The sequence below is a fragment of the Talpa europaea genome (assembly GCF_964194135.1).
Source record: "Talpa europaea genome assembly, chromosome: 10".
Classification (NCBI taxonomy): domain Eukaryota; kingdom Metazoa; phylum Chordata; class Mammalia; order Eulipotyphla; family Talpidae; genus Talpa; species Talpa europaea.
Genome location: NC_140077.1, coordinates 94629687 through 94701218, shown reverse-complemented (window position 1 = coordinate 94701218; position 71532 = coordinate 94629687). Strand labels below are relative to the sequence as shown.

At 47.6% G+C, this 71532-nt stretch overlaps 1 protein-coding gene and 2 pseudogenes across 3 annotated transcripts; 2 read left to right on the top strand and 1 right to left on the bottom strand.

Moving 5' to 3' along the window:
- Positions 1-2621: 2621 nt before the first annotated feature.
- Positions 2622-3108, top strand: LOC311178943 (large ribosomal subunit protein eL21-like; annotated as a pseudogene). Its single transcript has one exon. The product of its transcript is annotated as a large ribosomal subunit protein eL21-like (transcript).
- Positions 3109-36817: 33709 nt separating this feature from the next.
- RHOBTB2 (Rho related BTB domain containing 2) lies at positions 36818-62189 on the bottom strand (the record flags this gene model as incomplete). Its single annotated transcript, XM_084244955.1, has 11 exons — positions 62165-62189; positions 55755-55842; positions 48984-49185; positions 48245-48348; positions 47578-47763; positions 45981-46993; positions 45570-45688; positions 43417-43567; positions 39153-39241; positions 38282-38387; positions 36818-37035 (listed from the first exon to the last, which is right to left on the bottom strand). Exons 2-11 carry the CDS (start codon positions 55811-55813, stop codon positions 36818-36820), a joined length of 2247 nt encoding a protein of 748 aa, XP_084101081.1. The 5' UTR covers positions 55814-55842; positions 62165-62189.
- On the top strand, positions 57441-71317 carry LOC311178837 (14-3-3 protein theta-like; annotated as a pseudogene). The gene is made up of 2 exons: positions 57441-57495; positions 70671-71317. The product of its transcript is annotated as a 14-3-3 protein theta-like (transcript).
- Positions 71318-71532: the final 215 nt, after the last annotated feature.

The following is a 71532-nucleotide window of genomic DNA, read 5'->3' as shown; positions in this document are numbered from 1 at the left end:
CATTATTAATTTGGGGGAAATTAGCAGTCATTATTGCTTCAAATATTTCTTCTGTTCCATCCTCTTTTAGTATTTCCATTATATAGTTACACCTTTAAAATTGTCTTATAGTTCTTAAATATTTTGTTTTATCTTTTCATATTTTTTCTCTTGGGGATTTGGCTTTAGAAGTTTCTATTGACATTTCTTCAAATTCACATTCTTTCCTTGGCTATGTCCAGTCTGGTCATATACCCATCTAAGAAATTTTCACTTCTGTTACCATGATTTTTATTACTAGAATATGTTCTTGACTTTTTCTTGAAGTTTTTCTGTTTATACTCCCCATCTGTTCTTGAACATTGTCCACTTTTTTATTATAATCATGAAGTATTATTCATAGTTGTTTTAAATTAATGATTTCATAATTCCAACAGCTCTGCCAAATCTATTTTACATTCTGGTGATAGTTTCATTTCTTCAAATTTTATTTATTTTGTTTTTTAGTATGCCAAGTAACTTTTGTATTGAAATATATATGGACAGCATATTTTAGGTAAAAGGGACTGAGCTAACTAGACTTCTAAATCAGGTTTTATTTTTATCTGGCAAGAAGTTAGAATGTGTTTACTGTCTGTTACAGCTTTGGTGTTGGAAGCTATCATTTCCTTTGTTCTTATTTTTCTGTATTCTGTTGTCTCTGTGTTTTTCTGAAGATTTATTTGTAAATTAGGTCTGAAACATTTTTTCCCCTGTTAATTTTTCTTCTCCTTCCTTCCCTGCTCCCAACTTCTTTTAGTTACAGACAATACTATTACCTGTGCAGAAAATCCTAAGTAATCTACAGACCAACTAGAAACATATAATGAAACAAACACACTGGAGAAACCAAAAATCACATTTGCGCTTATGGTAGCCAGTGCCATAGGGAAGCCCAATTTCCCCATGGGGCTGACTAACCACGGATGACTCTGTCCTAAATCACATTGGGCGCCAAATCTGTTATAGGGCAGGGAGAGGGGCAGCCCAAACCCCGCAAACCTGCCTATTCTAAATGGGTTCTGCCATCCACCACATCAACACAAAACATATGAGACTTTAATGGGAAGGAACTTTAATAAAACTAGGAAACAATACAGGAAAGGCAAAGAGTCTCATTTCTAAATGAAGCACCCAAAGTTACCTGTCCCCTCGTGGGTAAAACTCTGTCCAAATGGGATTGGCCCAGAGCAAAGCCCCAAAGCCTGCCACAAGTCTAAAGCATCTTCCAGTGGGGACCCACAGAAAAGGGTCAGAAACCAGACAAACCTGGAAGGAAAAGAGCAAAATCAACATCAAGATAAAAGCTGCCATTGTCACCTCCCCATGGGTCTCACCCACATCTGTGTCACCCAGTCCACAACCAAAAGACAAGCGCAGTTTCTTCACGTGTCTCTAGGCTCCATGCGCCTCCTCCAGGTCTCCTTCTGGCTCCATCCTGCTTCCTTCCTCAGTCTCCTCTGCAGCTTCTCCTCTCCCTCCTCTCTTCTCCTCTCCCTTCTCCTCCCTTGGGTGGGGCAGGGAACCTCCCCCTTTCCTGGGGACCACCCTGTTACAATAGGACATAAGTTCAATGTACAAAAATTAATGTGTTTTTATATAGCAGCAACAAACAATTTGAAAATAAAATAATCTAAACTAATTCCATTGATAATAGTATCAAATATATTTGGGGCACATTTATAAAATCTGTGTGCAATGTGTGCAGAGAATATTTATAAAATATTGTGAAGGTCAAGTAAGAAATATATAAAATGAAACCATTTCATGGATTGGAAGACTCAGTATTATTAGATGTCAATTCTCATTGATCTCTACATTTAATTCCAACAGAATTTCTTTAATTGGAAAAATTTTAACATAAAATTTATATGGAAATATAGATAACTTTAGGGAAAAGTCAGTTAGAGAACTTAAACTATCTGATGTCAAGACTGATTTATAAAACTACAATAATTAAAACAACATGGTATTGACATGAGGATGGCAAATGAAATGGAGTTCAGAAATGGGCCATATGTGTGTTCCATTGAGTTTCAACAAAGGTGGTAAGACAATTGGATAGGAAAAAGAATCTTTTCCAAAAATGATGTTGTACAAATGCTGAGAGGATGTGGAGACAAACGCACTCTCTTACAATGCTGGTGGGAATGTAAACTGTTCCAGTCACTACGGAAAGTTGTGTGGCGGCTCCTCAGAATACTAAAAATGGATCTACCATGTGATCCAGCAATTCCACTCCTAGGAATCTACTGAAAGGACACAGGAACACTAATTAGAAAGGAAACCTGCACGCCTCTGTTTATTGCAGCACTATTTACAATAGCCAAGATATGGAAACAAGCCAAATGCCCCAAAATAGACAAATGGATGAAAAAGTTGTGGTATATTTACACAATGGAATATTATCCAGCAGTCATAAAGACAAACTCATGCCATTTAAGTAGCATGGATGGATTATGTTAGCCAAAATAAGCCAGAAGGAAAAAGATAAATATTGGATGGTCTCACTTATATGTGGACTATAGAGAAACCAAACAAAAGGTCAAGAAAAAGTCAAAACCCTTTGGGCCGGAACCGCCATCTTCCAGTAAGTCGCCAAAATGACTAACACAAAGGGAAAGAGAAGAGGGACCCGCTATATGTTCTCTAGGCCTTTTAGAAAACATGGAGTTGTTCCTTTGGCCACATGCATGCGAATCTATAAGAAAGGTGATATTGTTGACATCAAGGGGATGGGCACTGTTCAAAAAGGAATGCCCCACAAATGTTACCATGGCAAAACCGGAAGAGTCTATAATGTTACCCAGCATGCAGCTGGCATTGTTGTAAACAAGCAAGTAAAGGGCAAAGAGAATTCTTGCAAAGAGAATTAATGTTCGTATTGAGCACATTAAGCACTCTAAGAGCCAAGATAGCTTCCTGAAACGTGTGAAAGAAAATGATCAGAAGAAAAAGGAAGCCAAAGAGAAGGGTACTTGGGTTCAGCTGAAGCGCCAGCCTGCTCCACCTAGAGAAGCACACTTTGTGAGAACCAATGGGAAGGAGCCTGAGCTGCTAGAACCTATTCCCCATGAATTCATGGCATGATAGGTGTGCAAAAAGAAATAAAAGAGCTCTGGACTACAAAAATGTTTCACCTAATTGAGTAGAAGTGTGGTGTCCCCTCTCTAAAAAATATTTAAAGCAAACTTTTAATTATATCGCAATTCATTGGATGGTGTCTTTATTAAAATTTAGTGGGTTTAAAAAAAAAAAGTCAAAACTAGCAAGCTGACAATAGATCTTTGCATACAGCAAAGGAGGGGGTCAAAACAGGGGAAGGAAGAACACAGGGGAATATGTTGATGGTTCAGGGGTGATGTGGTGGTGGGAGAGCTATGGGGACTACAACTATGTAAGGGAAACATTAATTTAAAAAAAGATGTAACAACCAGGAAAATTGTATGTATGGAGAAAAACAAATTTCAAATCTTACGGTCTCTGGCCAGGACAAGGCATGGAGCTAGAGGCTCCCTGGGATTCCCTTCCCTTCTACCCACACACCACCCCTTAAATAGCCCTGGGAACACCACAAAGGGAGGACCTCAACTTGCCTGTCTTTGGAATACTGGACACAGCACACTGCTGGGTGCATATTAACAGCGGAGAAGGGCCTGTCCCTTGTGCACACTCCCTACCGGCTCATCCATTTTCATGGGCCAAGAAGTTTCCAGTATTTCTGTTTCCTACGGGTTTTAAAGAATCTAACAAAGAAGGAAAATCCAGAGGAAAGGCAGGACTGGGTTCTTTGGGCTTGCCTAACAGCAGGAGCAGTATAGCTGAGCTGACATTTACCGTCCATCAAAACTTGAGCCCAAACCGATGAGCCTGGAATTACCAGACCACACAAGGTAGCAATGGAAGAGAAGATGCCTGCTGGGGACCTGGGTTCAGATCTGCCCTCATGGTCTCCGTGTCCTCCATTGGGGTCACCCATCCGTTCACTGAGAGTGTGCCACGAGCTCTGATACTGAAATGCTAAAGATCAACCCCCAGGCTGAGGAACTCCCACTGGGCCGGTGGAGAAGTGACTTTGGATGCAATGACATCCATGCACACAGTCAGTGAAGGAGGCGGAGGACAGACCTGTGAGTGGGCAAAAGGAGGCAGCCACAAGACCTGCAGGTGGGGCCTCCCCTAGTGGCGCAGCGATTGAGCACTGGGCTGTGAAGCTGCCCGCAGCCTCTGTAGCGCCGGGTTCAATCCCCGGCCACCAGCGAGGGTCCCACATGGCGTACAGACCTCTCCTGCCGCACCCGCTGCTCCCCTCAGCAGTGTATTTCATCAGTCTGCCTGTTCTGTTCCCCGCTCTCTTCTGACTGTACCTAGTGCTTGTATAAATAAATAAATAAGTCTTTAAAAAAATTTTGGAAAAAAAAAAAAAAAGAAGACCTGCAGGTGGCTACGGGCTTAAGAACCAGAATTGGCCTTGAAAGGGACCTAGAAAATAAACTCCAGCAGACGGCGCACGTCCGATTTTTCACTCTCTGGTTGCCCAATACCATTCTGAGTAAAAGGAGGCGCAGCCACTGAATCACCGCGGCGGGTTCACACCGCCAACCACACGGGCACCGCTGCGGCCGCGCGGAAGCTCGCGGCGGGTCCGGGCGTGGGCGGCGGACCTTCCTGCGCGCCCGGAGCCGACTGATTCCTGATCTCTGGGTTGCGAGCTCCGTAGCGCCATGGGACAGCGGACCCCGCCACCTGGCCGCCTCCCCGGCCCGCGCAGGGAGAATCCGGCGCGAGGAGCCAGGCTTCGACCTTGGATCGCCAGGACCCCCGTCTTCATCCTCCTCGGGGTCCTGCTCCCCGTGAGTCCCCGCCGCGGCCGCAGCCCTGGGGGGAGGGGGAGGGGGAGGGTGGACGTGCGGGGAACACAGCGGGGGTGCTCGCCGGCTCACCTGTGCCCAGGGCTTGTCCGGGCTTGAGTCACCGGCGGAGTTGGGGGAAGGGGAGACGGGACGCCCCAGAACGCGCGCGCGCCCCCGGAGCGCGTGAGCGGGGCCCAGCCCGCCTCTGAGGGACAGTGGGGTGCGCCGTCGTCTCCTTGCTTGCGCGCCCCTGCACCCCCATCTTTCCTTTCCTCTCCTTCCTTTCCCCTTCTCCCCCTCCAGCCCCCCCCCATTTTGACTTTGCCTGATGTTTAAATTCTAAAATGTGCCCTTTAAACGTGCACCTCGTGCAAAGTAACTTTCCCGCCACCGCCTTCCTCACCCTTTCCTCGACCGCCTCGCGCTACTCAGAGGCGCAGCTCCCCGGAATGGCCGCTAGGAATTTCTCCACCTTCCCGCCTCCGGGCGCCGTACCTTGAGCGCGGTGAGGAAGGAGCCTCGCCCTCGGCTCCTCGGGGGGCGGGTGTGGGGCCCTGCCTGGGCTCTGAGAGCTGAAGCGGAGCTGATGTAACCCCAGAGGAACTCCTGGGAAGCGTGGGACTCCCAGGACGCTCGAGGGGTCCCCGGTGATGGCTTCAGTGCCCTGTCTGAGGACAGTTTCTAGGCTGCAGCTCAGGAAGCGACCCACAGAGGGTCCTGTGGCTTCCACTGGGGAGACACACGGGATTCCAAGAGGCCAAGGGCAGGCAGAGACTGGAGAAGGAGCTGCTCTACAGGGATTATGCTGGAGAAGGGGGGAGGGGGATGGAAAGGGAAGGTGGGTGTGTATGGGGAGGGGGATCCCTCCAGTGCCTGGTGAGTGCTGATCGGTGCAGCGCGAGAGGGACCCTCCCCAGGCTGTGGGAGACCATCAGAAGTCAGCAGGTGGACCAGGATGGAGGCTCAGCTGGGGATGGCCATTGCTCGTGTTGCCAACCCATGGAGGACACACTTATAAAAGGGTGCTGGCTACTTATCAGAACTTAAATACTAATTCCTCCGTGGTTAAGAAATTTATTTATTTATTTACTTATTCATTCATTTATTTATTTATTTTTAAAGATTTATTTATGCATACAAGAGCTGGGGTACAGGTCAGATGTGCGGGAGGGTGAGAGGACCCATTGGAGACAGAGTGGGGAACAGAACAGTCAGACTGACTGAAATACACTGCTGAGGGGATCAGGGGGTGAGACAGGAGAGGCCATGTGGGTTGCTCCCAGGCTGGTCCAGGATGCAGATTGCTTCATAGTGCGGTGCTTAACCCCTTGTGCCACCAGGGTGGCAGGCTAAGAAATTTAGCCCCAATATAAGACAAAAGTAGCCAAGGCATATATTTTAAACAATGGAACATTTAAGCATTGGCAGATTAAACTTATATTTCATTTTCTTTGCTGTGATCAGACAATCCCCAACCTTATTAAATACAGTAAAAATGAATATCCAAGAGAGTAAAATTTACCAGCTAGCATTGAATAAAAAAATTACAAGACATGAAAAGCAGGAAAATATCACTTGGAGCAGGAAAACATTCAATCAATTGAAACTGGAGGAAATGACAAAGATAATTAAATTAATACACAAATACTTTAAAACACATACTTGAAGTTAAAAATGAACAATCAGGAGATAGATGGAGAAGTTAAAATTAAATGCAACTGAAAATGGGTCTAGAGGCCCCTGAACATGACCAGTTTGTTTGCTCTGAGGCTTGTGGCCTCATCCCCCCACCTCTCGGTAGCCCTCCTCCCATGCTCCCTCCGGGTTGGGAGGGCAGTCTACCAGCCCCTGCAGGCCACAGTGAAAGCAGCAGGCAGCCCCCAACTCAAGCAACCCCGTTGAGCTCCAGCAGCTGGGCTTGGCACACCATCCAAGGGTGCTGCCTGAGGATAGCTCCAAGGCTGCGCCTACAGCTGCTGGCAGCAGGGCAGACAGGAAAGGGTGGTTCCTCCCCTCTGCATCCCATAGCATGTGAGCTGGGGGAGCAACAGCCAGAATCAGCCTCAGTGGGGCCAGAGGCACACTGCGCCTAGCACCCCTCAATGGGGCCAAGTATTGACAGTGCAGGAAGTACTGAGGGCAACGGGTGGCCTGTAGGGGTGAAAGAATTCACCAAGGACAGCATAAAGATAAGGAGAAGAATTTATTAGGGTATCCTGCTAGAGTGCCTGGGTCAAAATGATGGAGTAGCCTGCCCTGTGGAGCAGAGGAGCATAGCTTTTACACTCACTTTTACAGTCACTGTGGGACCTGCTAAGCACTGTATATCTAAGTTCTAGCCTCCAAATGGGAGAAGGGAAACAAAAACATTTCCTTCCTATGCACTGAGGGTGTTTGGAAAATGTCTTCACATGATGAAGAAATTCCAACTTGAAAAATGTTTACAGGATGTAGTAGAAGACTTTTCCTACTACTTCCCTTTAATCAGTGACAACATTATATTTTCTTTGGCCTAAAGGCAAGCCTGCTCAAACCCTGTGACCTTATTCTGTAAAGCCCCCAGCACTTAGGGACTCTGCAGAGCCCCACCTTACCACTTCATCCTTAAACCCCAGCTTTTGTCCTGATACCTAGGCCAGCCTGAATTTCTTGGCTGGCATGCTGCGAGATGGCATGCTGCAATTCTTCTAGTAAGTGAAAATAGAAAGCCTGGATATTATTTTTCCTTTTTGTAAAGCAAAGCAAGGTACATTCAGGGGATAGTAAAAATGGCAATAGTTTCTTACCAATTATTTCTAAAGTATGTTGAAAATAAAAGTTACATATATTTGAATGCCTAATAATCACAATTATTAATTAATTGCTCTCAGTAAATAGTTGCCCCTTTAAGAGTCTAGTGGAATTCCCCTTTCATAAATATTTGTGTCTCATGATCTAAAAGAATTGCATATAACTTTCTAAAGTTGTAACAATTTATTCTAAGTTGACAGCAATTTCAATCACAAAAAAATTCTCTTCCTTAACAACTTTACTCCCTCTATTTTGTCATTAATGGTATAAATTACCATTAATATATAATAGATAATATAATAGATAATAAATATGTAATATATAAATTACATTTATATATTGTGTACCATTAACATAGACTTAAAATTATGCTTATGCTTTTATCATTTAAAAAATTAAAATAATTTTTAAAAGTGGAAATATGAACCCGTTACATAATACAGATTTATATTTGTATTATGTACAAATAATCTTATTTGAGAATCTTGTATTTTTGCATGACTTCAACTTACTGTCTAGCTTATTTTCCTTCCACTTGAAAAAAAAAATCCCTTTAGCATTTCCTGTAGGGCAAGTCTAGTGCTGATGAACTTCTTCATTTTTTGTTTATCTGTGTCTAAATTTCTCCCTCATTTTTGAATGATTAGGATTCTTAGTAGATTGCTTTTTCTTCCAGCAGTTTAAAATATATCATCCACTGTCTTCTAGTCTCCAAGTCTTCTACTAAAAAGTCTACTAATAATCTTATTGCAGAACCATGTAGGTGATGTATGGAAAAAGCTAATCTTCCTCTTTCTGTAGGATAGAAAGTAATGAAATTAGCACAATAGAGATTAATAAGAGAAAAGGCAAACTTTCATTACGTGCACTTCCAGGCCCATACATAGACTAATGTAGTCTATGGTTATTCAAATCCTCCCTAGAAAGAGGGCAATAAATTTAGGAGTGAAAAACAGAAGCAAAAAACTTTGCAACTTAAAGGATAAATAATTTTTTTTAAGATTTATTTTTATTTATTTATGCAAGCACTGGGTACAATCAGAAGCGCAGGAGGGTGAGAGAATTCACCAGAGCCAGAGCAGGGAGCAGAGCAGGCAGAAGGACCAAAGTACACTGCTGAGGGGAGCAGTGGGCGGCAGGAGAGGTCTGTGTGCCAAGTGGGACCCTCGCCAGGTGGCTGGGAATCAAACTGGCACTGCAGAGGCTGCAGGCAGCTTCGCAACCCAGCGCTCAACCACTGCGCCACCGGGGAGGCCCAGGATAAATAATTTTTTTAAAGATTTATTTATCATACAAGAGCTGGGGTGCAGGCTAAAGATACGGGGGTGGGGGGTGAGAGTGTTCACCAGAGACAGAGTGGTGAGCACAACAGACAGATCCACTGAAATATACTGAGGGGAGCAGCAGGCAAGACAGGAGAGGTCTGCTGTGCCATGTGAGCAGCTTCCTGGCTGGGGATCGAAATGGTGCTGCAGTGGCTGCAGATTGCTTCATAGTGCTGTATCTTAACCCCTTGTGCCACCAGGTAGGCCCCTAAAGGATAAATAACTTTTCAGGGCTTATTATACATATAGATTAAAAAAACAGACTTTGAACCTTTGGGATGATGAGACTGTAAATCTGCCTCCTACCTCCTGGGCCACCACAGAGATGTCCTGCCTTTAGGGAGATAGATAATTAGACAAAAAACATCATTCTTGGGTCTCCTGTCTTTTACTTTCTTTCAATATAAAATAACCAGCCACTTAGGCACATCTGGGGCAGCTTGTCTTTGGGCCCAACAGTGACCAGTCACTTTTATCTTCCTGCTTTCAAGTTCTCTGACGGCAACAGCAAAGCAAACTCTGAATTTTTCAAATCCTTCAGTTCCTGTTTGTGAGGGCACTTTATATTATTTCCGTGTATAAAAGGAAATGCATTTCTTTGTATTCTACCTGATACAAACCAAGTGTGGCTGAAAGGGAAAGGCTGAGAATAGCCCTTGTTGGTCACCCTTGGGTCACCAGGTTAAGCAATGACTGCCTTCATCTAAGTTAGAAATAACAGGCATGTGGGATGTTTAAACATTCTTAGTAAAGAAAAAAGTTTTGGGTCAAGTGTCCATCTCCTTAAGATCAAGATTATGAACATTTACTGAGCAAATACTCTGTTTTATGTGACAACGTATGTAAGGTACAATGTGGAAAACAAAGGTATTTGATGTTAAAAAAAAAGGGGGGGAATAAGAAAAAATTTATGTTAACAGAATTGTTGAGTCAGAACATGCATCTACAAAAGGAAGATAGAAGATAACATGCTTGTGTCAAGTGAATAGTAGAGATAATGGCGACTGTATTCCAGAAAAGGAGAAATCTTTTAGATGAATGGAATAAACAATGAACCTTAAGGTAATTGCAATAAGGATAGAGAAGACAACAGAGTGAGGCCTGGGACACAAGGAATATATGGTAATGACACATTCAATGGCATGAGCAGAAACAATAACCACTAACTTGACTGTAGGTCGGGGAAATGGTCTTCATGAAAAGGAGAGTAAAAGATAACAGATGGAGAAGCTGGTAAGAGGTCAGGTCATAGGAGGGCCTTATAAGTGAGACCAGTAAGCCAAGGCTTTACTCAGTCATAATGGGACATTAATAAATTACTTTGTAGCTTCAACTCTCTGCCAGCTTTGATCAGGGAAGGATTCCTTTGGTCCTCCTGAAAGTAGAGATACTGTCATTGAAAGAATTTACTGCATGGAGAGAAAGGTGATTGATGAGCTTTTTGGGAGGGCCCTTGACTGCACTTATAATTCCTTTATTCTATTTTTCAGGCAAGATTATGAGGACATTAAAGTTTATGTTATATTTTTCTACTTTTGGTATATATAAAAATGCAATTTAAAAAAGAAAGGCAGGAAGGAGGGAAAGAGAGAAGGAATGTGGGGAAGGAAAGGAGCAAGGGGGAGTTCAATCACCCTATTGCTGCAGACAGTTGAAAAAAGGTCCCCAATTCCACTCTCATCCCAACAGGAACCTGTGTGGTGACTGCCTCAGTGGACCCCTTGGTGCCCCAGCAGTAAGCCCATGTTAAGGAAGAAGCAAGGCAGTGGAATGGCCATCAAGACTCTCTCTGGAAATATGGGCACAGAAGAAAGCTAGAACCTTTGAGTGTCCAGGATTTCATATATGCCAGGGGCCTACTCCTACTCTAGCTCTGACACAGAAAACATTTCTGGGAATATCACCATATCCATTTATGACAGGACAACCTAGGATTAGAGAGAACAGAAATTAGTCCTAGGTTGTAAAGAAGAGAATCCAGTGCACACCACTTCCCTGCCTGAACGAAAACTGCCCACAGTAACAGACTTTCCTTAAAGCTCTTTAAACAAAGCACTTGTCCCTGCCTGCCACGCATGTTCACACATCTGGTGAGAGAGCCCAACACCTGCATTACCCAGGGCGGCTACCCTTCCCCCCTCTCAGTGCCCCTCTAAGCTTCTTCCCCCAAGAAGCGAGAGGAAAGGAACTCAGGATTGGGAACAGAGACTTGGCGGCTATGGCAACTGCCAGCAGATATCAGGCCACATCCAGACACTAGAAGAGGAAATGGAGAATAGAAGAAGATGCCCACAACTGTGAGGAGAGGGTGGACAGAGCTTGGTAACTGCTTGGTCCTGACAAACTAGAATGGTCAGAGGGACTTGAACTTGTGTCTCTGAGCTTAGAGATATGAATGTGGCACTGCCCAGTGAGACTCCAGGTGGTGAGATCTGTGCCCCGTTGCCACACACAGACATCCATGATGGAGAACAGGAAGACCCAGGTCCCGGTGGGGGCTCTCCCTCTAGGCCCATCAAGTTTCGTGGGTTAAGTAGTCTCTGGGGGCTTCTGTTTTCCAAGGGCTTTAAAGAATCTACCAGGGAAGGAAAATCCAGAAGAGAAGCTGAAGTGAGTTTCTGGGTCTTGCCCAACAAGGAATGGTAGGGGTAAGATAAGATAGCATGAAAACCATGGGCCTCCCTGGAGGAGCAAGGATGTTAAGCACCGCACTGTGAGGCAATCCGCTGCCTCTGCAGCACAAGTTTGATTCTGGGCCGGCCAGGGAGCACCCACATGGTGCAGCAGATCTCTCCTGACTCGACCACCCTCTGCTTCCCTCAGCAGTGTATCTCAGTCTGCCTGTTCTGTTCCCCACTCTGTTTCTGGTGAATCCTCTCTCTCTCTTTCTCTCTTTCTCTCTCTCTCTCTCTCTCTCTCTTTCTCTCTCTCTCTCTCTCTCTCTCTCACACACACACACACACACACACCCGCATCTTTGGCCTGTACCTGAGCTCTTGTATGCATAAATAAATAAATCTTTTAAAAAAAAAAGATAGCATGAAAACCTAAGATCAAAAGATGAAAGGCAGTGGCCTCAGAGATGTGGCAGCATACTGGGGACCCTGGATTTAAATTCCCCAGTCTTGGTGATAAGATGAAGTCTTTAGCTGAGAACCCCCTGGCTGGGACTCAGTTGCAGTGACTCTGGGCACCACGCCATCCTGCCTTATCAAAGAAGCCCTTGGAGTGACAGGAGTAGAAGCTGAGAGTGGACAGCAGAAGGCCATGGTTAGGGCTGGGATAGTTCAGGGTTAAGCATGAGGCTCCTTGCCCTGGAAAGTGTTACAGGGCAGGGAGAGGTGCACCCCAGATCCCCCCAAAACCTGCCTGCTCTAAATGGGTTCTGCCATCCGCTGCATCAAAACAAAACATATGAGACTTTAATGAGAAGGAACTTTCATACAATTAGGAAACAATACAGGAAAGGCAAAGAATCTAGTTTCTAAATCAAGCACCCAAAGTTACCCGTCCCCTCGTGGGTAAAACTCCATCCATATGGGATTGGCCCAGAGCAAGGCCCCAAAGCCTGCCACAAGTCTAAAGCATCTTCCAGTGGGGACCCACAGAAAAGGGTCAGAAACAACCAGACAAGCCCAGAAGGAAAAGAGCAAAATCAACATCAAGATAAAAGCTGCCATTGTCTCCTCCCCTCGGGTCTCACCCACATCTGTGTCACCCCGCCCATGACCAAAAGACAAGCACAGTTTCTTCACGTGTCTCTAGGCTCCATGCGCCTCCTCCAGGTCTCCTTCTGGCTCCATCCTGCTTCCTTCCTTCCTCAGTCTCCTCAGCAGCCTCTTCTCTCCCTGCTCAGCTCCACCCTCCATTTGGGTGGGGCAGGGAACCTGGAACCTCCCCCTTTCCTGGACACCACCCTGTTAAACAACCTCCCCCTTTCCTGGGGAACACCCTGTTACAAAAGGAGCGGGGTCAGAACTAGTCCCCAATACCAATCTGTGATCTCTGGTCACAGCAGAGGACCCAGTGTCTGGGACGCGCCTCCCCACCTCCCCAACCCCCTGCTCCTCGTTCCCTTTCCTAAAACTGCACTCCCAGGGCAGCCGAGGAAGGGCCTTTGGCTCCCCCTCGACCACCCTTCCCGGACGGCGGAGTGTCGGGCCGCCCCGCCCAGCTGACTGACGGGACCGCCGAGCCCGCCTCCCAGAGAGCGGCGGGAATAAAACCCGCCGGCACCTCCCCGGCTCGCGGCGCCCACCCTGCGCTCCCGGGAGTCCGCACCGGCTCTCGTCGGCTCCCCGCATGGCGCCGCGGGGAGGGAGCGCGCTGGCCGCCTCGGGAGCGGCGACGGGCTGTGCCCCAGCCGGGAGGGCGGCGCGGGGAACCAGGCTCCGACCCCCGAGCCCCGGAATCCTAATCTTGGTGCTGTTCGGGGTCCTGCTGTCGGTGAGTGGCGGCCGCGGCTCCTGCGGGGGAAGCGCGCCGCGAGCGGGGGCGGGAAGGCGCGTGCGGAACTCGGGCTACCTGGGCCGGCTTACCTGCCGCCGAGCACGCGCGGGAGGGAAGTTCCCAAGCGAAATCGGGGCGAAGAGCGGGTTTAGGGCAGGAAGGACCGACCGGGGCCTTCGAGGAACTGGCCCCGGGGCGGCCCCGGGGCTCCATTCCAGACTCGGTGGAGGCGCCGGGCGGAGTCCGCTCCACGCCAGCCCCGGAGCAGCGACTTCTGTTCTCGCTGCTTTTTACATTTATGTTTAAATCGTAAAACTTACTGGCCACAGGGCCTCCCCGGTGGCGCAGCGGTTGAGCGCTGGGTTGCGAACCTGCTGCGGCGCCGGTTCGATCCCCGGCTGCTCCCCGGCCACCGGAGGAGGGTCCCGCATGGCGCGCAGACCCCTCCTGCCGCCCGCTGCTCCCCTCAGCAGTGTACTTCGGTCCTTCTGCCTGCTCTGCTCCCCGCTCTGGCTCTGGTGAATTCTCTCACCCTCCCGCGCTTCTGACTGTACCCAGTGCTTGTATAAACAAAAAACAAACAAACGAACAAATAAATAAATAAACATGCCTCTATAAAATTAAAAAAAAAAAAAACTTACTAGTCACAAATCAGTTAAGTAGTAGCCAGTGAGGAGTGACTTTCTTTCTGTTCTGACCTGGGAATGTGCCCGCCGGCTACTGAAATAATCACAGCTTTAAAAGAACTCGAAGTTTCACAAAAGAGAAAAACGTGTTAAAGAGGTTAATTAGCGCTAAAATGAGGACCCGACTCTGAGAAGCAATTCCAGATTGCTCTGCTATTGGAAGCAATATCTGATTTTTCCTGCCCCCAAAACGTTCGGCCTCTGTTTTTATAGGTGAATTGTATACACAGAAAGAGAATAAACGAGTGTTTCTTCTTTGAAGGAGAAACCGTCTAGCCAATGCCTAACATCTTCAGTTAACTCCAGGGGGTTGATTTCTAGCAGTTCATTGGTAAAGGAGGAACACTCCATAAAGTCAAAGTATTCCCTTTATCTTACAATAGAGCTAATGCAGCCAGAGTTAACTGGTTAACTGTCTTTCATTTGGGTCCCAGGTCTTATCTCCTCCACTAGACCGTAAGCTCCCAGGAGCAGGATGAATGTTCAGGGCAGAGCTGGGGTGCAGCTAATTTACATGTTTCAATACTGTTCTTACCATGTGCTAAGTTCTCTTCTCAGCCTTGTATAGCTCTGTTCACCAGTCAGTTATGTTAGGGAAGATGTAAGCAGCAAAGGTCACTTGAATCTCTTATCTTGAAAGTACCCTTACCCACCTGGGGCACAGTTAGGTCTATCATTCATGCTCCTCGAAAATATGGCAGGGCCTGGGTTTAGGTACTTTCCTGAGTTTCAGAATTTTCCCCTAGGTGTCCTTTGGCACTCACACCCCATTTTTTTCACAGCTAGGGAGCAAAGAGGACTTTAGCCTCTGGGCCTTGGCCCTGGCAAGGCAGAGGTAGACATATTCTGACAGAACAAAAGTAGAATTTCCTTTTCTTGGCCCACAACTTGGCAACACTATCCTAAAATCCTTCCTGTCAGTTTTCTGCGCAGCAGTACATAAAAGGTGGTGTAAACCGCCACCAATTCCCCAAGAGCCAGAAATACGCCCTTTCCTGCAGCAGATTTCCTTCTTAAACAGGAACAGGAAGTGATCACGTTGACAGAAGTCCTTGTGGAAAACTGAATTTCTGATGTTTTTCTAGGCAGAGGAGACTCCAGCCAGTGGTGCTTTTCAGGTGCCTTATAAGTTAAAAAAAAATTACATGCTGACCAACATTGCATCATGAAATTTTAAATGCCTTTATTTAATAAATTAATTAAAAATTTAGAGAATAATAAATTCATAAACATATCATAACATAGATTACTTTAAAAATATTACTGTATATTAGTGGGATCCATGTTTAATGCTGCTTCGTGAATGAATGACTGTAGTCAGCCCAGTATGTTTCTGGGAATGTCAGGCAATCTGTGTAGGCAATATCATAAATCTGAATTTGGGAAATTTGTTTTTTTTAAAGATTTATTTATTTATGCATACAAGAGCTGGGGGGTGGGGGTGGGGGGAACAGAACAGGCAGATTGACCAAAGTACACTGCTGAGGGGAGCATTGGGCAAGTCAGGAGTGGTCTGCTGCGCCATGTGGGTTGCTCCCTGGCTGGCTGGGAATCAACTTGTGCTGCAGTGGCTGCTGACAGCTTCATAGGTTGCTTCTTAACCCTTGTGCCACCAGGAGGCCCCTGAAGTTGGTGAAATTTGAGGAAAATTTGAGGTGAAATTTGGGAAATTTGAGACCTAAACCTTCTGACTTTCCAAACTTCCCTTTTATCCCTTCTCAAGTTTTGCCTGTTTTAATGCATTTGCAGTCATAGTCACTTTTTTGAGATTCTGAAACTAGTAACAAATTCCATTAAATGTTTTATGCCAGTAAATGCCGATTTATCTTATTATTCTTCATAGCAGTACAGTATTTTATTGATGGATAAACCAAAAGAGAGCACAATGGACTATGGTGGAGGACTATGGGTGCTTGGTGCTGGGAAAATTATGGTGACCACACCTGAGGGGATAAAATCTTATACTGTGAAAAAAACAAATAATGATGTTATAATGGTATGTCATTAATTTTTTTTTTAAATGGTGCACCACATGTTTCTGATTTGATTCCTCACTATTGGTAGAGATTTTCAAGGACCCATGAGATTTCTGAGACTGGGAGTATTGAGCAAGAGACTCATTAGCAGCAGGGGAAGGCGTTGGGGGCCTGCTCCCCAGCTCTGCCCTGAACATTCACCCTGCTCCTGGGAACTCATGGTCTCGTGGAGGAGATGAGACTTGGGACCCAACTGAAACAAAGGGGCATGAGACCCTGAGACCCTGTCCCCTGTCCCACAGGCCAGCTCGGGGGGGGGGGGGGGGGGGGCTCCAGGAATGTCAGGCCTTCTTATGTGGACTCTGACAGAGGTGAGGCTGCAGGTTAAGGGATTGCTGGAGGGTGTGGTTTTGACTAAAGTCAACATTGTGGGTAGTGTTTACCAACCACAGCACATGTTTCAATACTGTACTTACCATGTGCCATGTTCTCTTCTCAGCCCTGTATAGCACTGTTCACCAGGTCACAATTAGGACACCCCTACTGTGCAGAACTAGGACCTTGCTCTGCTGAGCATGTGAGAAGCACATGAGTTGGTGACCACTGGCTGGCCCCTGATCTAGTGCCACCGCTTTTCAGGAAGTAAAACCTGTGGTTTCAACAGGAGGGAAATGATTTCTCCAGGTCGAGCAGCTATGCAATGGGTGGTCCTAGACTAGAAGCCACATGATCTAGCTTTGATTCCATTTTAACACAGTTAAAACAGAAAAAACAAACAAATCAAACTCAGAAGCAGATCTCAGGCCCCATAAAGACCGTTGTAACAAGACTGTTGCTGATGTATTATTCTAGGATGTTTTAACCTGGGGCAGAAAGTGGAGCTTGCTTGAGTTAATTTTTGACCAGGAGATCATTTCACTTGTAGGAAACAATGTAACTGGTGCATCAAGTGTGGGGAGGAGCAGGAGTGGAAATCCCCGTTAATGATTCATGTTAAGCAGGCAGCAGAGTTTATGCGGCAAGAATTTGCAAGAATTTGACGGGAAGCCTCCTCCCTGCTCCCTTATCTCCTCTCCTTTGATCACAGGGCTCAGGTGGTAGAGGCTCACGTGTCTTTCTCTCTCTCTCTGTCTCTCGCTCTCTCGTCTTTGTGGTGATACAACCTCAGATCTGGTCTTCTTCAAACATAAATGACTGTACCTTAGAAAGCCTCACCCCTGCACTTGGTTTCTGCCCCCTCCCCTACTCCTTTCCCATCATCCTCGTCTATGATCCTGTCAGTGTGGAATTTTTCCTCTATGTCACTGGTGCCCCTACCACCCATGGCATTTTTTCTTGCTGACTAAGCAGCCCCTCCAGGCCCTTTTCACTTCTGTGGGCCTGGAAGTGAACATGTCTCTGCCTCAGCTCCTAGTCACCCCGTTGTGGCCTAAGAAAGGAGGGGCCTGTCCTGTCCCTAATGCTCCATAGACCCTTCACAGTGCTGCCCACCAGGCTGCAGATGTGCCTGCCTCCCTGAATGAGTGGATAACTTGGGTTCTAAGATGCCTGGGCTTACGCTGATGGGGCTTTCCCATCCTGCTGTAGAGCGTGTGTAATGTGGGACGTGGGACAGGCAACTAAGGACACAACAGAGGTAACTGATGTCTTGCTGAGGATTTTCCCAAGTGTTCACTGAGTGGACCCTGATCAAACTAGCACTTTTATTTATTTTATTTTAGATTTATTTTTATTTATTTATGCATACCAGAACTGAGGTGTAAGCCAGAGGTGCTGGGGCAAGGCGGGGAGAGGAGAGAATTCAACAGAAACAGAGTGGGGAGCAGATCTGCTGAAATACACTGCTGAGGGCAGCGGTGGGAGAGAGAGAGGAGAGGTCTGCTGTGCCATGTGGGTAGCTCCCTGGCTGGGGATCAAATTCATTTTGTAGTGGCTGCAGATAGCTTGATAGCGCTGAGACTTTAACCCCTGGCTACCAGGGAGGCCCCAAACTACCCCTTTTAAAGATAATAATTTTCCCAGTGGATAGTGGACTCGATAGTACACTCACACGTGACCTGAGCAGCATTTTGTATGTCTCAAGGGTTAGGTTGAAAGAGGGAGGTGACGTGAGAACACTGGAGGTGGATGAGATGTATTTGTAAGAGGAGAGAAAGGTCCTGGCAGGAAAGTGACTTGGGACAGCCCAGGAGACCCTCCTGGCAACCAGGTCACCGTACTGAAGTGTTACAGCCTGCTGTCTCCTGCCACCGACAGGCATTGCATTGAGGTGTGGGAGGCCTGTTGGCACGACACTAAGGGCCTGGTAGCATAGGACTCAGCAACTTTGGGCCTCTGCTACTACCCTTTTTTCTGTGGTCAGGAACAATGGAAGGATATTCTCTATTACCTTTCATTTAGTTCAGTATTAGAGGTTTTGGTTAGAACAGTCACAAACAGGAAATAAAAGGAATCCAGGTAGGAACAAAAAGAAGTGAAACTATCATTACTTGCAAACAATTCAATATATAGAAAACCCCAAATATATAGAAACACTGAAAACTGTTAGAAACAGTAAATGAATACAGCAGTGTGGCAATTTACAAAATCAACATACAAAAATCAGTTGTATTTTTACATACAAATAATGAATGAGAAGAAATAGAAATTAAGAAAACAATTCCATTCACGATTGTTTCAAAAAGAATCAAATACCTAGGAATTAATTTAACAAGGGAGGTGAATGACTTCTACAATGAAATCTATAAGGTAATATTAAAGGACTTGGATCATGACATAAGGGAAGACATTTAATGCTCATGGATGGGGACAATCATTACTGTCAAAATGACTATTCTACCAAAAGTGATATATAAATTTATCACAGTTCCCATCAGAACACCAAAAATATTCTTCAAAAAATTGAACAAGAAATATGAAAATATGAAATATTTAATGAAAATATTAACATTTATATAAACCATAGGAGGCCTTGAATAGCAAAAAGCAATCTTGAGAAAAAAGAAAGAAACCAAGGCATCCTGTTACCTGAATTTAAATTATTCTCTAAAGCAACAGTAATGAAAACAATATGGATAAACATGTTTAATAAATAACCCCCCAATGAACAAATGGGAAGATGGGTTTTCCAAAGAGAGAGCAAAGATGAGTGGTAAACACACACACAAACAAACAAGAAAGAAACTATCAGAAAAAGACAGATAATAAGTAAGCAGTAGAAATCTACACAGAAAAAAGAAAGGAAAAAATATTCCTCTAGTTTTTTCCTAGACGAGAGCTAATAAGAAACAGCAACAGATCTCCAGATATATGAAAAGACTGGTTGTTTCAGAAAAGCAAGTGATTTTTACACCCTAATTTCTTCCTCATCAACTTCTTTACAGCAAGAAACAAGGCTATTTTTAAAATTTCTCTTCTTTTTGGGGTAAGATTTATTTATTTATGCATACAAGCACTGGAGTACAGACCAGAGATGGAAGGGGTGAGAGGATATACCAGAGATAGAGTGGGGAACAAAACAGGCAGACTGAAATACACTGCTGAGGGGAGCAGCGGGCGAGACTGGAGAGGTCTGCCTCGCCATGTGGGTTGCTCCCTGGCCTGCAGGGGATCAAACTCATGCTGCAGAGGCAGCAGAATGCCCCATAGTGCCGCACTCAACCCCTTGCACCATCAGGGAGGCCCCTAAAATTTCTCTTCTGTATTCCCATTATGATCTGAGTATACATAATATCTGTTAAATTGAAAACAGAAATAAAGTCTGCAAGGAAGGAGAATCCTAAAAGAAAATAAGACTGGACAAACAAATAAATGGAAAAATTGTAGATCCGTTTCAGCCTTATCAGTAATTACATAAATTCTAAATCCACTGACCAGAATGGTCAGAAATGAAGAAGCAGACCCCAACTATATATTGTATTGAAAGATGCAACTTGAAAGTTGACAGTGAGAGCTATACTGAAGATAAATAAATATATGGGAAAAGATACAAATTCAAATAATAGTCTAAGAAAACTGCCGATACTCTTTTTATTTAATTGATTTGTGTTGCTTTAAAACACTACATAAGTTTCAGGAGAATAGTTTCATACCCCTAAAAATGAATATACCATACTGCACCCACCGCCAACATTCTAGCACCATTTACCACCCCTCTTTTATTAATACTTTATACTGATACTTTGTTTCTCCTTTTTATTCACTATTAGTCTAGTTAGGGGTTATTAATTGTCTTAATACTTTTAGAGGACCAACTTTTGATCCTCTTCTTTCTATTATTTGTATTCTATTTCATTCATTTCTCCTTGTTACTTCATTTGGTTTAAATTTATACTTACATTTTATGGTTCTTTAATGTGGACATTCAGGTCACTAAATTTATATATATATATATTTAATAGCTTTAGTGAGGTACAATTCACATAATAAATCATCATAAAATTCATATAACTCACCCATTTAAATTGCACATTTCAGCCCTTTTTAATATATTCTTAGAATCATGCAGTCATCACTATAATAATTTTAAAACATTTTATTACCCCTAAATGAAATGTCAAGTCATATCATCTAACAGCCCTCCATTTCTCCTACCTCCCTAGTCTTTTAATATAAGCATTAAAACCTACACATTTTACTCTAAGTCCTGTGTCCCACATATTTTAATGAGTTATAGTAAATAGATTAATGAATTAATGTTTACAGTGACCACATTAATGGGTATGAGGTGGATCTCAGTATGGTCTTCATTTACATTTTCCTAATGTTTAGGGATGGTGAGCATGTTTTCATTCTTTGGAAGAAATGTTTATTCAAATCATTTGCCCAATTTTTTAAAAATTGGCTTGTTTTATTGGTCTGCTACTGTTGTTATATTATAGGAATTCTTTATATAGTCTGGACATTAATCCCTTATCAGATATACAACATGCGAATAACCTGTTGATTATGCTCTTTGATGCACAGATGTATTTAATTTTTATATGAGCTAATTTGCCCATGTTTTCATAGGTTGCATGTACTTTTGGTATCATATTAAAAAATCATTGCTAAATCCAAGATCAGGAAGAATTACCCCTATGTTTTCTAAGAGTTTTATAGTGTTCACTGTGAGGTTTAGAGCTTTGTTCCATTTTGAGTTAATTTTTGTGCATGGTGTCAGGTTGAGAGTCCAAGTTTGTTTTTTGCGTGTGCATGTGTGAACATATGGGTATTCAATTTTCCCAAGACTGCTTAATGAAAAGATCGACCTTTCCCAATTAAATGGATTTGGTACTCTTTGTCAAAAATTTTTTTTGGCAAAAAAAAAATACAGGCCAGAGGTGCAGGAGGGTGAGAAGATTCACCAGAGACAGAGTGGGGAGCAGAACAGGCAGATGGACCTAAAGCACTGCTGAGGGGAGCAGCAGGCACGACAGGAGAGGTCTGCTGTGCCATGTGGGAATCTCCCTGGCCAGCCGGGAATCGAACACGCGCTGCAGAGGCTGCGGACAGCGTAGCGGACAGCTTCACAGCTGTGCTCAACCCGCTGCGCCACTGGGGAGCCCTGTCAAAAATTATTTGTCCATATATACAGCCATTTATCCTGAGCTGTCTGTGCAATTCCATTGGTCTACATGTCTCAGGCAACTTTTTAAACTAGAAGCTCATATTTAATGCTTGATCCTATATCTCGATATTCTTAAGTTTATTCTTAAGTTTACATATTATATAACGCCCATTCATAAAAACATCTGTGTGTGTGTGTGTGTGTGTGTGTGTGTGTGTGTGTAGAAAAAGTCAGTGAGAATTCACTCATGTGGTAAAATTGTGGAACTATCTGATAAACTGTCTATTAAAGGGATCACATGTGCTTTTTGTATTCTTACAAAACTACTTGCTCATATTTTCTGGAATAAACGTGTTTTCTGTTAAAGTAGGCGAAAAGGATAAAGAAGCGTATTTCAAGTGTATGTTACTTAGCTAACCCCAAATCGTGAAAGGGTAAGCATAAATACAAAAGAATATTTAAGAGTTTAGAGCGGGAATTGGATTTGTGTTTTAGCTACTGGGGTGGGGGAAACATAGATGAGTCCGGAAGCCACTCATGCCCGTCCTTGCTTTGTCCCCACAGGTCTCTTCTTCCTCGCCTGTGAACATTAGGAACGACAGAGTTCATGAGCAGTCATCTCCCTGGCAGGGAGAGAAGTACACTCCCCAAAAGATTTGGTGCTCAGCAGGTATTTTCTAAGACTGATCTCCAGCCCTTACCCCACCTTGTCTTCATGTCCTTCTAGCCTCTGACTCCTGCAGATGCTGGCTCTTCATGCACAGGCATTTTCTGGACACCTCTATGTGTCCAATATTGTGCTGATGGAAGGCACAAGGCTGAGGCCCTCATGGGGCTCGCCTGGGGTGATGTCCACACAGAGGGATGAAGGTGACAGAGAAGCATAGGAGAATACCTGAAGGAGAATGGGGAGATGGGTGGGACAGAGCTGGGTGGTGTGGCCTCCCAAACCTGGTGACTTTCATGCAGAGTCCCTTTCGTTGGTGCAGGGAGAGTGCTCCTGAGAATACTCCCAAGGGAAGGGGGCAGGGCTTGCTTGAGCAACATTAGGAGGCAGCTGGGTGAGTGGAGCATAAAGAGGTCACAGGACAGATGGAGCAGATCACACACCCCAGAATTGGTGAATGTGTCTTACATGTGTCTTACATGGTGAATGTGGGACCTCCCTGAGAAATTTTAGTCAGAGGAGGGAGCGATCTGATTTGTATTTTATTTTTAATTAATTTTTTTGTGTGTGTGGGACCCTCGCCGGTGGCCAGGGATCGAACTGGCGCTGCATAGGCTGTGGGCAGCCTCGCAACCCAGCGCTCAACCGCTGCGCCACCAGGGGAGGCCCTGATTTGTATTTTAATTGTCCACAATTGGACTGAAAGGGGGCAAGGCTTGAAGCATACCCAGCACATGTCTGAAGCACACGCCTCATGTTCTGCCTGGTGGAGTGTCGTGTGTCATGTGGTTCTCTACCACCCACAAAGGCAGCGGGATCCACACCGAAGTGATGGGATTTTTATCTCACACATTTACTTCTTTCCCAGCTGGGGTTCAGTTAGGAATTAATCTTCTCCTGCACAAGGACATCCCAGTACTCTCTTGAATTTATTGATTAAAAAACATTATTAAAATGAATTTGACCTCTTTCCTTCTACTCTTTTAATGTGGCTCCGATATTTGAATTTCATGTTGCCATGTAGTTTGTTTTTTTTTTTAAAGATTTATTTATTTATTTATTTATTTAGACAAGCACTGGGTACAGTCAGAAGCGCGGGAGGGTGAGAGAATTCACCAGAGCCAGAGCGGGGAGCAGAGCAGGCAGAAGGACCGAAGTACACTGCTGAGGGGAGCAGCGGGCGGCAGGAGAAGTCTGCGCGCCATGTGGGACCCTCCTCCGGTGGCCGGGGAGCAGCCGGGGATTGAACTGGCACTGCAGAGGCTGCAGGCAGCTTTGCAACCCAGCGCTCAACCGCTGCGCCACCGGGGAGGCCCCCATGTAGTATTTTTTATTTCAATTTCAGTCAAGTGCTTATAGGACATACAGAACTGATGAAGTGGCCAGGGCTAGTTTCAGTGTGTTTCCCAATTTGCATCCTACTGTTGACTGAAGAGGAATCCCCGAGCACCACTGCCAGTCACTGAGAATCCCACAGATTCATTCACCAGGTTTTCTTTTTCCTCCTAGGGTTCCATTTGTCAGAAGACAGTAAAAGTTGTGTACCATGTACAAGAGGACAGGACTACACAGAGCACTTGAACACAGAGCAGTCCTGCATACCATGCACAGTGTGCCGCTCAGGTACAGACATGGGGCACCCAAGCCAAGTGCAGGGGTGATGAGTGGGACTGTATCCAATAAGACACATCCAGGAAACCTGGATTCTAGTCTTACATTGACCCACATCATACTTTGTGTTGTGCTTACGTCTTAGGTCAATAAAATTAATTAGAACTTTTATTTTTTTAAAGATTTATTTATTTATACAAGGACCGGGGTACAGGCCAGATGTGCAGCGGAGTGAGAGGAGAGACAGAGCGGGGAGCAGAACAGGCAGACTGACTGAAATACACTGCTGAGGGGAGCAGCAGGAGAGACAGGAGAGGTCTGCCGTGCCATGTGGGTATCTCTCTGGCCGGCCAGGATCGAACCCGCACTGCAGAGGCTGTGGACAGCTCCACAGCGCTGCACTCAACCGCATGTGCCACCAGGGAGGCCCAGAACTTTTATATTTAAAACTTTGGAAATTTTATAAAGTTTGCCACAGGGTAGGGAAATCTACTGAATTGTGAGGTGGAAGTGATGGGAATATAACTTGTCCCTTGATGGGGAGGATGTATACCCACGGCAGAGGTGTGACCAAGGGAGACCATCCCAAGGGTGAGCTGTGACAGGTCTGGGCCAGGCCCTGTGCTCTGTGCTCCTGGTGGGTGCTCCCCCTCTCTCAGTCTCCACACCTAAGGACCCTTCACAAATTTTGAAAAGTCACCCAAGTTTCCTCTCTCCAGGGTCTCTCAGATTATCCCCACCCTTCCTATGGCCCTGAGTTGTAAAAGATGTTTCCCCTCTAACCTGATGTGTTAAATAAGGCTCCTTTCCCTGTACTTCTAAAGTGAACAGCATTGCCTCTGTGCACCCTAGGTGTGCTGCTGCAGAAACTGAATCCAAAGCTATGGAGAGCTAAGTGGAGCTGAGGCTGGGGGGGGGGGGGGTGTTTGGGCGGTGAAGAGTGGGGAAGGGACTCATGCAGGAAGCCGTCTGCAAAGCTGTATCCTTGGTTTCCAGATCAGAAAGAATCGGCTCCATGCACCACAACCACCAACAGGAAGTGTGAGTGCAAAAATGGTACTTTCAGTGGAGAAAATTCTCCTGAGGCCTGCGAGACCTGCAGCACTAGGTGAGACAATAGGAGTCAAGGGACTCTGATCCACAGAAAACCTGATTTCCCTTGTTCCCCTTTCATGCAACCCCCACTCCCCAGGGTCTTCCCTGCGCCTCTTGGGTCTTCTGAGCCTGATCTGGCCCTTCCTCATCTATCTGCATGTCCCCACACTGCCCCCTCAGTATCCCCTTCTCCACCCCAGCCCCCAGCACATTTCCCCTCACTCAGGTGCGTTGGACAGTAGGCCACTACCTCAGCCCATTTTAGACTATTTTAGTGATTCATGAAAGATTTCTTTTGAAAACAGAAGGAAAGAATTGAGTAGAACTTTTTTTGAGCAGCCAGACTTACACTCATCTTTATAATAATTCAGTCATAAGATGTAGTTTATGTTTCTAGGCAGCAGTGGCCGATGAAGACAAACTTAACCACAGCCATGGTGTGGAGAGTTTCCCATACCATGAGCCGACACAGCCTGCCTTCTCCCAGGCCCCTATTCCCTCGTAAGATGTTCTTTTCCAAGCTATTGGGATCTCGGGGCAAAATTAATTTGCTCTTCTCTGACCCTTCAGTGTGGGTTATGGCAGGACAGTAGACAGGTGGAAGGAAGAGGTTCCTTGTATTAAAGATTCCTGGAGGGCGAGGCTCAACTTGTGTCCAAACCCTTCTGACCCTTGACCTGGAATGAGATCCTCCAGGGAGCTCCTCCTGCAGCCGGGAAAGGTCAGTGCAGGCCTTCCTTGCAAAGAAGGCCCAGCTCTAGAAGGCTGCAGCTCTGAGCGCAGCAAGAGCCCAGAGGCATGCACAGACCCCTCCCCCCTCACAAGTGTGTGAGGGGACCAGACCCTGCAACAGAGGCCTGCTCTTCAGCTCTCTTCTCTCTTCTCTGGCACATTGGCTGGGAGGCGACTCCCTCTTGCTCCTCATCTTGCCAGCTTTCACTCACGGATTTCCTCCATGGCCATTTTTTTGTGTCTGTACCTAGGTGCCCCGATGGGATGATTGTGGACAGGCCCTGTACCAGCCAGAGTGACCTCAAGTGTATCAGCCGAGAATCAGGTGCTCGAGATAGTAAAGGAGTGACCCCAGTCCCTGGAGAGCCATTGACCAACTCGGGGTCACCTCCCTTTCCTTCCTCAGGCAATGGATACTCCACGTGGATTGTGGTAGCAGCTGTTTTTGTGGTGGCTGTTGTGATCTGTGTTTTAGTTGTAGTGTATCATAAGTGGTGCAAGACTCATGGTAAGAACCTTACAAAAGGTGTGTGCCTCCTGGGGAGGATCTTACAGGAGGTGCCCAGCGGGAGGTGATTGGGGGTGGGAAGGTGATTTAAGGTGATTGGGGGAGGGAAGGAAGAGGTGCTGGCATTTTGCCACCTCCCTCCCTGCTTAGTTCCCTGACAATAGTGTCCTCCCCTTCATCTGCCAGTCCCCTGTTCTTTCTGGCCTGACTCTGATCCTAGTCCCTGTGATCACCCCCCACCTCCCACCTCACCTTACTCCCAAGGGCAGGGGTCACATAATGCCCCTGCTCCTGTGGGGGCTAATGGTCACCTCATCTCCCTGGCCAAGTCCCAGGGGGCAGCCAGTTCTTTGGGTCTTGCAGTTCCAGCCAGGGCAGAGAGGCAGTTGGTGCCCGGATTGGTCAGTTGCTGAGGGCCAGGGAGCTTGTACAGCTCTGGTTGGAACAGAACCCCCGGCGATGTTTTGCATGTTTATTTTACTTCACTTGTCCCCTCTTTTCCCTCTCCCCAAGGGTGCCCTAGAGATGGAATGCCCCCCCAAGCCACACCAAGCCAGGGTTCTTTGTTCAGTGTCTGAGCCTTCAGTCCATACCTGCCCTCAGTCCTATCATCAGAGAGGGAGGTGTGTGGAGAGGGCCCTCCCCACTGCTAAGGTGGATACTTTTTCTCTTCTAGGCACTTCAGTGAACCATAAGTGTCTGAACAAGGTGAGTTATTTCTCCAGGACTGGACAGCATCAGGCCAGGCCTTCAGCCCAGCCCTGGGGGGACACGGTCCCCACTGCTCCATTCTGCCCTGACTCTCCAAAGGGGTCTGGGGCCCTGGGCAGAGTGTCAGAGGACAGCTGACCCATGGTGAGCAGCCCACAGGCCAGTTGGCTGTTCTGAGCACTGTCCCTGCTGCTTGTGAGACAGCCTCACCCCACAGCCCTGCACCCTGGGCATAGGTGAGGTGTGTCAGGCAGGGGCGAGGACCCCCCTCAGCACAGCAACAGGGTCCTAAGGCCAGCAGCAGCGGTATTATAGGCCTGCTGGGCCTGTTCCTACCTTGGGAGCCAGGGGGTTGTCAGTCTGGGAGGGAGTGGGGTACACAGAACCAACTGCACCCTCCAAGGCCCTGTGGGGAACCCAGGTGTGGACTTCTGAGGCTGTTATTTTCCTTCTCGAGGTCTTTTTCGGCCGCTTGCACTGGTGTCCTAGAAAAGAGCCTGGGACAGAGGACAATGCCCTCAACAGCATCGTGAGCGACAGGGACTCACTGTCCACCGTGGCCTCTGTGCAGGCACCGGAAGGCCAACAGCAGACAGAGCCGCCAGGTGCTGCTGTACAGACCCCAAGGGAAGCGGAGCCTCTGCTGGTGAGTGGGTGGTAGGTCCTGTGGCGCCCAGTCCCTGCGCTTGCCCGGACTGTGGTAGAAACCAGGAAAGGCTCCAGAGGGGAGTGGTGAGGGAGGAAGAGCTGGACGGGGAAGTGGGAGGGGCTGCTTGTGCAGGGAGCTGGCCACCGTCAGAGGACAGACAAACAACTCATGGCACTTTCCGCTTTTTGTATCTGTCTAGTTCTTGAATTGATTTTCTTGGGAAGGCCTCCAGGATTTTACCACTGGGAATGATGATGACTCTTGTATAGAAAATCTTGCCATTCTAGAATCATGTGCCTGTACTAAGGTGTTTCTGATATTTCAGAATTGGTGTTTCATTTTACAAAATGTTCTTTCAGCCCCATGGAGACCATCTGATGCTTTCATTTCCTTATATGGAATATTGATAGGGTACTTTATTGTTGATCAAAGAACCTTTGCATTCACTGAAAAAATCTTTTACTTTAGATTTTTCCAAGGTGCCCTCGTAGTGTCTTCATTTGAGTCCCATAAAAGCCTGGGAGGCAGTGTCTGTCCCTTGGTGGGGTGGGTGGGAATGGACCAGAAGAAAGTGTGTGGGGTGGTGGGAATGTTCTTTGCCTTGACTGGGTGACTGTTGCTCAGGCATCTATAGCTGTCGGGTGGGTAGGGGGGAGGGGAACAGATACATAAGAAGTGAGTTTCTGTGGGAACCCGTTCCCTGTGCGCTCAGCACACACAGCCTGAGCTGCCAGGGGCAGGAGGCTCATCTCCGCAGAACCTGAGGGCAGCTGCTGCCCCAGGCCACAGCTGCGGTTGTCAGGCTCTTGTCTGGAATCCAGGACCCCTGACTCAGACCATGGGCATTCCCCATTGTATTTGACAGCCATCAACGGAAACTAAAAAATCTCAGAAGAAAAGTAGGCGCCTGGTTCCTGTGAATGTTGAAGAAGCTACTAAAAGTGAGTGCTTTGTTGGGGGCAGTGGAGCTGGAGTTGGGGGAGGAGAGTCCCTGTCCTAATTGCCATCCCCATAGCTGTTAGGGCAGTCCAGGGGATGCTGGAAGTCGGGGGTCCATGCTGGTTGTCACTGGAATGTGGGGGCCTAAGTCCACCTGTATTTCCCTCCACCCCCACTACACCCCCTCCCTTCCCATCCCTACGACGTTCGACACCTCCCTGTCCTTCCTCTCCTCCCATGCTCAGGACCAGGTCACCTGCACTCATTGCCTCCTGACAGCCTGTGCTGTCCAGCAGGGCACCCACAGGCCCTCACAGAAGAGACTGCATGGCACTTGACCTCTGGCTAGGCCAAATTCAAAGAACTGTAGTGTTAACTCCATACTGACTCTCAAAGGATTAGTACAAAAAGGATATAAAATGTTCATCCATAATTTTTGTGTATTTATCATGTTGAAATAATACATTAAATACACTGAGCTAGTCCCATGTTATTAAAATTAATAACACTTCCTCTTATTTTTATAAATGAAATTATTAGAAAATATGAATTGACATTCCTGGACCACCTCATGTCTCTGTTGGTCACTGCAGAGTGTTCCACACACATATCACTTATTCCTCCTCTTAGTCCCATGGACTGTCTGCCCCGTCGTACAGGTTACATTCTTGCTCAGCATCTGTCTGTCTGTCCCCATCCAACTCTGCCATAGAGTCAGTGAGTGAGGCTGAGCTGGGTGTGATGCCAGGAGGCCTTGCTCCCGCCAGGCCCTGACTCTGGTCACAGTACACAGGGCAGCTCTGGGCCCTTCCCCTTGTGATCGGTGCAGCCTGAGCAGTCTCTCCTCTGAGGGCCTGTGGTACCCACAGTGCCTCCCGCCCCCTGTCCCCTGCCCCCGTCCTGCACTGCTTAAGGATGGGCGTTGCTCAAAGACACATTCTGAGAAATATGCATTGCTGTGCGAACATCACAGAGCTGTCGCACCAACCTCGGGGACATGGCCACCGCACACTAGGCTGGATGGGCCACTGTCCCGTGCGTGGTCTGTCAGTGACCAAACCCTCACTGAGCAATGCAGGGCTGCGCTGCTTTGTCTCTCCCAGGTGGGTTACCAGCCTTCCCTTAGGGCAGGGTTTTCTATTGACCTTGACTCCCACAGTCCCTGGACGCAGGTGAAACCTAGGCCCTGTGACCAATTCTCTGCCTGTGGGAAGCAGTGAGGGAGGCAGAGCAGGAGGCTCACCTCAGGGAATGCGCTTCAGGTTCCTTCTGCAGGCCTGGGCCTGACAGGTCCTCTGCTCTTTCTGAAGTGGGCCCGGCTCACCTGGCTGTCTTTGTGGCTTTCCTCCCACCCAGGCCTGAGGCAGTCCTTTGATTCCTTTTCAAGGGAAGTCCCCATGACATCCTGGAACCAGCTTATGAGGAAGGTGGGTCTCACGGAAAATGAGATCCAACAGGCTAGAAGTCGAGCCGTAGACCCAGGGGAAGTCCTGTATTATATGCTGCGGCAGTGGCACAGCATACAGGGGCGGGAAGCCTCAGTGAACACCCTGCTGGATGCCTTGGAAGAGATCAAGGAAAGACATGCCAAAGAGGAGATTGAGAAGGAGCTGGTGAGCTCCGGAATGTACACCTACGAAGATGAGGACTCCACTCTGTCCTGAGTGTACGGGACTCGCTTTAGGAAATCAGAGCTCCCCTGGACACTCGCTTGAAAGAAACAGCAAATACTTGATCAAAACTTGAAGAAGCTCTGGAATTTTACAGAATTTTTTTCAAATCAATTGGAACTATTTTTATTTTTATTTTTATGAAATGTTTACTGTGACGAAACTGGAAGATATTTCAGATTCCGTGTGGATTATAGTTAGGTGTTTGAATAGTACTAAGAGTTATTTTAGGATGTCATTCTTTTAGGTTTGTAGCATTTTTATCATCCTAATAGAACTGCACTTTTTACTTCTACATGTTTTATTGTAAAACATATTTTATTCTCTTTATGTTAGTATTGTCCATTTTTATTTCTATTACTTAGTGTTACTTTATATACTTCTTTTTCATATTTTTATCTATTTATATAAATATTGAAAAAGTTTTTTAAATGCACTTACCGACTGGATTGCATTGATTGCTTATATTTCTATGACCATAAAATATATAGAAATATAAGGCGGGGGGGGGGGGGGTTGGGTGGCTCACCTGTGTGGTGTTGCCCTGGTCCATTCTAGTTCCCCATCATGCAGTTTGAGCTTGTGACTGGCAATTTCTTATGGGCCCAGTCTTTTCAACGTGATAACTGTAGATGTGCATAAATATTTATATAATTTATAGGAAATGTTTACAAGTGAGCAGAAAGTGATAAGGGATGCCTACACAAATCCCTTCCGGTGGGGGTAGAGGGGTAGGTCATGTGTCAGGTCTTGGTAGTGAACCTTTAGGATGGACTCCCCATGTCTGCCACAGCCTTAAAACAGGAGCCTCAGAGCCCAGCGCAAGCCATAGAGCATGGTGGCTTGGTTGCCACACCCCACTCCTTAGCCTGCCCCAGGTGAGCTAGTCCTGGGACTCTGGTGACAAAACTTGCCCCCATCCAGTGCTCCCCACAGTGGGAGGTTCATGGGTTGTGTGCTCCAGCAGCCATTGTGAATTGGATCCTGGTGCACTGCTTACTGGTGTGCTACCAGCTCCAGACTCTCATCGAATGGACAGTGCCATATTGCATGAGCGGTGTCCAGTTGTAGACTACTATACTCTATCTGGGGTGGGACAGCCAGCCATTTGTGGCCTTAAAAACTCCTTTTTTCAAATAAAAATAAGGAAAAAATTTTAAAAAAAAGAACAATGATGTAAAAAAATAAAAAATTAAAATATAATACAATACAAAAAAAAAAAGGTCTGCAAAAGATATTCATAGAAAAATTTTAAGTCAAAAACTCAAACACCATAAATGTTATATACATAAATGTATGGTATTTCTATGCAATAAAATATTTTGTATCCCTAAGAAGTTTAAATATAGGACCTCCCTGGTGGCGCGGGTTAAGCACAGCACTATGAAGCAATCTGCAGCCTCTGCAGCACGAGTTCAACCCCTGTCTGAACAGCCACTCAAGATGCCAGATAAGTGAAGACATGAGGAAAGGGGAAGGGAGTCAACAAGCTTTGTCTCCTCTGTTGGTCAAATTCTTCTAGCAAATTTCCACGAAAGGGCTATTGTCCCAGGGGACCATTAAATAAAGGACTGATGGTGCTGAGGGGTCACCTCAATCCCAGACATGTTCAAGGGGTTGTCCCCAAATGACAGCAAAAAATCCCCACCCAAAAATCCACCAAGACCCCAATCCTTCTAGATCTATCTCATTTAAGAAGTAAGCTCTCTTCCCAGGGAAGCTCTCTTCCCAAGTCTTCCTTCCACTTAATCTCTCAGGGGTGAATCATGATCGAAGCCCATCTTGAGGCATTTTTTTTTTATTTTTTTAAAGATTTATTTATTTATGCATAAAGAGCTGGGGTACAGGCCAGAGATGCCAGGGGTGAGAGGATTCACCAGAGACAGAGTGGGGAACAGAACAGGCAGATTGACTGAAACACACCACTGAGGGGAGCAGCAGGCGAGACAGGAGAGGTCTGCTGCGCAAAAAACAAAACACAAAAAACTCCTTTTTTCCCTTTGTAATAAACTGTTGTTGCTGTACCCTGAGCCTGAATGGTTCCTTGCAACTGTGGGCATATGGGTGAGACCCCAGAGAGTTTCCCACCTTGGCACTGTTTTAGCCTCCTCAGGGAGGAAGAATGGACAGTGCTTATGGATTGTTTGAATGTTTATTAATTGGCACTATATGTAGGTATCTCTGAGGGTAAAATGGTTTTTATAAGCTGTTGAAGTGCAAAGCTGTACATAGTTGAAAACCAGTATTACCTCCAAAAAAAGTAAATAAAGAAAATATTTACAATAGACTGCTTGTAGTTTGATTTCTTATGGTCTCTAACAATTTTTGCTCTTAAATTGTGATCTCTAGATGGGGGTATCAAGACAAGGGGGACAGGGCTGACAAAGCTTTTTCTGTGAAGGGCTAGGAAATATTTTCAACTTCTCAAGACATGAAGTCTCTGTCTCAGCTCCTGAATTCTGCCATTGCAGTGCGAAAGCAGCCATGGAGGATACATACACGAGTGAGCATGGCTGGGTTCCAATACGACTTTTCTGTAAAAACAGGTGTGGGCCGTATTTGGCAATCCTGTTTGGACATGTATAGTTAATGTAATTATCTGTATCGTTGGGTTTAAGTCTACCATCTTATTTTTTCTATTTGTCTTAAATATTCCCTTTTATTCTTTTAGATCAATCAAATGTTTTGTAGGATCCCATTTGATCTCTACTAATGGTTATAGTATAATGGCTCTACTATACTTCTTTGCTCATTTGAGTTTACAAAATACATTTTATCACAATATACCTTCAAATAATATACCATTTTGTAGATAATGCAGGATCCTTAAGTTTATTTCTATTGTCCTCTTCCATCGTTTGTGCTATTTTTTAAAATATATTTTGCCATTCTATATGTTATAAATCCCATTATTGTTTTTAAAAGTAAATTATCTTAAAAAGTTAAACATAAAATATTGTACATATTTATCTGTTATACCTCCTTTCTTTAAATAGATCGGAACTTCCATCTGCTATATATAACACACCTTACAGATTCTTCTCATTATATTTATGTTTTTCTTTAAATCCTTGTGTATATGTATAATAGCTCTTCAACAATTACTTCTGCTAATTCTATCATTTATTTCTGGGTCTGTATCATTGGCTTTCATCTTAGTTTGGGTCATATTTTCTTGCTTCTTTCCATTTGTAGTAATTTTTCAGTGGCTATTGTACATTATGCCAGTTCTCTATCATTCTGTGAAAACGGCCTAGGATAACTGGCATGTTAGAATTTTCTCTTAAAAAGAAAAATAGTTTGTAAACCACTTCAATCCTCCTTCCACCAAGCCTGTCTCCAGCCTAGAGCAGGAAGATGTCAGAGAGGGGGTAATTCTCAGGGTTTCTCCCATGTCAAATTTTGTGTGTTGTCTTTTTCCAGGACTGGTGTGGTGGGTCCAAACTACAGTTGTCAGAACATTTAGACACATCCAGGGAATTGGTGTTCTTGGATTTTGGAAGAGGGGAGGCCAACTCCTGGGCTTCAGCACTTACATCCCAGGCCCTCCAGAGGCCGCCACTGCCCCTCCCTTTCCAGAGTCTCAGCCCTTCGGCCCTGGGCAGGCCCTTCCCTGCAGGAGGTGCCCTGGAGTCTTCAGGTGGCGATGGGAAGTTTAGGTTTCAACTCACTCTCTGCTTTCTCAGGGCACTTCCTTGAAGGCCCATCAAAGCGCCAACCCTGTCAGAGTGTCACATCTGTGTGTTCGTTCACATGTCTGTTGTGGCTTTTACCAGAGAGAAGCTTCATGAGAACATGAGATCGTCTTCTTTATTGCTTTATACCCAAATATAACACTTTTTAAGTTTAGTTTAATGGTTGGGTATCCTCTCAACCTTGCCCCCAGCGGACAATCCCTTCTTTGAAGTTTTTCAGTAAAATCAAACAATACAAGGAAGGCCATTAGGTACAAAATACTCATGTATTTATGAATTCATGACCAAATTAAATATGAAACCTTATATAAAAAGAGGTGTGGTGTTTTTCCTCCCCCACCCCCCTTCCCCCTGCAGCAGCTTCTAAGGCCATGCACAGGACTCCCTCCCTCCCTTCATGCTGGCTCTGCTTGGGTGTCCCTGTTCTAACTCTGGATTTCCAAGTACCAGGTTCCTGAGGACTGGAACTGGCCCCTCCTCCTCTCCCCCTCCTGCAGCCTGAGGACGGGGCTGCAGCACAGCCTCTCCAGGTGGAGTCTCCAGGAGGCACCTGGGCCTGCTGGGCTCCTGCTTGGTGCAGACTGGCTCTGGCAGAGCCATTGGGGAAGGGCAGTGGGTCCCTGAGGGGTGAGCTGGCCCTGGGTGGTGGGATACTTCTGGGAACACTCCCTGGCCATCTTCACTTTCTCTCACCACTGGCCTTTGTGCATCCTCATCAGTGGCCCAGATTCCTCGGCCTACGAAGTCAGGAACACCTTTCCCCTCCCCTTGTCCGGAGGCCCTGGTCTCCCTCTCACTTAGCATTCTTGGAAGCCCTAAGACTCAGGTGTGTCCCTCTTCTGTTACCTTCCCCCAGAGCAAGGGGGTAGAGCTGCATCCTGCTCCAGCATTGTCTCCCACCCTGCCCTTCAGCTCCTCAGCTCTCCCTGAGGCCAAAGGCTGCGCTCAGCTGAAGGGAGGCTGACAAGCCAGCAGGGGGCAGCACATGCCCAGCTTCCAAGCCAGCCTCCCACCCCCACCAGGGACTTGAGGGAAGGCAGTCATGCCTGGGGTCAGTCCCAGCTCTGACAACAGGGGTCGCTGCCACTCTCGACCTACTGGATCTCTACCTCCTTCTCTTGTCTTAGCCTCTTGACTAACCTCAAATCTCTAGGTAGTGGCTCCACAAAATTGTTGCAAAGTTTCCCTTTGTTTCTGGATTTACTCTAGCCCTGACTTAAAGCCAGACTGTCGATGGTGCAGCCCACCCCAGGGGGCTGGGACCTAAAGCCACTCCCCCTTTCTAAAGCATCTTTCTCTAGCTTGGCACCTAATTGCCCCTCTGGCACCACCCTTCAACTAAGGGGCTCAGCCTTTCAAATCTATAAAGGGTGTTTGGGGGGGGGGGTATGAAATGTGGATCAGCATTAGAAAAGGGGAACAGGTCAGGCATGGCCCAGCATTTCCCCAGGGGGTGCAAGCTAGTCTTAATCCTCCACATTCATCTTCTCCTCAGGACTGACCTTGGTTTTGCTCCAATTCAATTCTCCCTTTTTCTCTCCTCCCCTTTTATCCCAAACCAGCTAAGGAGGACCATGTTCTGTAAGCCTTCATTACAGGGACTCCTGTTCTCCAAATTCAGCCCTTTATCTGACCTTTCTACCCACCCCACCCTCAATACCATCACATCCTATGGGGTCATCCTCAGTAGGTGAAGGGGTAACTTGATTCTCGACATGGATTAAAGCAGGGGTCCCACGCCAGGTCTAAGCTCTGAGACACTGCCCCTTGCCCCAGCCCCTGAAACTTCAACCCCAGGAGGCTGAAGGGGTAGAAATGTGTGGCCCTCAGAGTCAGCAGCAGGGCCAGGGCCTCCTCAGCCACAGCAGGTGACAAGTTCTTTCCTGAAAGCCATCGGAGTCAATTCTACATCCTAAACCTTTATCTCATCATCATAGGAGCCCGTTAGGCTTTATAAAAATGTAAGCTATACGTTGTCTTTTTCTGTTTTTCTTCCTTCAAGGGGATAAGAGGATAGGATATTTTGTTGGTGATTTTGTTGGCTGTTGTTAGGGTTTTGTTTTTTGTTTTTGCTACTTTTGCCTCACCCCATAAGAAGCCATGCTAACCAGAGGTGGGGAGTGGCCCCACAGAACAGGGGATTGCTATACCCAGACCCCTTCCCCCACCACCTTCCTTCTCTGCCCCCATCCCAGCTGTTGCTGTTGACTCTCCTCTCCAAATCTGAGTGGTGAAGGACCAGGGAGGGAGACTTCTGATTGCACCAAAAGCAACTGCTTCTAGGCCCATATTCTGAGCAGCCTGCCAGCCTTCATCAGGCCTGGATGCATGTGGCCCTATAGGGAGGCTGGCAGAGTGGAGGCCTTTACACTTGTGGCCTCTGGCAGCTGTGCCCCAGGATGCAAAAGCCTTGAGTTGGGCTCTAAAGGCTTAATTTCTACCCTGGCTTCTCCAGTGAGGATTTAAGTAGGCGCCATGTGGGAACACCCACAAAACAAGTGTAGCCCTCAAGTCCTTTGCTGGAAAAACACGGCCACAGAGGCAGGACCCTCAGAGACACATACCACAGGTCTCATGGCCAGAGCAGTTTCCCTTTGACTCTGGGGTTCACCAACTGAGAGATAAGGTGCCAGACTTAGCCCTTTCATGCTCCCACCCTCCAGCAGCTTCTCCTACCCAGCCTTGGAACTGGAGACGAGACCTCTGCAGGGCGTGCCTGCTCTGATTGACAACGCCCAGCTCCTCTCTTGCTGTCTATGAGAACAGCTCTGCCCTCAAGGGTCCTGGTTATGTGGGTCCCCTTGTCCCTGGAAGGTGGGGGTGAGGGGGCAATACAGAAGAGCAGAGGGGCAAGTAGGGACAACAGCAGCAGGGTCAGAAGAGGGTGGCAGCATCTCAGACCACGGCTGAGGAGGAAGATGGGGATGATGAGGAGGCAGCGGAAGAGGATGGTGAGGAGGGACTGTTCCAGAACAGCCATCGCCGCTTGGGCTGCCGCTTAAGGTGGAGATAATCCTCCTTCTCCCGTTCTTTCCGTGCCCGCTGGTAGTGGTCCTCCTCCTTCAGGTACCAGACAGGTGGCCACCGGTGCTTCTCAAAATACTCCTGGTTTTCTGGAGTGGAGTGGAAGAGGGCATATTAGGAGGGGGGCAGGAGAAGGCCCAGAGGGGTGTGGTTTGTGGAGGATCTCAAAGGAACCCCCACCCCACTGCCACAGGGACCCACAGAAGACCTTCAAGGAACAGAGACTGGCCTGGGAAACCAGTCCCTGCCTTCACAGAGGCCCCCTGTAGCTGCAGAGCTCCCGAAAGAAAGTTAAATGCCCAGGAAGTGGGGGTGACAAGGCTGGGGAAACGCTCTCCCAGTTATGCTGTTCTCCAAAGACAGGGGGGGGATCTAACTGAGGGTTTCATATGTACTGGGGAGGAAAAAGTCTGAGACAAAGAACCAAAGAGGAAGAAAGGGTGAGTAACACTGTCACAGATGCTTAGAAAGGTTGGGAGTAAGAGCAGAAGATTCTGGCAGAGCTCTGGCTGAAGGGAGGGCCAGAGGGACGGCTGCAGGAAGACAAGCGGTCAAACTGCAGGATGGTTAGGCTGAGGGATTTGGACTTATTCTGGAAGGTATGGGGGCCATGGAAGTTTGGGGGTCAGAGGAGTGACATGATAGGAGCTATTCTTTAGAGAGAAAATGCTAAAAGGGTTGTAATAATCATGAAAGGTGGAAAAACTGGTAAGTGGAGTGACAAACTAGAAGGGGGAGGAGAGTCACAGCAGAATGGAGACCTCAAGAACATGTGACAGGAACTCAGAGAAGCCAGCAACACTTCCCCTGGAGCCCATACCTTCCTGTTGGGCCCCAGGACCTGACACATTAATCAAGCAGAAGTCATCGCGGGAGACCTCCAAGATAACCAAACCTGAGTTGTCCAAGCTGGGATGTGTGCCCGTCCTAGTTCCTCAATGTAGTGGGTCATGGGCAGCATTATAAATGATTTCTATATTTTTCTATTCAAGTACTGGCTCACAATCTAAAGTGTATTTCCTACTGTGCAATCCTGTCCAAAAAAGTTTGAAAGATACAACTCAATCTAGTTCAAACCCCTTTTTAGAACTATGACAAGAGAGGCCTGAGAGGTAGGGAAAGTTGCCCCAAGTCCCCAGCAACTCTGCCCTCTGGGCCAGGTCTTGTCCTCGGGGCCCCCTCGGCTTGGCTGGATGTTCCTTTGCAGATGCTTTCCAACCCCAAAGTCACGTTAAGTTCCAGGATCACTAGCAGGCTCCAGGTGCCCTGGAGTGGCCCCAGGTTGAGGCTCCTTGGGAGTGAGGGAGGCGTGGCAGGTCCTGCCGGGATGCTCACCTGGGGACATGGCCTTCATGTCGCGGGGGAACTTGCGGCACACGTTGTTGTAGTTGGTGCAGATGTGGTGGAGACACCAGTCGGCCAACTGGTATGCACAGTGGAACTAGGGACAGATAGAAGGGAGTCTGTGAAGAGACCCTGGAGCGGGGTCTTCACAGACATCTACAGTGGACCTCAGGGCTAAGTTTAGGGGCAGAGAATAAAGTGCCTTGTAGTCACAAAGAACCCACCTCCAGAGGCAAGCCTACACAAAACTATGAGGACAGAATGTTGGATCTGGCTTTGTGGGACACCACCATTACCTCACCTCTGTCCTGCGCAAACCCCTTCCCACCACCCCAGAATCCACTCCTCCTTCTCCCCATCAGGGACTAAAGCTGTCTGCACTAAGGTGCTGAGGACTGGACTCAAGGAGCTGAATTTCCCAGGGCTGTCTGTAAGCCTCAAAACTGCATGGTTTAATTTCATAATTTAATCTTTTATGGTAGGATTTCTGGTACTGTGAGGGTCAATGTGGGAGATTTCGCTAGGTTGTTTGGAAATAAGGAGATGGGCATTTAATTTTAGGTGAGTCCTCGATGTCCTTTAAATGACCTTAGACAGGCAGCAACCATGTCTAAACACGACACTGGGGCTCCCTCCATGCCCGAAGTCTCAGTACCTTCCTCCCACTGTCAGCTTTTCTCCTTGGCATATCAGGTGGGTGCTCTGGCATGCAGGATGACATGGGCTCTGCCCAGCCAGGGAACTGAGTCTGATGATGGGTTCCCTCCTGCCCACCAATGCCCAATCCCCCTCATTCACTGCCAGCGGGCAGACAGAACCCCACACTGGGAATGCTGGAGAGATTCCTCCCCTCGCCTCATACCTGAGCCAGTTCCAGGAACACAAGGACATCCCCATCAATGTCAACCATCATCTGGGTTGCTTCCATCAGCCCGGTCACTGTGTACTGCTCTGTGACACACACAGCCAGGAATCAGCTGAAGAATCCCGAGAAACAAACATGCCCTCACTGAAGCCCCCTGGCAAGGGCTCACTGCAGGGCAAAGAGAGATCAGAGCCAAGGGCAAGTCCCAGCAGGCCACGAAAGGCCACAGGAGATTAAAGGTGCTCCCACCAGCGAAGAAGCTGGGATCTGAATAAGACTTTCCCAGTGGAGAGAGGGTGGAAAGTAAAGGGGATGTTAGAATCATCTAAGAGGAATTTTCAAGTTATGTATGTTCCCCCAATAACCTAATCTACCTAGGGTGAGAGCCCCCAGTGGAATCAACCCAGATACTACTGGGAGAGAGTATTAAGACTCAGGTCTGTTGAGAACTACAAAATGAAAAACATGGATTAAACCTAGTTATTTGAATTAATTTAAATCTAGTAACAAAAAATGGGTTTTATGTTAAAGTGTCTATATCGAAGACGTGAACACTCTTAGTTCTACATTTTAACTGTTTCAGTATAAACTCATGAGGCATTTTATCTTTAAAAGTATATGTGTATTCCATGGAATATTACTCAGCATTCAAAAAAGATAAACACATGCAATTTGCAGCAACATGGATGGCGCTGGAAGGGATCATGCTCAGAGAAATAAGCCAGAAAGAAAAAGAAAAATACCGGATGGTCTCACTCATAGCAGGAATCTAGAAAACTTAAATAAGGGACCAGGAAAAAGAATAACTATAAGAAAGAAAAAATCAAAAATCAAAATCAAAATCAACAAACAACTATGAACCAGAGACACTCTATGGGGGCTGGGGGGCAGGGAAAGGAGGAATTGGGGTCAAAATAAGGGGGTTGCAATTGCATGGGGAATATAAAAATAAAATTAAAAAAATAAAACACTGAAGGGAAAAAGGAACAGTCAAAAAAAATAAATAAATCCTATATACCTAGAGACAGGTTAATAAAAAATTGTTAAAAAAAAAAAAAGTATATGTGTATTTCTCAGCTGAGTCCATGGAAAAGACCTAGAAGCAACAGGCAACCTAGAGCATAAGCATCCCTCATGCACAGACTAGCCTTGAACACATTCCAACTGTAAGAGACGAGGACTCGCATAAAAATAGGGCAGGAGATATCCAAGATGAACCTGGAACACCTTGTCATTCCACACAGCCAGAAAGTTCCATCAGCCTGTGGCTAGAGCCACGCAAAGACACTTCTACCAGCTACCAGTGCAATACAGTCTCTGAGCGTGAACAGAATAACTGCAATTAATGGAGACCAAGCAGGTATGCTCAAATGGAAGGATTCATAATAGTTCTTCATGAAGAAAAAACATTTGGTCAGCCTCAAATGGTGATAGGAAACAAATTTAACTTGAAAATGGTAAATAGGGCCTCCCTGGTGGCACAAGGGGTTAAGCACGGCACTGTGAAGCAATCCGCAGCCTCTGCAGCACGAGTTCGATCCCCTGCTGGCCAGGGAGCAACCCACATGGTGCAGCAGACCTCTCTTGTCTTGCCCGCTGCTCCCCTCACCAGTGTTCTTCGGTCAGTCTGCCTGTTCTGTTCCCCGCTCTGTCTCTGGTGAATCCTCTCACCCCCCAACACCTCTGGCCTGTACCTGTACCCCGGCTCTTGTATGCATAAATAAATAAATCTTAAAAAAAAAAAAAAGAAAATGGCAAATACAAGGAAAGAATGAAGCCCTGACATTCCCACACGAACTGTCCTCTGGATAATCAGTTGATGGGGGAAGTTTCTCTCTTTTTAGATATTCTGAGAGGAAGGAATGATTGGATTGGAATATTACCATTCAGAACACCTAATAAATTACTGAATCCAGGCAATATCAATGGCAACAAGCATCACAGAAAGAGAGAAATACTGGCAACCTGTCCTCTTGATGAAAAGTCAAATCTATGAAGTAGTTTTGCCCAAAGAAAACTGAATGTGAACTTCATCTGGCCTCTAGACCAATGACCAGCTGACAGGAAATATGGGTACTACAGAAACGCGATCAGCAAAAATCCAGATTGTGGAAAACTCTACAGGACAAAAGGTCAGCGGGTCTCTGCCAAAAATAAATTACAAAGGAAATAAATTTTAATAGACAAGGTATCTGTAGATTCAAAGAAATTTAAATGACATATAAAAAATAAAATTATGCTGTAGGGCTTAGTGTTGCAAGATAAAACTATGAAAAAAAGTAAGGGGAGGAGGGTCATAAAAATTACCCTACAGAAGAATAATAGGCAGAGGGTATCTTCTGGCAGAGGGTGACTGGGAAGTACAGGGGAGGCTTCCTATGTGGCCAGCAAGGTTCTAGCTCCCAAAAGGTGTCATTTTGCTTTATAATAATTCATTAAGCTGAACATGTTTCGTGAATTTGCATTATACTTAGCAACTAAAAAAGCTTTAATTTTGAATTACTAATTGCATAGAAAGCATATCTCGCCAAACTGAACACATCACCAACTATACTATAATCGCTCAACAATAATTACTCAGCATCTTCTGATCCTTAGCAAGGTACACACACAGTGCATTTCCCCCTGCGTCTGCTAGTGTACACAGCGCTTTCACAGGACAGTCATCGATGCTATTTCCACCGGCCCTCCCGTGTGGCGGTGCAGGTGAGCATCTTTAAAGGCCCGGGCCTGCCTGTCTGACTCGTGAGTGGTTGCTTGCCACAATGAAGCAAGTTTATAGAAATATCTTTGCACTTTTTTTCTTTTGGGTCATTTCTTTTGGAAATAGTCTTTCTAAAGTTGAATTACCGAGCCCAAAATTTTGGACAGTTTTATGTGCTCTGGGATGATGGCAGTACTTTTCGAGGACATCAGTAGTTGACACACTGTCTTTTGCTCCAGGCCCTACAGCTCTATGTGGCCCCGGCCGGGGTCCTTGACGCCTCTCCAGGCTCAGCTCTTAATATTCTGCTTCTGGGGCCTCCCTGGTGGTACAGGGGTTAAAGTCTCAGTGTGATCAGACTATTGCCAGCCACTATTGCCAGCGTGAGTTCAATCCCTGGCCTGGGAGCTGACCCACATGGCGCAGCAGACCTCTCCTGTGTCACCCGCTGCTCCCCTCAGCAGTGTATTTCGGTCCTTCTGCCTGTTCTGCTCTCTGCTCTGTCTCTGGTGAATTCTCTCGCCCTCCTGCACCTCTGGCCTGTACCCCAGTGCTTGTATAAATAAATAAATCTTTAAAAAAAAAACTCTTAAAAAAAATTACCAGTACAGGTATTAACACCAACATCACACAAATGCCAATTCCCACTTCTGTGGAAGCCTTCTGAAAGGCTCCCTGCATCTGAACAGCTCTGGTTCTCTTCTCCAGCCCCTTGGATGCCCCTAATCCCCACCTGCCTGGTCTCTCCAGCAAGGGCTTGGATCTCAGTCTTTGCTGCTCAAATGCTCACACTCTTTTCAAAGATTAGGAGTGGAAGGTCAATGTTTGATTTTTATTTTAAAGAAAAGCAGGTGAGGGCCTTCTTTTTGGTGCAAGGGGTTAAGCACAGCACTGTGAAGCTATCTGCAGCCTCTGCAGCACAAGTTCAATCTCCTGGCCGGCCAGGGAGCTACCCACATGGTGCACAGACCTCTCCTGTCTCACCCACTGCTCCCCTCAGCAGTGTATTTTGGACGGTCTGCCTGTTCTGTTCCCCGCTCTGTCTCTGGTGAATCCTCTCACCCCTCACGCCTCTGGCCTGTACCCCAGCTCTTGTATGCATAAATAAATCTTTGAAAAAAAGAAAAAAGAAAAGCAGGTGAAGTTGAAGGTAAAGGAGGAAAGAAAGGAGGGAGAAAGGGAAAAAGGGAAGGAGAAGGGGAATAAAAGAAATAAGGAAGAGAAGAACCAAAGGGTAGAAGCAGAATTGCGTTCTCTTCTTTGCAGCTTGAGGGCAGCCACTGGGCACTATCACCTACTGGAGACCACTTTGCTGGGCTGAAATCACCTTTGGAGAGAGTTTGTGAGGTGACCCCATGGAGCATTCCCTCACATTCACTTCTTTACATCCGTGTCCTCACCCAAACCTCCGCACCATATTTCACTTTTTGTCAACTTAGTCCCTTGGTGCTGTAGCCAGTCCCCTAGGAGGAGAGAGGCAGAGAGAAGATCTAATCACGCCTGGGGGGTTCCCTGCCTTCTTCCCTGGGGAGGTCCCTGGGCACTCTGGTTAGTTACCTGTGAGAGCAACCAGGTGCGGCAGGCAGAGGCGGTTGGCCAAGATGATGAGCTTCATGTCGTCCAGGTCGGGGCTGGAGGTGAACATGCCCGTGTAGAGGTACTCCAGCACGGCCCTCATGCAGCTCTTGCTCGTGTAGGGAAACACCACCTGCGGGGGGGAGCCCCTCCATTCTGAGACACATGGCCCATGCAATTGGTCTCCCTCAGACATAGCCCTTCCTGTGCAACTCAACCTGCTGTGAAGACCCCCAAAAGGCCTGTCTCCTGGGGCAACTGGCACAGAGCACCAGTGGGCAGGGCTCGGATACCTTTCAAAAAGATCTAGCGTCTCATTGGCATCCTTCCGAAGCTATTCTGGCTTGGCGGATGCTTGAGGAGTTCTGCACACCCCCCACCCCACCCCAGCCCTGCAGGGAGCCCTGGAAGTGGGATCCAGAGCAAAGCAAACACTGGCTGGCTTCTCTCTGGTTGTTCAAGGTTGCTGCCTGGGGCCTCTGGGATCTCGTCAGAACAGTGCTGCCACAAAAAACTGCTTTCTCATCAGGCAAGTCTCTCCAGGTTGCGCAGGGAATCGCCTAGAGCTTTCAAGTTGGCTCTAAGGTACTGAGAAGTGCCTAGGGCTGGCAGGCCCATAGGGCTTTGGAGAATTCCTAATCTCAGGCTTGGAATATCCAAAACCAAAAGAGGCTTCAAGGATCAGAGACTCAAATCTCAACCCCTCCACTGTGCCTTCAATTAGGACTTCCCAGAAATCTTGGCAAATTCCTATTCTCTGTCACAGGATGTGGCGCTGTGTTGTTATTGGTCCAGTTCTCAATCAAGAGACCAGCAGTGAAGAGGCTGAAGTGAAAGCGCTAGTCTCCTGGGCTCAAAAGAAATCACAGACCAGCTGGGAAAACGGCCTGTGACACTCAGAACTTTAAGCATCTGCACCAAGTTAGCCTTGCTAGCTGCAAGGCTGAGGCTGGACACCCATGTTACAGTTTGGAGAAGACGGGGCACACCCTGGACCAAGGCCTGGGCTGCTCTGATTCACTGGAAGAATGGAAAGGAAAGGAGAGACTTAAGGAATATTTCCCAGGACACACTGATAGATCCCTTCTGAACCAGGCGCCTGAGAAAGTGACAGTGTGAACTGAAGGTGAACTGAAGCCATACTCATTAGAATGAAAGGTGACTGTATAAAGCCTTTCTTCTTACTTATGCACTTTGATGCTTTGAAACCCTGCAGGGACTGGCCCTCCCAGACCTAGCCCATTCCCAGAGATAGTGAAGGAGTCACCTGCAATCACACCTTTCATCTGCAAACCTCTCAATCCAGAGTCTACACCCCTCGACCACCTCCTCTATCAGACTCTCAAGGTCCAGGTCACCATTCACTGGTCCCATCACAGAACAAGGTTCCAAACAACTAAGGAGAGCCCCACACCCCAGAGTCTGCTGAAATTATTCGAGCCTGTCAATCAGAAACCTGCTTACACCCACTTATGCTCTCCATCCCATGGAAACTACAGTAAAGGTTCTTGTCCATGGTTCATCTTGCTCCCTGTGCCTCCTGACCAACACTGGGGCTTCCCTGTATACCCCATCCCTGCCCTACATGGGCCCCTCCAATTGAGATCTGAGATGTAATAATGTATCTTTTCAGTGGCTGTTTTCTCTTGATCTCTTGGCTTTGCCATACCTTAATATTAATAAACCCTACATTATAAAACAGTGATGGGTTCTTTCTGAGACACACTGAATTTTTTCCAGTTGCCTCCTAAGTGTCAGGGAGAGAACAAGATACAAGGTAAGGAGCTGGGGAATTAGAAGTGATGAGTTCAAGTCCTAATCCTTTGCTACTTAGGCAACTTTGAGCAAGTCATTTAACTTCTCAGGGTCTTGCTTTCCTTAAGTATAAAGTGGGAATGCTACACTGAGTATGAGCTGTGTGCAAGACCTGAAAACCGTATTTGTTGTTAAAATGTTACTCTAATTCCCTGTCCAGGTGTACTAGAAAATCCTTGGCCGAGGGAAACACCTCATCAAGTTCTCTTGGGCCCACCTCTCAGCTGGCACAGTCCATACAAAAGAAAATATCATTAACTGACAGGTCTCAGGTGCAAAAGGTGTGAGTCTCTTTTCCAACTAGCCCCACCCAGCCTTACCTCCCTGGTGGAACTCTCCACAAACGGCCCCCCAAACATGGCAGCCATCCAGTCGCAGCTGGAAATCAATAGGGGCTTGTGGGCACTGATGGTGCCATCATCCAGGATGAAGGTCACATCTGTCCGGGAGAAGAGGCATCACGTGAGGATGTGGTGAAAGAAAGTGGAACCGCCAACCTGAGACGCTGCTCCCAGGCAGCCTGTCTCCTTCTGAAGCCATGGTCTGTGGAGTGCTAAGCAACTGAGCTCTCGGCAGGGGAAATGAGGCTCCAGAAGTGGCGTCTCCACATCTCCCAGACATCACCTCCTGAGACAACTGGGAATGCTAGTTGGGTCAACCCAGAGCTTGAGAAGCTGCAGGAAGGGAACTCCCCTGCCTTCTGGCTGTCAGTCCCTAAGCACATGCTATACCTGAGAAGGTGCCTTTTGCCAAGCACTCCTTGACCCGGTTGGTCCGGCGGACATGGAAGGCCTTGGTGATCTCCTGGTTCATGAAGGCCTCATTGTTGAGGATGTTGGCCACCATCATGCGCAAATCAAAGACCTCTAGCAGCTCCGCGATGTGCGCGATGTGCATGAGGTCCCGCTCCTTCTCGTCCAGCTCCCCCGTGTACAGGTACTTGAGAACAGCACGGAAGGGCCCCGGCTGAATGGAGTTGTCCATTTTTACCACTACCATCAGCCGGGATTTGTAGGTCAGAGGATCTTCTGCCATCTCTTCCTGGATGCTCACAAAAGCTCGGCTCCAGGAAGACAGCACTCGACCCCGTCCTGGCAGGTACCCTGTTCCATTGCCCCGCAAGATCCCGTCGCTGGTTGAGGCCCGAAGCCCAGCAGGCCCGGAGCTCCCGCCCTCCTCCACGCTCTCGCACACGTCAAAGCTGGCTGCTCGAAGCAGGAAGTCCCGTCCGTGGTGGTGGTGGTGGTGGTGGTGATCAGGGTGACCCCTATGGTCCTCTGGGCGGGGGCCCCCTGACCCTGAGGGGCCCCCCAACTCCCCCTCGCTCAGGTCCATGAGGAACAGGTCATAGAACTTGGAGGAGGAGGTGGAGAGGTAGATCTTGTGGGCAAAGATGCGCACCCGCTCCTGCAGCACCAGGATGACATCCGCACACAGCGGGTCCTCCAGGAGGTGGGCGGGGCACTCCTCGCTGCTGGAGGGGGGGTCGGGCACCACGATGATCGGGGGAGGTGGCTTGGGAGGCAGGAAGGGTGCCTGCAACAGAGGCCGCTGCACATTTCGGAGGTGGGACTTCCAGAACTGCAGGTGCCGGCGAGAGATGAGTGCCGCCCGGATGGCGTTGTCAAAGACGTCCTTGATGCCAAACTGGGCCACCACGCTGGTCTCGTAGTAGGGAATGCCCAGCTCCTTGGCCACCTCCCGACCCTTCTCTGGGGGAAGGATCTCATTGGGCTTGATAGGCCTGTAGGTTCAAGAAAGGAAACCAAACTTGCGTTGGGGGTGGAAGGCGGGAGTCTGGGAAAGGCAGCGGTGCAGGGCCTGACCGTTGACTGGACAGCAGGATGTTCCCCTGGCTCCCTCCTGCCCAGCTCATTTGAACTGAATCTCTGCTCTTTCTCCTGTCTGACCAAACCCTAGCAGTCCTCTAAGGTCCACCTCCCACACCCTCTTCTTCCGGAAGTCTTCTGAATCTATGCCAGGTCCCTGCTCACAACAGTGGTAGCACCTAAATGCCCTCCGGCAATTAGCACAGAAGGGTCCATGTTGGTCTTGTTGACATATTATTTCATCTCCCAGCAAGACTATAACCCCTTTCACATAAAGACAACCTCCTCTTCTTCTCTTCTCCTGGTGCTTAGCCCGGTATTGCCCACACGGGCACAAGAGATGAATGAATGAGTGAATGGAGGGCCCCTACATAAGCTTGTTTCAAAGGAAGGGAGAGGTGCAAGAATGAGCAGGGTTCCCTCAGGGCTGAGTAGGGCACAATGAAGACACCCCCATCCAGTCTTCCTCCTTTCCTTGGGTAGCAACAGCACCCCCTACCTCGCCAAGGGTCGTCTAGCCCTATTGACAGCCTCCAGGTCAGCGTAGCGCAGGTCCAGCTGGCAGCCCACCAGGATGACCGGTGCTCGAGGGCAGAAGTGCTTGATCTCTGGGTACCACATGGTCTTAACATGGTGGAGGGAATTGGGGTTGGCGATGGAGAAGCACAGAACCACCACATCAGATCTGGGGGTGGGAGAGTAAGGTTAAGGGCAGAGAATGCTAGCAATAGGTTACCTGCCCCTGGAAACAGGAAGAGCAGCCAGCCCGCCTCCCTCCCTGTGCTGTACCCCACATCTGTCACCTGCTCACATGATCTGATACGAAATGTATAATAATAGCACCTCTCATTTATGTACCTCTAATTTAGCATTTTAGAGCTTTCAGAGATGCTTATTTTGACCTTGTGGCTATCTTGTGAGTTAGAAATTACCATTTTTATCATCTCAGAATAGTTAATCGCTCAAAGTGACAGAGCTAGTAGGGAGCAGGGCTGGGACTCTAAGCCCTGGCTCCTTCCACTGCCCCAGGCTGCCTCCTCTGTGAGGGTCCGTTTTCTCTACTTCTTCCTCTTAATTTAAACTTGACAAAGTTGCACTGTTCCTTGGGAAACTGGGGGGATACCCACCCACCTGGCTCCCTGCAGGTAGTCAGAAGCATTCCTTACCTCCCATAAGCAAAACGACGGTCTTTGTGGTGGTCTCCAAAGGTGTCCCAGAGGCGGAGGGAAACGCTAACATCATCTACCACATCTCGGGAGCGTTCCAGCACCTGTGGGGGACAAGGAGGAAGATGGGATCAGGGCAACAGTAACTTGGGGCCCCAGTATCAGTTCAGGCTGGTGCCAGCTTACCCCAAGGGTCCTGGCAACTTGGGGATTGGAAGGGCAGCTCTAGTACCTCCCACTATGTGCCCTGCATACTTTAATGCAGATGCAACCTCTGAAGACTCAGTAGTAAGGGCAGCCTCCAAGCTGTCAGAAGCACAGAGACCCTAAGGGGACAGACTGCTATGGCTGTGGACAGGAGTTTTCAGGGAGCTGTGTGTTGATGGGCCCCTGATCTGCCATTAGCCCACAGCTTCTTTCATTCTCTCAGCTCTCCAAAATTCCTCTCCTCTGTGCTCCCCATTACGGGGGCGATGATTGCACAGATGCTGTACCCAGACAAAGCTCGAGTGCAGGTACCAGCTCAGCCATGCACAACACAAATAGCCCAAGATCCTGCCCCTTAGGTGGGACTCACCTCAGGCCCCTCTCCAGGAGCTCCTTCCTCTTCAGCAGCCCTCACCCCACCCCCAGAGCTTCCGTGAGCTCAGCACAGGCCATGTTCGGAGACATGGGGCGAGGGCTTGGGAAAGACCCCATTGCACAGCCTGGGCCCCCACCAAGTGGCTTGCAGCCTTACCTCCTGGCATACCCGATACTGGTCGATGGCCCAAACCGTGGGCACATGGGTGGCGAGCAGTTGGTACTGGGTGAGGGTGGCATTGCAGGCCCGGGCACAGATGAGCCTGGTCTTGCCCACAGCGTTGTCCCCCACCACAACGCACTTGATGGTCTCTACGTTTGGCCTTTCATAATCCATGTCAGAATCCATTAATTGGGACCTGAGGGAGAGGAGAGAAGCGGTCAAGATGGCTTCACATGTCAGCTTCCTGAGAGCCAGGGCCTGCAGCTCTCCTCAGCCCAGCCTCCCCCTTCAAACATTTGAGCAGAGAGGAGGAGAAAGGTGTGGGCAACTTTCTGGGCAATATCTCTGCAGGGGCCCAAGGAGATGAGAGTCCATTCAGGCTGAGAAGAGCTGTTCCACTGGAGGTACCCCCTCTCCCCCTCCTGTTGCGGCCATCTTCCAACGGGCCTCTGGATTGGGGAGGCCTGTGAGAGACCCCAGAGCCTGCCCAGGGCCTGTTCCCACTCTCCCAGAAAGAGAAGAGTCTGCCTGGGAAGCTCATTCATAACCTGCTCTCCTCCTCCTCCCACAGCAGGGCTGTGGCAGCACAACAACAAACAGCTGAGAGAAGCAGAGTCAGGGCCAGGCCCCACCCCTTCCCAGCATGCCTGAGGGCAGGGCCACTTTAAAATTTAATGGATTTGTCAGAGCTAAGTGTAGTTCTCTTGGCTTCTACCTTTCCACTCTCCCTGATTGTGGCATCTATGTCCTAACCATAGCTAGCCTTCGGCCCCACCCCAGCCCCCTTTATGGAGGTGTCAAGTCTTTTCTCCTGGTTTCTGAGCTAGGAAGGCTTCTGCATGTACCTGGGCAGCAACCCCGCCACCCCTCCCCTGGTCTGTCATGTCACCTGTGTGACCTACCCAGTTCTGAGATGGGAGTGGGGGAAACCACAGGCCTGTGACAATATAGTCTATGACCAGGGCCTTCCTACCCACTACCCAAGACTGCCCTCCAAGTATTTGCATCCAGCCTCAGGAAGAGTAAGTTAAGTCTCCCTCTGCACTTCCCACTCCCATGAAAGGGGATTCTCAATCTGGAAGCCTTCAGACACCTGGCAATCTAGAGGAACAGCGGCTAAACTGGTGCACAAGTAATGTGCTCACTGGGGAAAGCGGAGGGCTGGAAACTTAGACCTGAATTTCCAGGCAAAGGCAAGCCTCAGTTTCCTTCGGTATTGGGCCAAAAAAAAGTAGCTTGTCCACCCACAGAGAGAGATGGCTCTAATGAACAAACAGAAGGCCCAGCTATTGTCAAAATGTCATGTCAGCTTAAAAAGCTGTCACCAGGAGGGGGCCTCAGCTTGAGGGGGCTTTTCCTGGCAACCTCCCAGTTGGCGTGACCCTGCCTGGCAGGGATGTGAGGTGGAGAGGAAGGGCCAGGGAAGGAGTTTTTTGGAAGCCTGGTTTTGCCTGGGTCATTGGGCTGTCCCCGTCCTCCCCCTGCAGCCCCCCCACCCCCACCCCAACACTCACAACCCCTGTGTGCATGAAGTCAGTGGGAACTGAAGCAACCTGGAGGAATTTTTCCTAGGCCCTGAGAGGTTGTGCTCAGAGGAGTCCTGGAGGCTGCCCAGGTGCCCTCACTGCTGAGCCATCCAGCCCAAGAGCTAAGCCACCAGCAGCAACTGAGAAGCTCAATTCCTGCTGGTCTGTAACTGGATGCCAGCATGCAGGAATGCAGAGCTGAAATATCCAAGTAACGATGGCAACTGGGATTTGCGTGAGTGGATGCATCTCAGCAACCTAAGCAAAAAGTGCAGCAAGGACTTTTCAATGAGACAAGTGCCTCCTCCTTCTTGGAATTTTACAGGATCTAAACTCTAATCAACAGGGGGTCTCCACACAGGTCCCTCCCCTGTCTCCAGGGCAATTGCCTGCATCATTTCTTCTCCTCCCCACCTCCCTGCCCTCCCCGGCAGGCAACGGTTATTCTAACCACCATCTTGCCTTTTCCCTGCCCGCTCTCCAGAGCTGGGGATTGGGAACCCCATTTTCATAGTTCCTGGTCTCAAGTCAGGACGTGTTGATTCTAGAGAAATCATCTGGGTTGTGCTTTCTATTTCATCAATTGAAAAACAAAACAGAATCCCAAATACAAATACATACAGCTGTAGAGAGATAAAAACCTACAAGCCAACAGAACTTCCTCGAATATAGATTTCCAGCAGCATGTAGGTCTGTAGGCAGGTGTGTGTGGGGGGTGAGGGGGAATGAGAGGGCATGGAGGAGGGGTGTCAGTTCTTAAATCAGGAGCATTTTGATGGTGAGAAGGATACCAGATCACCAAGAGAACAGTGCTGGTCCAAGATCAGCAACTTTATGATGAAAACACTTTTGCACACCTTATGCACCTCAGGGGTTAATCAGGGGACAGCCAGCCACCACGGAGGAGATCAACAAGCACTCTGCTGTGAGTTTAGACACCAGACCATCTGGGTGCTGCTCTGGCTGAACAGCCCACGCCCCCCATCCATTTCCCAGCTGTCCCTGCAGCCTTCCCCTGCAGGTCCCTAGACTTCCTCCCTATTTTTATCATTCTCACCCACTTCACCCCGTCCCAATTGCCTGACTGACAAACTTCATTGTTATCTCCAGGCAAGGGCAAATAATCACTTCACCTCTCTGGGCATCAGTCTGCCTTCTGGAAAATGGGTATGAGTACTTTGGAAAAAGTCTCCTGAATCTTGATGAATTCATGCCAAGACAGCCTGGGCAGAAAGAGGTATTTGCCTTCTTATGTAATATGGCATTATATAATGCTAGATTACATATCTATATGTAATTATAGCTCTCTTTAAGATACAGACTGGCCCATTTAAGCCAGCAGAACTCTTTTTTAGTCTAACCAGGCCTATCTTAAACAAGGATCCTGTACTGGAGGAGATAGTGTACCAATGCCAACAGTAATGTCATTTTTGCTCAAGAATATTGCCACTATAACTGTATCATTGCTGGTACATGATGATACAACCCATTCAATGAGCTTCTCAACTTCCCCTTTCCTTCTGGCACTCTCTTTTTCAATGACTAGACTTTTCTGTACAATTGCCTCATCTCCATGCCTTCTGAGTGTCCTGAGTAACCTCCATAAACTGAGGCTGCTTTGCCACCCTGCCCTGTGTATCATAATCCCCCAATTCACCCCTTTCCCTCCAGGATCCCATAATCACCTAGGATCCCTGCTCCCTTCCCCCAAACCAGCCTCCTACCCACTTTTCTCCCAGCATTTTGTACTCAGGCCAGGCCAAGTCCCAGGTGTACTCAGATTGGCTATAGCCCTTACCATCTCCCCGTCCCACCTCCACACCCCTACACACACTCTTCGTGAGCCCAGAAAAGCCCCCCCTTTCCCTCCCACAGCTAATAGGAGGCTTGTTCTTCTGTGGCTGCCCTAGTCTGGTTGTCAAGGAAACCACAGAATCTCCCTGGGAGCCTGGCTTGTCTCCTAGCAACCAATATCCCACATTCTGCATCTTACAAAATGTGAAAGGGAGGAATATCCTGAAAATGACGGTAAAAATCAAGGAGGATGGACGAGAAGGGAGAATAGGGAAGAGAAGGGGAGGGTGGGTTGGTCTCCAAATTAAAGGAGGCTCCCACTGGGGTCACTGACATTGGAATATGGCAGAAGGCTGAGAGGTGAATCCTCCCGCGCAGATCCAATGGACAGCAAGGCCCAAAGGATTCTTGAACGGCCACATTACCAAACAATGCACATCTAAACACACAATAAACCGTCTCAGACCTAGGATGCCCAAATATCAACAAACAACGCTAAGGATTGCTCCAGCAGTTCGCCAAAGTCAGATGCACAGACTGCACTAGAGTTGGGTGGATAGAAACATTCATAGAACGGCAAGCAAAACACTCAAATTCCACTGGTTTTGAACGGAAAGACTCGCACCACTCTGCACCTTTCCCCCGGACACGCTGCTCTGCACACACACAATTTAACAATAATAATAATGGGCAAGGCCGCGACCCACTAAGGCAACCAAGTCATCCTCCGTTCCCTAGAAAAACCCTGAAAAAGAGTTATTCCCTCCGCCCCCTGACCCCCCCCCCCCACCCAGCAGCCAAAGCTGCAGCCACAGCAAGAGCCGGAGCGGGGGAGCCGCCGGGGGCCGCACAGACAGGGGCCAGGAGGGCAAAGCCAAGCGTTTGCAAGGCTGCTTGCAATCCGGACATCACAGAAATCAATCATGTACTTACACCACTACATGTGACGGGGTAATTTCTAGTGTAAGGAGCACATCTCGTCCTGCCAAGCACGCTCATTTTAGTGCAATGTCGGGGGTCACTCCACGCGTGCAAGTTGGGACGCGGCCGGCGGCGCCGCGCTGCTGGGGCCGCCGCTGCAGGCTCCGGGCCCGGGGCGCGCGCGATCAGAAACTCCGGCCGCGCAGCCCAGGCCGGACGGCGGGCCGGGAGCGGCCGCGCGCGCGCCACTGCAGCCACGGCCTCTTCCGGATCAGCATCTCCCCGCGCCGCGGGCGCCCAATGTCATGGGGCGCCGGCCTGGGCGGCGGGCGCGCCGCGGGGCCTCGGCTGCGGAGCTGCGGGCGGCGCGCAGGGCGCCGGAGAGGGGCGAGGCCGCCGCCGCGACGCGCCCGGCCCGCTCCAGAGGCGCGGCCGCGACGACGCTGAGCGCTGCAGTCCCGGGGACCGCTCGCGACCTCCTTTTTTCATTCACAAAAAAAGGAAAGGGGAAAAAAAAAGAAAGAAAGGGAGGAAAAAGGGGGTGGAAATTGCGCTCCGGACGGCGGCCGTGGGAGGCCCCGCCCACCGCGGCGCGCGGTTGGTGGAAAGGGGCCTGGGGGGCGGAGAAAGGGCGGGGAGATGAGGGGATTGGGCGCCCTGGAGGCCCCGCCCCCTCCTCGCCCCGCCCCGCCCGCTCTGGCCTCACCTCCCTCCCCTCCCCCGCCCGTGGGGACGCGGCGCAAAGGGTCGCGACCTGCCACCCGGTGCCGGGAGTGTCCTTCTACCTGGCGGGGCGCACAGCCTCGCTGGACTCCCACGGGGTCGCCCCCTGTCCTCCAAGAGGCTGAGAAGAAACTATGAGAGGCATCATAATACGCCCTGGAAGGAAGGAATGCCAGTTATGAAAGGGAACGCGACATTTTTACCTTGTCGCTTCAACCCAAGCCTCCACCACTCGCCCACGGGGAGGGGGACAGCATTTCTGTGCATGCCCTCTGCCGGGCTGCGAGTTTCCATGGCACTGGAGGGCCTCCCTCCCGCCCTCCCGGCTGCAGCCACAGCTTTGCCTCTTGACTGTCTACCACCTGTACCTGTTTCTCATGCAGACGCTCCCCTCCCCTTCTCCAGCGGCCCCCACTTCCCTTCCACCCCCCTGCTATTGTTGGCTGGGCTTCTCCAGTATCTTCTGTGCTATGGAAGAAATGAAGATGCAAGCCCCTGAGGCGGCACCTGCGGGCTCTACTGCTCTGTAAAATAGAGAGGGCAAAAGGGGGTCACTTCTGCGAGGTGAGCAGTCCTCAAATGAAGTTTCCATGTTCAAGCCCAGTTTGATTTTGATGCTCTTGACTGCTAGTCATCACAACAGTCATAGTTCAGTCTGGCTTTGCACATTTGTCAATTACCTCTGGATGATTTTTAAAGCACAGCATGTCTCCCACCTACATCACACTAGTTTGTTTCAGAAGAGTTCCTGACCTCTTTCTTTCCATGCCCCCTCCTTTCTTCTGTTACACACACACCCTCTGCCCACTTCTTTGGAGAGCCTCAGAACTTCTGACTAGCCCTGGTGAGGGATGGGCAATACCTGACTACAGCCTGAGGGGCTCCTAGCAGTTTAGAGGCAGGTTCCACTCCAGTCTCCCACCCCTTCCAACACCCTTCCCTCTCCACAGTCCTCTGGTAACTCCTCCTTCCCAGTGACATAACATCCTTAAACTTGTCTGCAATGGTGTCCCCTCCATCTAGCCCCATAAGCACCCTCCCAAGGATACTACATGCTGTTGTTTTCCTTAAGCCTACGGTCAGGAGGCCTGGTCTGGGGACAGAACTCTCCATCCTGGTTCTAGGAAGCTGCCTGCGCAGCAGGCTCACGGCCAGTGCCAGCAAGCCCTCCTCTCCCGGTGGCTTGCAAGCTCCTCCCCAGTACCAACCCAACCTACACAGACCCTTCCCCCCACAGGTCTTGTGACATGAGCTCCACCCTCTGCTCCCCAGCAGTGCAGAATCTGGGGCACATAGCATTGCCTTCCTGAACTTAGGGCAAAGTTCAGAGCCAGCTGAGAGCAAAAGCAGGAATACTTCAATATGCAGAAATCTGGCAGGAGTCAAATCTAGAAATCCTAGAGTCTCTCAGCCTCCTTGTCCAGGGTTCATGGGGCACCACTAGTTCCCCACAAGGAGATAGGCCCCTTCTGAGCCTTTGCTCAAGCACTGAACAGTCTTCTTCTCCTCTTCCTGGCTAATGCAAGCCTCAGCTTTGATTCCACTTTCTCCAGGGAGCCTTCCATGATTACTCCTCTTCCCTGCATTCCCTTAATAATTCTAATGCTACTGCTCTCTCTCCCTCACTACTGAGAACATTTGCAGGAAGGAATTATGCTTATTCAAGAGTGTCCTTCCTGCTGTCCAGTGCCGGGCAACAAGTACTCAGTAGGTGCTTAGTAAGTGTCTGGTGGATGAATGAATGTTTGAAGAGGAGAGCTTGGGAGTGGGGGAGAGTTGATCCCACACAGTGGCTACTCACATGCTGGCCAGTGAGGGCTTCCATAGGCTGTACCTGCCTGTCCTTCTGGCTGCTATCATTCTGTGCTCTCTCCAGGCTCCTGGCTGGGCTGGATGGAAGTGGATGGGGCAGGCAAAGAAGAAAGTGGGAGAAAGAACGAGGCACTGTGAGTTACCCAAAGCACCACTACGAGGTTGGTCAGCCCAAAGGGAGGGTCCTATTCAGGGCAAAATCATGGCTTCTGTGGTCCAGGCCCAGAGGGCTGTGACACCCAGTCTAGGGGCCAAGACAGAGGCCATCCTAGAGAGTCAGAAAGCTAATGGAGCCACAAGAACTGGGATCATGGTCCTTTTCATGCTGTGGGCATTTGCACATTAAACTAGCTTGGCATCTGGAAGAGCAGCCTGTGGTCCACCAGGAAGCCTGGTTTCCATCCTCATGCAGCTATGTAACCTTGGACAAAGAGAGGGTTCTCCAGTGTAGATGTCAGCTTTCTTGTGTACAGGGGCTGGGTTAAGTGACCCAAGGTTCATTCCAGCACTGATATCTGATACAGTTTCCTAACATGAAGTTCTGTATTTTATTGGCCACCCTTTCCATTGGAACAGCAACTGACACATATTGAGATTCAGCAATAGATCAGCTGATGGCCTCCAAGACTGAGGATGGAAGAAGGAAGTCTTTGGGGAGAGGGGGAAGGAGGAAGGGTAAGCCATAGAGAGAGACTCTGATTCTGGAATCATCCCCACTTTCAACTTCCTTCAAAGGTCATTCACAATCTTGGGATCTGTTGAACCAAAGAATGTTCTAAAATTTCAGGATTTGGGCCTCCCTGGTGGCGCAAGGGGTTAAGCACCACACTATGAAGCAATTCGCAGCCTCTGCAACATGAGTTCAATCCCCAGCCAGCCAGGGAGCAACCCACATGGTGCAGCAGACCTCTCCTGTCTCGCCCGCTGCTCCCCTCAGCAGTGTATTTCAGTGGATCAGCCTCTTCTGCTCCCCACTCTGTCTCTGGTGAATCCTCTCACCCCCAGCATCTCTGGCCTATACCCAGCTCTTGTACACAGAAATAAATCTTTAAATAAAATAAAATAAAATTTCAGGATTTAAGGGATGATCAAGAAAGGGCTTAGAGAAGCCAGTAGGACACCCCTGGAAGCAGCTGGCATTTTGTCATCATTAAAGGGTAGGTAAGAATTATATAAAATAAAATATTTAAATAAAAAAATAAAGGGTAGGTAGGACAGGGTTCCCAGGACAGGGTTGTGACTAGGCAGAAGAAAGCCAGAGAAGAAGCAGCCCCCCAAGTTTGGTGTGGGTGGGGGTGTAGCACCAGTGTGAACACAGAAACTGAAGTTTTTTCTACAATCTCAGTTCTAGTCTCCTTTCTACCAGGAACTGGCCGTGGGCTGTTGGCGTGGAACTTAGTCTCTCTGGTCCTCCGCTGAGGATAACACGATGACTACCTGATCTTACAATCCTTCAAGGGCTGAGGCCAGGGATCATGTGCTCCTTCTAACTCTTCCTGCACTTCTGCCTGCCCCTCTCACAGACCTATGCTCTGTACCTCTATGGAAGGGGGTGGGAAGGTTTCAGCTCCCATTTGTGCCTAAGCCCCATGGGCTACCTATGGTGAGCAGATAGCTGAGAGGCATGGGGGAAGGAGTAGAGCTCTGACAGCCTAACCCGCCAGTGTTGGAGGGCATGCCCACTTTGGCCCTGGTGCCCTGTGGGTCTTCTGGGAAAAGGAAGAAACCAGGTGAGGCCGTAAAAGAGACACGAGTGAAACTTCTGTTCAGGACCCTCAAAACTCATGGGGGCCTTCCCTCAGCAGCCTTCTCTCAGCCACACCTTGGAGCTGGCAGGGGGTCTGCTCAAAGCAAGAACTGGGAACTCCACCTCAGTCTGTTCTGGCCAGGCAGCAAGCAGCCCCCTTGGCCCACTTACATCCTGGCTCTCCCTACAGGAAGCCACAGCCGAGATTGAGGCCTCCATGAAACATTCACGGCAGCTCTGAAGCAGAGAAACTTGGGTGCTTGCTGCTTTAGGTCATCAGTTACAGGTACCATCACTAACTCCTTGGGGAAATGTGTGGTCCACCCCACATCCCCTGAGATGCTGTGCCTGGAAGCTACTACCGGGCAGGCCCATGGCAGAGAGAAGTTAGGTGTTGTTATCTCTGCCCTGCTTTATAGGCAGGAAAGCATACAAGAGGGCGGGCAGAAAAAGCAGCCCAGTCAGCACAGCCAGACCCAGGATCCTTCACTTTAACCACTCTGCAGCCCTCCGGAGAGAGGGCAGCCTGTTCCTGGAGCCCCGCAGAGCTGCAAGTGAGAAGCTCTGAGGAGGCTGATCACCCCAAAATAGACTTGTTTTTTTTCACAACTTTTTCATGAGGCATTGGCATCTCTTGCAGCAAGGAAAAAAAATAACCTGAACTGTTAACAAATAAAGATTATAAAAAGCCCCAACTGTTCCCCATGGGTTTCCATGTGGCTATGGTGTTCTTGGGGGGTGGAGGCTGGGGGAGGAAGAGGGCTGGAATAGAGAGCAGGGGAGGTGTGTGTCCAGGAGCCCCCAACCTTTCCTCTGACCCACTTTTCTCCCAGATAGCTGATTCTGCTAGAGCTCACAGGGATAATAATCCATGTCCTGGATGGGAAAGATTTTTGCTGACCCTCAGGAGTGCGTTACTGTTTACTGCCTCCAGATAGAAGAATGTAAGGCACAGAACGGTGTGTCTTTAAAACATAATCACATAGCAAGGAGGCTGGCTCAATTAGACTGCCCACGTGGTGTTGGGGCAGGGGGCAATATTTCTTTAGTAAATACTTGGAGGGCTCAGTGTTCTTGTGAAGAACAGCTCAGCCTGCACTCACACCCCCAGGGCCATTGCTGCCTGCCAGTAAGTTGGGACTGTAGCTGATTTTGACCAGGTTAAAGGATCATCACACAGCTATCCAGGAAAGGGCCTGGCCCTCCGCTACTCCTGGAGCCCCCCTTGTAGGGCTCTAGGCCAGCTCTAGAGTCACCCTGCACCCTCTGCCAGGCCAGAACTTTCCTGGTACTTGCACTCGAACAATGCAAGAAAGAGAATGGAGTAAAACGTGCCTGAGTTTAGAATGGAGTCCCTCTGCTCTCGGGGTCCTCAGAAAAAGGAACTGTTTGATCTAGATGACATCTGGGGAATCTCTGGGCCTGACTTTTTATATCAGGGAATAGGGTTCCCCAGCTCCCCAGAGCACTCTGCTCCCCACAAAGTCAAGGACCTACTCCATCATCTTTACTCCTTCCAGACCCCTCTCCTCCTTACCTCTCCCTTTCATCTCCCTTAGATTTTCTTCTACTGTTTCCACCTACTGGACAGAGATTTCTGTAAAAATAGATGCACGTGGCTCTGGCTGAGTCAGAGAGAGGACAGCCTGTGAGTTGAGCAGGCCGGTGAGCAGCCAGGACATGAGGGCCCCCATGGTACAATGCAAGCCCAGATGGCTCTGGGGCCAAGAAGCCTGGGGGTCAGGGAATGCTGCAGTTTCCCAAGCTGGTGACAGTGGCGAGGGACCAGTAGGACAGCTGCATTTTCTCTTGCCTCCTCTGGACCCCACAACTCTTTCTCAGCCTCTGGGCTGTCCAAGGGAATATTCAACTGTTCCAGAAATTAGAAATTGCAGCCCCCTCCCAGGGTCATGGTTTTTAAGTGGCTGAGAAGAGGGAAAGGCCTGTGTGGGGAGTTCAGTGTATCTCAGCCAAGGTGTTGCTCTGCAGCGGGTGGGCAGTCTCAGGAAGGCATGAATGGCATGCAGAAAAGGGAAGTGGGCCAGACCACAGGGGGCTGATGTAAGACATGGGGGTGGGGGGGAAGCAGCAGGTACTTGAAATGGGGCACTTCCCCAATATCAGGTCAGTCCACCAGACAACCCTTGGGCCAGGGTCCTGGGTGGAACAGCAGGACTGGCAGGATGATCTACACAGCCCCTTGGAAACATAGCTCAGGGGCCTCTCCCCATGCCTCAACTTGGTCTGGGCATGTGCTTGGGAAAATTCTCTACCCTCCTCCTTCTGGGAAATGTCCCCCCACCCCCCAGAGCTGTCAGAGCTTGAGCTGAGCTGTGGGTAGAGTCCTAGGGTTGGAGGCAGTGACAAGAGGAGACTCGGGTACTTACCTCTACCTCCACTGCAAAAGGGAAGATGCAACCGTGGGGCGAGGACTCCCACTATTCACACATGCAGAGCTGAGGCCTGGAGAGTCAAGGTGCTGGGGTGTGTCAGTCCAGGTGCAGACTGCAGCCTCCCTGGGCCTGAGCAGTGGAGGGGGGGACGTGGCAGATGGCGGGGGCGGGGTGGGGGAGGGTCATTCATAGCCCTGCCAAGCTGAAGGCACATGACCTCCCCATGCAACCCAGTCATATAGCCTCTCCTGGGCCCCTGGAACAAAATGAGGCTTGTTTGCTCATTAGTCCGTTTAACCTTTCTTTCATCTATGAAATGCATGTGATGCTCCTACCAGACACTATGCTAGAGATTGTAAGGATTAAAATGGCAATGATGCCATTTTACCATTTATCCTTGTTATCAGGGAGGTTGAGTTTAAAAAGAATAATGTATTGCGAATTTATTATGTGCTCAGTACTACATGTAGTACCTCATTTAAACTTTGAAACAATCTTATAAGATGGTGCTATTATTATCCACCATTTGATAGATGAGGAAATTGAAGAAGCTTCAAGAAGGGATGTGACTTGCCAGAATTGAAAAACAGGCACAGAGAAAGGATTCCACTCCAGCAGCTGGCTCACAGCCTCCCAGAGGAGGCAGCACAGCCCCTGGGCCCTTCCAACCTCATGCCCTGATTTTCGAGAATTAACAAGCTGTTCTTAATTCATTAAAAAAAAAAAAAAAAAAAAAAACTAACAGATGAAAAAACTGAGGCGCAGAGCAGAAAACAGTCTGTGCAAGGTCACATGGCGAGCTTGTGGCCTTGTCAGTTCCTGTGCTGTGGCACCTCTGCTAGACTTTATCTCTGGGCTTCCGTTTATTTGCACATGCATGAAACTAGGCAGCTCCATTGAATCATCACCCTCCATTTTTAACTTCTGATTGTATGATGTTATCAGGTGAGGGTGTTTTCTGCCTCCAGGTAGGGTCAATTGGAGCCCAAAGGCTTTAGGGAGACAGAAAGCATTGATGAAGGAATGGGCCAGCGGAGAGAGCCTCAAAGTGGTCTCCCAAGATCCTCCCCCAGAGGGAGTCAAGAATGTGGAAATGTTTTCATGCCTCAAAGCATGGATTTTTAACTCAGTAGATGGGACACACACACACACACATACACACACACATTTATATATATATACCCAACAGGAGGAAGACAGAATCACTGTAACTTAGAACTGGAAGAAAGGTCATCTATAAGTGTGGACATCCAGATCCTTAAATGGCCATGTCACACAGCCCCATCTCAGCCAGGATGACAATACTGGGAGCTTGTACTCTCTCTCCCCCAAGGCCTTTGGCTGCCTTCCTCTCAGCCTTGGCCCCTCTAGTTTCTGCAGCTTTGCAAGAGCCCCATTAGGCCCAAGAAGTCTCCATTTCAACTTTGGGTCTTCCCAAAACAAAAGGTACACTGTCTCTGAGCTACTGCTTCGCAAGGAAGCGAGAGCAGGCTGACAGGGGAATCTGCTGGTAGGAATTCCTAGAGCAAGGCTGAGACTATGGAGTGCAGTTAGAAAGAGGAACAACATTGGGCTGGTGCAGGGCAAGTCAGGGAGAAAATTAGGGCTAAGAATGCTGCTGTTTCTTTTTGGAGAAATGGATCCTAACTGCCTAAAATATTGGGGAGCTCCCAGAGTTAGGGGGTGGTTAGGAGGGGTGGCCCAGTGTCCAGGAATGAGCAGGGCAGAATTGGTAGTGCAAGCATTCTGGTATTGGCAGTGGCTTTTCAGATGGGAGAGGGGTAGAAGGTGGTCCCGGAATCCCAAGCTGTCACTGAGCTTCATCCTGGCCGGTGGCCACTCTGATTGACAAGAATGAAAAGGGCTGCTGGGTTGAGAGAGGTGGTCATCCACTTGCTCCCCCAGTTTCCCCTTCCTTCCTGGCCAGGTTCACAAAGCAGTAGAAGCCAAGCCTGCCCTGGTGGGGTGTCTGCCATTGCAGGTGGGATCCCCCACTTCCTATCCTGGGTCTGGTACCTCAGGTTGCTACACCCCATTGAGAGGCTGCTACACCTTGATGGGCCTGATTCCTTAGCCTGATTCCTTAACCCTCTGGAAGAGATGGGATTCTGAGAAGTGCACCTTGGATAGAGTGCTAGCCGTGACCAGGTGAAGACAGGTGAGCAACAGGGCTCACTGGAGCTTCCTCTCTGTCCCTGGGCATAAAGAAAGGGCCCAGGGCTGGTCTCAGGATCAGTGGGGCAAGGGCCATAGACTTACCTGCTGCCTTTCCTCTGGGGCCTGACTGGCCTAACACAGTTCCTTCTCCAGAAGCAGTGTCCTGGGCCAGGCGGGGTGGGAGGGAATGCCTGGGGAAACAACTCAGATTTTAAGGGCTGGGGCCCAGAGCACAGCCTATGGGAAGCCAGGTGAAGGACATGGTTATGGTATCCAGGGGTGGGACCAGCAGGCCTACCTCCTGATCAGTTCCCTCCCCATCCAGGGCTGTGCAGGGCCCAGAAATAAGGCACCTGGGGCTGGAGGCCTTGCTTTCCCATTGGACAGGTGAGAGTTCTTGGTGTCTTGGCCCAGCCCATGGCCCCTGCTGCGGTCTGCCCTCCAGCTCTTATTCTGACTTGGTCCTGGCCTCTGCCTCTCTACCTCCTGGGTGACTCACTCACACTGCTTTGGAATTTCACTCACTCACTTGGGTCCAGGAACAGTCCCTTCACTTGAACCCCACCTGTGATTAAGGGCTCCTTTAGTTAGAGACAACTGAGAGGTTGTGGAAAGGGAAGGCAGGCTGGAAAATAGAGGGGGTGGGAGTGCTGCTGGACAGAAGGATTTCTTCCTCCTTCTGCTCACCTGCACTCAGGTAGAAAACAAACAACAAGAAAGCTATTGGCTTGTAGCAGTCAGACATACCTGACTGGCCAGTTGTAACTCAAGAACACAGCTACTGAGTATAAAGCTTAAACTGGCCACTGTGTTTCTAGGATTTCTGGACATTGGTTTACCCCTGTGCGAGTCTTAAAGGTTTGAATTGAATGCTGGATTGAATGTTGGGGTGACTGTCTTTCTCCAGGGCTTCCATATTACTCCAAATGATTTGAATTCTATTACCTCCCTGCTTTGAATACCATGTGAAGGAATGTCTTGTGTCTTGTTTAGAAACGCTTCCCTATCACAAAGTGATAAATATCATTTTCTATATTTTTCCTCAAACATATTAATTTTATCTTTCCTTTTCAATCTCCATCATTTATTTTTATTAGTTGAAGTGTTTTTTATTTTTAAGAAAAATCATACTTTCTCAAAATGTTTCTGATTCTATAATTAATGAATGTTCATTAATAAATATTATTAATAATTACAGAAAACTTGGAAAAGATGAAACACTAAAAACCATAAAAATGTCACCTCCTAAAGATATCTAAAATATGTAATTGGTAGAATGCTACATGCATAATATTATGTTCCCTTTTATGTCTTAATTTTTCTGATAAAGGTTCATAGAACATTTAGAAGGTAGAAAAGAAGAAAAATTGTGTGTTTCACACCCTCTGAGAGTGTTCAATGTGCCCCCAATATTCTAACTGGCTGTTCAGGAACAGCGTGCTACACTGGTAAGAAGATTCCAAATTAGCACCATTATCCCCTCCCGTGCCAAGACTTTATAGCCATATCTTTGGTTAGGAGGCCCCATGTTCACCTCCTGGAATAGGGGCCCTTAACAGCCCAATATCACTCCAATGGCCAGCCCTGATACCTACTATTTCTCAATTGAGATTGGAAGCCGCTTACAAGTCATACAATCTGTATGGAAAAACAATCCCTGTACCCATGGATTGGAGTTTTCAGAAAAATCTAAGATCTCATTTGTTAGGAAGTTACACCATAGTACATGTAGGGTAAATGGAAATTATCGGGTTTTTTTCCTGCCCTCCCGCCATGGGCATCTATGGTCTTACATGCATGCCTGATGGCGACTTTTGGGTGGGTATGCGTGCGTAAGTGGGCACACATGCGCCGAGAGACTGAGCATATAAGAGAGGCAGCAGAGGATGAGGCAGAGCAGAAGACTGCAGTGGAGTGCAATAGAGATCAGCGAAGGGGCCATGAGAAAACACCAGAGAGTGAAGATTCACTGGGGGTTGGGAAGCTTCCTGGACCTCAGACCTCCCTGCCTGCCCTGCACCTGGTTGCCACACCACAAATGGTGTAGAAAGATCATTAAAGCCTGAAAAAGCTACTGAGGGCTCCAGGACTCTTCCTTTACCTGTGTACCTGGATCCACAGAGAACCTGCTCTGTGCCTTCCTGGCGCTACAGTACACAAGAAAAGTTGAGAATGAGAGGTGTGAAGGGGGCCGTGGATGGCTGGGAAGGAGAGCGTGGAGAAGGTGGGGAGGTCAGGAGTCTCGGAGAATGGCTCCAAAACAACATTGTCATCATGTCCAGATCCTCCCTCGGCCTGCATGATTGAAACAGAGGTGATGGCCCCGAGTCCCTGAACCTGGGTTGGGTGGAAAGGGCAAGGACAGAGCTGGGGATCATGGGGTGCAATGGACAGCTTCTGTCTTCTAGTTCTGCTTGCAGAAATGCCTGTGCAGGCCCCAGTGATCAGCCTCACCAGCAACAGGCACCATCTTTTATAGACTGGGTCTTGGAGATCCAGTGGGGAAGTATGAGGCTGGGGGAGTGAGCAGAGGGGCCAGCTGCACCCGAGTGTAACATGGTCCAGATACTGGGCAGCCAGGCCAAGCAGCAAGAAGCCTCTACCTGTGGAGCCCAGCTGACTGGGCTCATAGTCAAGCTTAGGCCCCAAATTTCTGTGGAGAGGCTGGCACGTTCCTGAAGAGCATGCCAGCAGGAGTGGGCCCACTGCTCATGCTACCACCCCCGGAGAGCAGACAAAATTTCTCCAGGAGCAGGTAGTGGGGAGGAAGGAGCTGCAGACTGTATTTTCAGTCCCCTTCACCCTTGCCCCCATCCTGCCACCCAATAGGAGGAGCCTGCACCAGCTGCAGCTGTAAATTCCTGGCAGGAACTTGGTGGCTGATTAAATGAATCTGGTTGGCAAAGGAGTCAGCTCCCCACACCAGCCAACTTGGAATAGTCTCCAGAGGCCGCCCTGGTGAAGAGAATCTCTCAAGGCTGCCTGGAGGAAGAACAGTGAGGGGCGGGAGTGGGGAGGGGTTTTGCAACCATCCAGGCAGGGTAGGTTCACAGTCAGTTCTAGGGATTTGAAAAAGGATTTTGGAGCCCTGGGCATTGTTTTCACAGGTTTTAATGGTAAGCAAGGGAAACAAGCAGCAAGGAGACAGCAATTTGAGCCCCTTCCCCCATGGTGACGCCACCTTTTATCCCCTCCCTCCTAGGCTCAGGTGCGCACACTTGCACATTCACGCACAAACCCATGCTCAGGTGTCCATCAGGCACGCGTGCCAACACCCACATGCCTTCTGCATTAACAAGATCAAGGCCAAAGGTGATAGCCACGGAGGCCAATGGTGTAAAAAGCCCAACTAACCCACTTACCCTGCAGGAGGCCATTTGGCCCAGTGGGCTCCCACACCCAGAAGGAGCTGAAGGCAACCTCCCCTCAAGGCCCAATTGCTGGAGCTCTCTTTCAGACAATGCTAAAGTCAGCATAGGTTTAAAATAATTGTCACTTATTTCGCTGAGCATGATCCCTTCTAGCTCCATCCATGTTGCTGCAAACTGCATGTGTTTATCTTTTTTAATTGCTGAGTAATATTCCATGGTGTATATGTACCACATCTTCTTGATCCAGTCATCTATTTTTGGGCATTTGGGTTGCTTCCATAGTCAGAAAGAAAAAGAAAAATACTGGATGGTCTCACTCATAGCAGGAATTTAGAAAACCTAAATAAGAGACCAGGAAAAAGACTAATCAATACAAAGTAAAAATCAAAATCAACAAGCAACTATAAACCAGAGACACACTATGGGGGTGGGGTGGGGAGGGAGGGGCGGGAAAAGGAAGGACTAGTGTCAAAATAAGGGGGGGGTGCAATTGTATGGGGAATATAACCAAAATGAAAATGCATGCATTGTGCAAAGATGAAAAAAGATGTAAGAATTACATAAAATAAAAATATTTAAATAAAAAAATAAGTGTCACCACAACCAGGCTTGAGGAGAGGTTTCACTTTTACAGGTGGTTGAACGCACTCCAGTCAACAAACATTTATTAACTAGTTAACAGCAGGCACTGTGCCAGGCACTGACAGCTTGCTTTTACCATAGGACATGAGATTGTAAGGGCAAAATACAATCTGACAAGCAGACTTTTCAGACACACTGCAGTAGAATTCTGGAAAATACATTTATAAATCTCAGGGGAAAATCAGGAGATGGTTTAAAATTAGAAAAGTTGTGAACAAATTCTTTGGCTTTAATCTCTACAAACATTTAATGTATGACACTTGAAAGCAGCATAAAGCAATTTAGTATTTCCTTTTGATTGGCTATGCTAAAATGAAAGTTAAATATAGGAGGTTGAGGGAATTTATAAACATTGTTTTTGGGTCATAGCTGTGGGGTAAAGTGCACTTAATATAATCAAGTTGGAAAAAATTTAGAATTTAGAGTTTCTAAAGTACTTGGGACTTCACACACAGCTGTCAGAAGATTACATTCCTTGGAGTTTAGACCTCTGATTTTAAATATCCAGACTTTGTTTTTTAAAAAAACTTGGTATTGGACATTAGTCCAAGCTTTCACTTTGAAGATAGCTAGGATAACAATCAAAATTGTCCTGATGAAATGAACTGACCCTTCTGTTTTTCAAAATTATTAAGGAATTTGACAATTAAATGAATTCTTATTTCTCTTCACACTGGTAAAGTAAATACACATTTTTTCACTATTTGTCATTTTAAATATTCTAAAGCAAAAAAAAACAAACAAAAATAAATATTCTAAAGCAACAATTGAGCATTTAAAATCTGAAGGGTTTTAATTCACTAGTAAAAATTTTTTAGTAAGTAGAAATAGACAATATACAAGTATAATCTATTTTAAAAGTTAATACTTGTAAAAGGTTTAACCTTATTTATTTTTAATTTTTAAGTGAAAATTATTCAACTTAAGCTAACAAAACATTAAGGATTAAAAAAATAATGCTCAAATTGTGGAGGTATAACTTAGTAAGACTTTTCTGGAAAATAATCAGATGGTATATGTGGTGACCCACTTAGATTTCCAGGATTGGTATTGGGCTAGGAGGAAGGGAGGGAGATTTCTCCTCCCGCTCTCGTTTATTCTAGGCTAGCAAATAATCAAATTAACATTAGGCAGATCCACAGGGTCAATTTTTTTTTAAATTATCAGCTTTCTACAGTTCGGCTACATAGGAATAAAAAAAATCCCAAGTGAATTGGACAAAATAAGGGTATATGTCATTCTGAACTAAGAAGACGGTAAGGGTTTAGCACTTTGAATAGTGGAAAGGCAACTTATGTAAAGAAAAATTCTACCGCAACTAGTTCCTGTTGTGTTGTAGTTATCTAGGATGACATTTGCCTTTCTGGATAAAGTCTTCTATTTGCTAACTGGAAATAAAGTCTTTTCTTAATAGATTTATTTTTATTTATTTATGCATACAAGAACTGGGCTGTAGGCCAGAGGTGCTGGGGAGTGAGAGGATTCACCAGAGACAGAGTGGGGAGCAGAACAGGTAGATGTACTAAAATACACTGCTGAGGGGAGCAACGGTGAGACAGGAGAGGTCTGCTGTGCCAGCTCCCTGGCCGGGGATCGAAATCAAGCCGCAGTGAATGGCAATAGGCCTGGAAATAAAATTCTTAATGATAGTTAGACAAAGAGTTTATTAAATAGTCAAAGTGAGAATTCAAACTCAGGAAGCAGTACAAAGCAATACCACAGTCTTTATTCTGCAAGAACAGTTCCAACAAACACTAGTTTGAGTTTAATTTATATCAGCAGGAATAGTGAATCATTGACATCAAGAATGTAAATACTTGACTGGGTGGACTAAGTAGCCTTGGCCTGAAGCTATGCTGATGCTAGAGGAAGCCAATGCCGGATTTAATCTCTTCCTTTCTAAAGAATGAACTGCAAGGATGCAAGGCTGGATCCCATTGGTTAAATCTTCTTTATCCAGTTCTTTGGTCACCCGTGGGGGTGAAAGACTGATTTTACCCACAAGAACCAGGTTATACATAACTGTTTCAAACTTCAAGTCTATACAGATAGTCTTACTAACTAATCTACAAGGGTAGGTAGGGGACATTTCCTAAAACACTTTACAGTATGTGTACATCTTGAAATTTTCCTAGGTTATTAGGTCTTTGATTGATTTCAGCTCAAATATAGCCCACCTGCTGAAGTGATGCATCTTGGGGTGACCTGCCCTATACTCCATCAATATAAGATTGTTTTAAGCTGAAGACATTTTTAATTTTAAGAGATGTGGAAAGAAGCCTTCTTACAGCTTCCTTGATCTGACTCACAGCAATTTCCTGGAAATAAATTTGCCATAAATTCTTTCTTCAGGATGGATTCCCGGAAGGCAGAATTCAAATAAAACCTACTCCAAATCCCTTCTCTGAGAGAGCAGTATGACCCTGAAAAAGACACAATGGCAACTCACATCTGTATGTACAACATTATCACAAATTTTCTTATCCTCATGTTTGTTCTGAAAACCAATTTGTATTTCCTAAAAAAACCTACATATTTTCCATAGAAGCTTTTTCCTCTTCCCTCTCTTTCTCCTACTAAGTTAGACACTTATGCCTTTACCCTTCATTATTTCACTAGCCAGTTACTTCTTTTGTTGAATCTCAAGCACATACAAGTAAGCCTACCCTGCCCCATTAATTGTCTTTTAATTCCAAAGCCTTCAATCAATAAATCTAAGAGAGCAGAAATTTTATTTCCCTTATTTCATATATATAAATCCTCACTTTGAGGATATATCCTCACCATATAAGTGAGGATTCAAACCCCCCCCCCCCACACACACACACATAAAGCCTTAAGTAAAATAAGAGACTTTGGTCCAAGAAAATCCTAAAAAATTCACACAGGCTATTCATAATACCAGTTACAGTGGGGTAAGAAGAAGAAAAATATAAATTCAATGTCATAGCCTATACAGCTGCCATAACAGAATACCGCAAATTGGGTGACTTATAAACTGCAGAAAAGAAAACATTTCTCATAGTTCCAGAAGCTGGTAAGTCCAAGGTCAAGATTCCAGGAGATTTGGCATCTGGTGAAAGAAAGCCCGTTTACTGGTTCAAGCTCACATGCAGAAAGAGAGCAAGGCGCTCTCTGCGGCCTCTTTTATAAGGACACTCATTCCATTCACAAGGGCTGCACCCTCAAGACCTAAAGACCTCGCCTAATTACTCTGACATTGGGGATTAGGTACCAGTGGAAGAATTGGGGGGACACGGTTATTCAGTCTATAGCAGTAAGTACCCTAAAAGAGGAGATTTAAATAAAAGATGGTATAGCCATAGGATGGAACTGTGTGACATTTTCCCCCTCTCTCTCTCTCTCCTTCTCTTTTCTTCCCCTCCACACTACCCTTTGTGCATATACACATAGCCTGATATCAATACAGAAAAATTAATACACAAAAAGATGGGGGAAGTATCACAAAACGTAAATTTTTATAAATAGTACTTATTTTTAGGTGGTGTTATTAAACTTTTCTGTGTATTTTTATATTTTCCAGATTTTTTTCTTAAAGATTTATTTATTTATGCATACAACATCTGGGGTACAGGCCAGAGGTGTGGGGGGGTGAGAGGATTCACCAGACACAGAGTGGGGAACAGAACAGGCAGACTGACCGAAATACACTGCTGAGGGGAGCAGTGGGCGAGTCAGGAGAGGTCTGCTTCGCCATGTGGGTAGCTCCCTGGCCAGGGATCAAACTCATGCTGCAGTGACTGTGGGCAACTTCATAGTGTTGCGTCTTAACTCCCTGCGCCACCAGGGAGGCCCCTATATTTTCCAGATTTTAAAAATAGATACCCTTTGATGGGTACAGGAGAAGAGAGGCACAAGAGGTGTGCAATACATTAAATTAGTTCATTTGGAAAGAAGGAAGGAAGGAAAATGTTTTGCTAGTTCTTTTCCTTCAGTAGTAAAATATCACTAAAGTAACACATTTTGCATAGATTTTTTCCCCTAAGGTATTTAATTGTGTGATTGCATCCCATATGGTATTGATGTAATGTAACTAAGTAGAAACACTAAGTTGCAACTTACATAAAAGACTAATAATGTAAAAATATACATGTAAATGTATATGTAACAATATATATTGACTAGAAAGTTAGGGAGTGAATTGTTGATTATAAATAGCTTTTATTTTATTTTTATTTGTTTATTTTTTTAACTTTGGTGATGATTGTGTTTTATTTTTATTTTTTTAATTTTATTTTTATATTCCCCATACAATTACAACCCCCTTATTTTGACCCCAAGCCCTCCTTTCCCCGCCCCCCACCCCCCCCAGAGAGTGTCTCAGGTTCGTAGTTGATTGTTGATTTTGATATTTTCTTTCTTATAGTTATTCTTTTTCCTGGTCCCTTATTTAGGTTTTCTAGATTCCTGCTATGAGTGAGACCATCTGGTATTTTTCTTTTTCTTTCTGGCTTATTTCGCTGAGCATGATCCCTTCCAGCTCCATCCATGTTGCTGCAAATGGCATGTGTTCATCTTTTTTGAATGCTGAGTAATATTCCATGGTGTATATGTACCACATCTTCTTGATCCAGTCATCTATTTTTGGGCATTTGGGTTGGAGCACAACCTGCTGTCCGTGGCCTTCAAGAACGTGGTGGGCGGCAGCCGCTCCGCCTGGCACGTCATCTCGACCATCCAGCTGAAGACCGACGCCTCGGACAAGAAGTTGCAGTTGATTAAGGACTATCGGGAGAAAGTGGAGTCCGAGCTGAGGTCCATTTGCACCACCGTCCTGGAATTGTTGGATAAGTATTTAACAGCCAATGCAACTAATCCAGAGAGCAAGGTTTTCTATCTGAAAATGAAGGGAGATTACTTCCAGTACCTTGCCGAAGTTGCATGTGGTGATGATCGAAAAAATATGATAGATAATTCCCAGGGAGCTTACCAAGAGACTTTTGATACAAGCAAGAAAGAGATGCAACCCACACATCCCATCCACCTGGGGCTGGTTCTTAACTTTTCTGTATTTTGCTATGAGATCTTTAATAACCCAGAGCTTGCCTGCACGCTGGCTAAAACGGCTTTGAACGAGGCCATTGCAGAACTTGATACACTGAATGAAGATTCGTAGAAAGACAGCACCCTCATCATGCAGTTGCTTAGCGACAACCTAACATTATGGACATCAGACAGTGCAGGAGAAGAATCTGATGCGGCAGAAGGGGCAGAAAACTAAATGCATACAGGGTGTCATAGTTCTTCCCCTCAAGAGAAACCTTTTTACACATCTCCATTCCTTATTTCATTTGGATTTCCTATAGCAAAGAAACCCATTCATGTGTATGGAATCAACTGTTTATAGTCTTTTCACACTGCAGCTTTGGAAAAACTCCATTCCTTGATTTGTGTTTGACCTGGCCTTCCTGGTGTGCAGTTACTGCTGTAGAAAAG